Source organism: Myxine glutinosa, chromosome 5 (assembly GCF_964187855.1).
Source record: "Myxine glutinosa chromosome 5, kmMyxGlut1.1, whole genome shotgun sequence".
Classification (NCBI taxonomy): Eukaryota; Metazoa; Chordata; class Myxini; order Myxiniformes; family Myxinidae; genus Myxine; species Myxine glutinosa.
The window spans coordinates 123104086-123176174 of NC_136265.1; the positions used below are offsets into that span (position 1 = coordinate 123104086).

The 72089-nt window shown below is 45.9% G+C and overlaps 2 protein-coding genes across 3 annotated transcripts; one reads left to right on the forward strand and one right to left on the reverse strand.

Moving 5' to 3' along the window:
- The first annotated feature begins 4655 nt into the window (after positions 1-4655).
- Positions 4656-9340, forward strand: LOC137427146 (cathepsin L-like peptidase). Its single transcript, XM_068116355.2, has 9 exons — positions 4656-4735; positions 5099-5183; positions 5485-5627; positions 6104-6292; positions 7856-8047; positions 8156-8321; positions 8577-8682; positions 8912-9024; positions 9266-9340. The coding sequence occupies exons 2-8, from the start codon at positions 5105-5107 to the stop codon at positions 9009-9011; spliced, it is 975 nt and encodes a 324-aa protein (XP_067972456.2). The 5' UTR covers positions 4656-4735; positions 5099-5104; the 3' UTR covers positions 9012-9024; positions 9266-9340.
- Positions 9341-27061: 17721 nt separating this feature from the next.
- Positions 27062-50395, reverse strand: LOC137427144 (cathepsin L-like peptidase). Of its 2 annotated transcripts, none has more exons than XM_068116353.2 (9): positions 50331-50395; positions 46582-46666; positions 44132-44274; positions 43735-43926; positions 43360-43551; positions 42647-42812; positions 28118-28223; positions 27296-27410; positions 27062-27131 (listed from the first exon to the last, which is right to left on the reverse strand). In XM_068116353.2, exons 2-8 carry the CDS (start codon positions 46658-46660, stop codon positions 27311-27313), a joined length of 978 nt encoding a protein of 325 aa, XP_067972454.2. In that variant the 5' UTR covers positions 46661-46666; positions 50331-50395; the 3' UTR covers positions 27062-27131; positions 27296-27310. The 2 variants fall into 2 exon arrangements, with proteins under 2 accessions (XP_067972454.2, XP_078634765.1); XM_078778639.1 differs by having other exon boundaries at positions 46582-47740; positions 48603-50361.
- Between the last annotated feature and the right edge of the window lie 21694 nt (positions 50396-72089).

Genomic DNA, 72089 nt, shown 5'->3' on the forward strand with positions numbered 1-72089 from the left:
CCAGAAAGCGAGGGAATGCGACCAGGCAGCCTTTTTTTTTTTTTTGTATACAACATCGAGGCTCGTGAAAGAGCGAACATTAATCACACAAAAAGGCAACCGACACATAAAACACAAAATAAGGGGAGCGGAACACAAGATGTGGAGAGAAAAGGAAGGACACAAACACAACATTTGAGAGCAAGGACATCGAGAGAAATGTGGGAGGGGGAGGGCTTGGGGGGAGATGGGAGAGGGAAAACATATCAACACTGCAAGGCCTTCCAGGAAAGAAGTTGGAATTTCAAAAAAAGTGTATCTGGGGTGAATTAGCGGGGGTAGAAAAGATCAAGGTTTTGGATGGGGGAAGATAAGAGATGGTGGTGAACAGCTGTTTTAAAGACCTGGAGGGAGGAGTGGGATTGAAGGGGGTGGGGGAGTTTGTTCCAGAGGTGGGAGAAATGGGGAATGAAAGAGTGAAGGTGAGTAGAGAGCCTAGATTTTGGCAGTTTAACCATAAGAGGGTTGCAGGCAGATCTTGTGCGACCTGTAGGAATATTTGGGGGACAGAGCACAGAGAGAGCTGGGGGAGTAAGGCCGGAGAGGAGTCGGTAAAAGACAGAAAGACCACCAACCTGCCTGCGGTGAGTGAGTGAAAGGCCCTCGGAGTTAGCTTCATCGCAGGAGATTCCAATGATTCTGAAAGCTTTGGTTTCAACAGCGTGAAGCCGAGCTAGGTGTGAGGCAGGAGCACCAGCCCAGAGGAGGGAACAGTATTCCATTGAGCTGCGGGTGAAAGCCTTGTATGTGGTGAGGAGCTCAGGTGTGCCAAGGAAGGAATTCGCACTATGGAGGATGCCCAGTCGGCGACTGGCTTTGGAGGCCAGCTTGGAAATGTGGTTTTCCCAAGAAAGATCATGGCAGATAGTGAGACCCAAAAGCTTGAGCGACAGAACTTCTTGGAGAGGATTGTTGAGAAAGTAGATGCGAGGGTTTTCCAGTCGGTCTTTTCGGAGAGACATAGTAAGAGTGTGGGATTTGTCAGGATTGAAAGACATGTTCCACTTGTTTGACCAGTCTGTGATTTTGTCCAGGTCTGCAGAGAGTGAGGAGGCTGCAGACTGCCGATCTGACGGATGAGAAATAGAGTGGCAGATAGTGGAGTCATCAGCAAAGAGATAGAGAGGATTTTCCAGAGTCAGAGAGATCATTGATGAAGACCAGAAATAGCACAGGGCCCAGCACACTACCTCGGGGAACTCCAGCCAGAACAGGAGGGGAGATGAGAGAAATCCATTCAGGGCCACACATTGCCTACGACCAGAGAGGAGGTCCGCAAGCCATGATTGGAGATTTCCATGAATACCATAGGAGGAGAGTTTGGTGAGCAGAGCTGGGTGCCAGACTGTATCGAAGGCACGTGATATGTCAAGGGAGACAGCTCTGATTTCCTGTTTGGCATTGAGGACCTCCATCCATTGTTGAGACAGCAGAAGCAACATGTCCAGAGTAGAATGGCCTGGTCTGAATCCAAATTGATGATCAGAGATCAAGCCATTGGAGAAGAGGAAGGATTTGATATCCAAAGCAATGATGGATTCCATGACTGCTGATAATTGGGAGCAGGCTGATTGGGCTGCAGTTGCAAGGGTCTGTTTTTGCACCTTAAATGAACCTTAAATTTTGCACGATGAAGATGAAGATGAGAATGAGAATGAGAATGAGGATGAGGATACTGATGACATTTGATTTGCACACACAGGTATACCAAAAATCACAAGTTGGTCAAACACTTGGAATATGTCCTTCAATCCTGACAAATCTCGCACTCTCACTATCTCTCTATGAAAGAACTGTCTGGTCCCACTCTCAGCCATGATCTTTCTTGGGCACGTCGCATTTCAAAATTGGCCTCCAGATCCAGTCTGGGCATCCGACGCCATGCAAATTTCCTTCCTTGGCACACTTGAATTTCTATCCACATACAAGACCCTCATCCACAGCTTAATGGAGTGCTGCTCTCCACTTTGGGCTGGCTCGTGTGGAAGAACAATTTAAGACTAAATTTCAAATTCTAATTGAACAGGAAAAATTGAGTTCGGAACTTGGTTGTTTGGAAAAGCCATAAAATAATTATATTTTACAGCGTGGCTTGGAAATAGGATGTGCCAAGCACCTGGCCTTGAGGCTGTTTTGATAATGCCTGCAGCTGCAACACACAGGGACTGAGTGCTCACAACTTTAACGAACCACCTTTTTTAAGGCCATTTTTCCCCGCAAAGTGGGGGTTGGCCTCTTTCGTGAAGGTCCCCTTTTTCCTTTTTGCAGAAAAGCGGGTTTTTATGGCTGGATGGTTCCCCTTTTCCCGTTTTCCCGTTTTGAACAAAGGGGGTTCCCATTTTTGAAGCAATGTTTTACTGCTGGATGCCCTTCCTGCCGCCAACCCTGTTAGTCGCCTCTTGCGACACGTAGGGAATTACCAGTGACCTGGTACTCGATTTGCCGACCTCGGAAGGTATGACAGGCTGAGTCAACCCCCCTGGCGTTAATTCAGCGATCGACCGGGATTCGAACCCAGGAACCGAGGATCCCAAACCACACCCTAACTGCTAAGCCAACACCAGGCTTGCTCACTACTTTAACAATGAGTGTAAAAAGCTATATTTGCGTTTATCCCTCTTTGTATCGATATAAATGAAGTTAATAGTATTTATAACTATTAGAATAAGGATATACATTCTCTATAAACTTAGACTACATATGTGAGTTAAAAGAACGTATAATAATCTTACTATAATTCACCAAATGTCCATCCGTCCGTTTGAATGTACCGCAAAAACGGCTCAACCGATCGCAACGATATTTTGGGTGGGTATTCCTGGGACCCCTGGGAGTAAAATAGGCTATATCGTTTTTTCAATTTTTCCAAGTTTTCCAGTTTTTCTAAACATGGTGGAATAATATTTATCGATATGAACAGTGATGTGGCGTTTGTCGAAATTATACGTACCAGGAGAGAGTACATCGACTCCTGACAAACTCTTCCTATATAAACGTGCGGCTCCGAAGTAACACGGCAGCGTGTGAAAAGCGACTGAGAAACAGGTGTAGCGGCCGCTTCCGTTTTGCAGAATTCAATCTTTTTTCAAAATGTGCGCCATGTACTGTTTAGATTTTGATGATTTGCATGTTATATGATTCAACGGATGTTTATGTGAATCGTTTAAAATAAAAAAAGCCTTCAATTCCTGATATTTTGCCTTTTCATTTGGGCCTCCCAATTGAAGCCCCGCCTGCAGGGCGGGTACCGTTGCTCGTAAAATAAATGCAAAGGGGCCACAGTGTCTACAAGAGAGACAGAGAAATGTCAGACAAGGACACCACAGCACAATGCTCAAAGCCATTTGTGCTGCAGAGGGTAGACGACCTCTGGCCCAGTGGATAATTCGTATGGAGTGAACTAGGAGTAAGACATCATGAATCGAGGATTGTCCGGGGTTCAACCAACACCCCTCCGCTCTCTTTGGTGTCTTGCATCCTCACACAGTTTCCTTTTGATTCTTTGATGCAAGACATCACTTTGAGTAGATAGAGTGGCTTATACCCTATTTCCCTCACCCTACACCTGCATCCTATACCATTGTGTTGTGAAAACTCCTATATAAAACTGAACTCGAGGAACATTTTTGTTCGAGATTTTCAGAGAGTTCTGCTGTGCTGAGATTGATGTCGTTGTACTGATCGTTGTATCATCGTGCTGTTTTCTATCATAACTGTGTTTCTCTTGTAATTGTTGTTGGTTCTTTTGAAATTGCTTTGACCTCTGATAATCTCTCCAATTAAACATTCTCAACTCGACCCAGAGTGGACATAGAGTGGACAAAGCATGGAAAGAGCAGAGGGTTCAAGACCAGAAAGGAGGTGGTAGAAGACAGAGAGACGATCAACCTGTCGGCGATGGCAAAGTCATAGACTCAGCCTCATCATAGGAGATTCCAATAATCTTAAAGACCTTGGTTTCCACAGCATGAAGCTGAGCAAGATGGGAGTCAGGGGAGCCTGCCCAGAGGGGAGAGCAGTACTCCATCAAGGTGCGAATTGAAAACTTTGTAGGTGGACAGGAGTTCAGGTGGTAGAAGGTGGTATCATGTTTTTACTGTTCAATGATGAGCAGAATTCCAAAGCAAGGATTATCATCATTATCGATACTTGAGACGATCTTACTTGGGGGGTGAAGGGGTAAGGGGGAAGGGGAACTTTGCAAATATTAGGGCACACATATTTGTTTCTTTCACTTGGAGAGTTTTTGTCATTATCAACGATTTATTGAAATCTCGTATTTAAGAGAAAGATCCAGAAATTGAAAATAAGAAAAAAAATTAATATCTCGAGCCCCGACAGACCAAAAACAAACAAAGGAACCAGTGAATTGATCCTCAAATAATGATTTGATTGGTATATATTTTTTATAAAAGAAGAAACGACTGATACAAATGTCATTTTGACTTTAAAAAAAAACCAAGTTGGTGGCATGACGATGAAGGCAGATTCTCATCTGGACCTTTTCTCATCCTCAACCTTGACCAGGCTTCGATGACAATGTTGAATGAGGGCGATAACGGTATTGATCTTTCCATAACCTGTTTTAAAGTCCAATCAGGTCGAGTCTCCACCTCAAGAACATTTTGTATAAAAACCCAAGAAGGAGAATGAGACAAGTGTACTGGAAACTTCATCTGCTGCTTCCACAACTACTGTAAGTTTGTGAGTCTCTCTTTCTCTCTCTCGTTTTCACCATCTCTCTATCTCTATGTAGCACTCACAATCTCTCTATCTCTCGCTGTGGAGATGTCTCTCTACATTGCTCTTATTCCATCCCTCTCCACATCTCTCTCTCTCCACTTTTCTCTACATCTCTCTCTCCACTTTTCTCTACATCTCTCTCTCCACCTCCCTCTCTCCAACCCTCTCCCTCTCTCCAACCCTCTCCCTCTCTCCTTCGCTCTTCCTCCCTCTCTCACGCTCCATCTATCTATCTGCCTCTCCACCTCTGTCCCTCACCATGTTATTTCTTCATTTTCTTCCTGTGCTGAAGAGCTTGTTGTGTCGTGCTGTGCAGGTAACCATGACTCGAGTTTTTGTTCTCCTCGCTCTCGTCGTCGCAGCGAATGCGCTGGATTGGGAGAGTTGGAAAGGGAAATACGGTTAGTCTCTCGTCTCCTTGGTCCCTCGTCCATTCATTTTCCCCATTCTCCCACGTATGGTGTTGATTGAAGTGGAAATCTAATATACAGAAAAGGCTTTTTTGATTTTGTGCAACATTGTCACATTTACAAAATTGTGGAACAAAGGTAGAGATCAGAGAGTTTGGGAATACAAGACCTCGGCTTTCAATAAAAATAAAAGATCAAAAATGGTTTTGAATGGAAAGCAGATATTCTTGCACCTGTGTCCCAGATGGACAAAAAAAACAAACAAGTAGACCACCCGTTCTCTCATTCTTAGGAAAGAGTTACCTGGGTCGTGGAGAGGAAGTTCTCAGGAAGAGAGTGTGGGAATCCAACCTGCAGATTGTCCAACAGCACAATGTTCTTGCCGATCAAGGACAGGCCAACTACCGTCTGGGAATGAACACCTACGCTGACCTGGTCAGATCATTCTTCTTCTTCTGTTTTTTAACATTGATCTGAAGCACCTATTGGAGCTTGTACATTCAACACAAACAGGGCAAACACATGGGGATGTACTGACGCACGTTAGCAGACAATTTACCAACACGTGTAGTATGGAATTTGAACCTGGTTCTGAGCATCATGAGTCATGGGTTCAAGGATAACAGGAAGCAGGACAAATCTTTCCATGACTTTCCTTTTCTTTCTTTCTCGCACTTCTTTTAAACACAGGTAGAGAACAAAACTCATTTTATTATCATTTTTATTATGATGCTTTCGCTCTATTTCTCCTGATTTCCTGCAACATTTTTCATTTTCTACTTTCTCCTCCAACACCAGTTTTCTGATCAATATGCAGTTCATCACTCATCTCTACCAAGAATAGACCATTCCACGTTTTGATGAACATGACATAACTTTTTCTTTTCCTTTTCCCATACTTGTGCATGCAGTACAACGAAGAGTTCATGGCCCTCAAGGGTTCAAGTGGAATACTCCAGGCCAAAGACCAGAGCAGCACACAAACCTTCAAGCCTCTTGTAGGTGTCACCCTCCCATCCTCCGTGGACTGGCGTAATCAGGGATACGTGACCCCTGTCAAGGACCAAGGCCAGTGTGGATCTTGCTGGTCTTTCAGTGCGGTACGTTATCACATCGCTTTCATCACAGACTCTTAAACAACTAACACAAAAATGGAAATGTATAAATAGTTTGTGTAAGAACAAATATTCCCGACTCCTTTTTATCTCAACTGGACTTTAGTCCGGTGAGCTTATGCGACTGAGCAGTGTCCGTGGATCAGTCAGTGAGTGAGGCTGTAAACACTTGTCATTATCGCTTGAACCAAACACACAATTTTGATGACTTGACCACAACCTTGATATCTGATACCTAACGAAGGTGTATTGACCGCATCAAAATCTGCGCTCATTGTGGGGGTTTACAGTGGGGGGCGGGGGGGATTGAACCCCCCCAAAATAGGTATTTGGCCTCTTCTCCGAAACTACACACACAATTTTAATGAAACTCGATCACAACCTTCATCGCCCATGATGTGGCAAAGTTTGTTCACAGCATTAACAATATCAGGATCTGAGCGGGGTTGTGGAGGGTTTGAGAGACTTGCTTCTGATCCAGGTGAGCTTCAGAACCCGTCCAATTTTTTTACATGGAAGGATTTTCGATGTTAGGGTAGAATACACATTCCAGGGTCCAAAGTGAATGAAAATATATTTTAGAACCATTAAGGGGTGTTCGGAGCACTAGCCTACTTCAAACATATCATTATTTATGAATCAACTATGAAGGACTAGTAGGTGTTGTGCCATCTAGAACAGGTGACGGTAGATTAGCCCTGCGTTGAAGATCGTTGTGAACTACCTGTGTTGCTTCCTGACACTATTATACGATAATCTTACGATAATTCACCAAATGTCCGTCCGTCCGTTCGAAGGTACCGCAAAAACGGCTCAACCGATTGCAACGATATTTTGGGTGGGTATTCCTGGGACCCCTGGGAGTAAAATAGGCTATATTGTTTTTCCAAGTTTTCCAATTTTTGCAAGTTTTCCAATTTTCCAAACACGATGGAATAATATTTACTGATATGAACAGTGATGTGGTTTTTGTTGAAATTCTGCAAATACTGTTTATTCTACGTACCAGGAGAGACTAGATCGACTCCTGACGAACTCTTCCTATATAAACGTGCGGCTCCGAAGTAACATGGCAGCGTGTGCAAAGCGACTGAGAAACAGGTGTAGCGGCCGCTTCCGTGTTACAGATTCGGCGCGCACTCTTCACACATAAATGTGCGACTGAGAAAGACGTGTAGCGGCTGCTTCCGTTTTGCAGAATTCAATCTTTTTTCAAAATGTGCGCCATGTACTGTTTAGATTTTGATGATTTGCGTGTTATATAATTCAACGGATGTTTATATGAATCGTTTAAAATAAAAAAGCCTTCAATTTCTGATATTTTGCCTTTTCATTTGGGCCTCCCAATTGAAGCCCCGCCCGTAGGGTGGGTACCGTTGCTAGTTTTACTAATGTCAGCTACCTTTGAATTGGTAGTTTAAAAAGTCATGTTTTGTGTCAGTTATAAATTTTCAGTCTCTTGCACACAATTCTGGCGTTCTCTTCACTCGGCCACAACTGCCCCCACTAAAGTGCAGGACCTGTACATTTGTACCTCCTAATATACAGACTGGTTCCCTGGAGGGACAGCACTTTGCCAAGACAGGTACCCTCGTGTCACTCAGCGAGCAGCAACTTGTTGATTGCTCCTGGAGCTACGGGAACTACGGTTGCAGCGGAGGTCTCATGGAAAGCGCCTATGATTACATCAGGGATGCCGGTGGTGTGCAACTGGAGAGCGCCTACCCCTACACAGCTCAGGTATGGCAAACACTACACATTCTAAAGAACCATTTTTGTGCTTTCCACAATTATCATGTTTCCACACTTTTCTGTTTTATTTCCTGAACACACGATATCTGCTTGCAGAACGGAAGGTGTCATTTTGACCAAAGCAAGGCAGTGGCTACCTGTACTGGACACGTTGCAATTCCCAGCGGAGACGAGCAATCTCTAATGCAGGCAGTTGGTACCGTTGGTCCTGTCGCTGTCGCCATCGATGCCAGTGGATACGATTTCCAGCTGTACGAGTCTGGTGAGGAATCCCTGACATCAACTAGATCAATCTCTCGATAATTGGCAATATGTACCAGAAGTATGAGTTTCCTTCCACACCTCCTCACAGCAGATGGAATACCTGAATACAATAATTAACAAGACTCCATTGTAACAGAAGTAGTATTAATTAGTTATCTTCATTACATCAATGTTTGCTCATTTCCTCAGAGTGCAACGTGAACATGTGTGTGTGTGTGTGTGTGTGTGTGTGTGTGTTTGTGTGCGTGTGCAGGTGTGTATGACCGCTCCCGATGCAGCTCATCCTCACTGGATCATGGTGTTCTGGCTGCGGGTTACGGAACTGAGGGAGGAAACGACTATTGGCTGGTGAAGAACAGGTAAGAGGTCATTTCACCTCAAAATGCACATGTAACAAATGCCATTTTCATTTTTCCCTTTCTGTCGATCTCCATCACTTACACGAGTGATACCTTCACATTATCACAGGTAACATGACTATCTCCTGAATCTCCCTCAATCAAATCCATTCTACCATGGCCACTTCTTCCCATAATGGTTACCTTTCTTTCCATGAATAACGACCTGATCATTTTGAATTGTTTCCAGCTGGGGACCCGGCTGGGGAGCCCAGGGTTACATCAAGATGTCGAGGAACAAGAGCAACCAGTGCGGTATCGCAACAATGGCCTGCTACCCTCTGGTTTGAGTAGAATCTGAAGGTGAAAATTTTTCAATGTCATGGACAACATTCAATCAGTTTATTTAGGATTCAATATTTACCAGAAAGGTTTTGCCAGGTTAAGATTTTCCAATTTGGCTAAGATGATGATCCTCCTGAAACATTTGCATTAATTGGGCATCAATGGAGGCCATGAGGAGTAAATGAGTTACAAACGTGTACGGAGATTAAAGTACATGTCTATTGTGTTCTCATGTTCATTGTGGTCACGTGTGTTGCAGGATTGAGACAACGACCTCATCATTCGTTGTGAAAGCGACATTTTGTCCTGAAATAAAAACAAGTGTCATCTCAAATGGTCTTGTGTCTTGTGTTGAGAAAAATAAATATGTAAAAATTTTAACATTAATATCAACAAAATGCTTATCGAGTAAAAACTCCTGGTTTAATCCAGATGCTTGAGGGTGGAGGCAGTGGAATGAAAAAGGAAGGATGGTGAATGAATGATATACGAATCCCCCAAAATTAGAACTTGGTAACAGACAGTTAGGATTAATCTCTGTCTGTTGAAGGCTTAAGTTTGGATTATTTCATGGAGATGATCACAATAGTTGTCTTATTGAACAAGTGCCGAATTATTGGTTTTATGGCCTTTGGTTTTATGGCCGGATGCCCATCCTCCAGTCTTGAGTAATCCACACATTGTGCAGAAACTTTCCCAAACTGACCTGGCTCATCCAGTGGGTCTATCCCCAGCATGCTGCTTTCAGGTCATTGACATACCTGGGATCCATACCGTGGACTTCTTCTTTCAGGAACCCCCATAAGAGTCAGGAATGGAGGTAATCCAATACGTTATCCATGGTGGGTGGGTTGCTCCATCCTATTGAAACCAATGTGTCCTTTCAGAAAATTATGACGTCACAATTAATCAAAGAATAGAACCGCCTTCAGAGGCCATTTTTCCCCGCAGGGCGGGGGTTGACCTTTTATGGGCACCATGGTCCCCTTTTTTGAAGCGATGTTTTACGGCTGGATGCCCTTCCTGCTGCCCATCCTGTTTGTCACCTCTTGCAACACACAGGGAATTATCAGTGAACTGGTACTCAATTTGCCGACCTCGAAAGTATGACAGGCTGAGTCAACCCCCCCCCCCTCCCCCCCCCCCCCCGGTGTTAAGTTAATTCAGCGATTTGACCGGGATTCGAACCCAGGATCCGAGGATCACAAGCCGACACCCTAACCGCTAAGTCGGGATTCGAACTCAGGATCCGAGGATCCCAAGCCGACACCCTAACCGCTAAGCCAACACCAGGCTCTAATTCATCAAATAATGTATGTAGGATTTCCAAGTAGCCACTCCCATAAAACTAACCATAAAATGAATGGTCTTTTTATTCCCGTATCGGGACGACACATGGAATGGAACGTTAAACTCACGTTTATAACCCCTCATTACCTGTATTATAATCCCAGTTTTATGTTTATCTCATTAATAATTTATTAATATTTTTATGGAAAATCGTGGCATTTCAGTCTGAATCTTCCTGTACCTGTGAACCTTACTTCCCCCCGACCCCCCACCACGGCACTCTTGACCCCCCAGTCCCATTCACCTGCAACTCCTCTCCACGTACTTTTTTTTTGTATACAAGATCGAGGCTCGTGAAAGAGCTAACATTAATCACACAAAAGTCAAACCGACACATAAAACACAAAATAAGGGGAGTGGTAGACAAGATGGGGAGAGAGGGGGAAGGACACAAACACAACATTTGAGAGCAGGGATATCGAGAGAACTGTGGGAGAGAGAGGACTTGGGGGGAGGTGGGAGAGGTATAAAACATATGGACACTGCAAGGACTTCCAGGAAAGAAGTTGGAATTTCAAAAAAGTAGATCTGGGGTCAATTAGCGGGGGTAGAAAAGATCAAGGTTTTGGATGGGGGAAGATAAGAGATGGTGGTGAACAGCTGTTTCAAAGACCTGGAGGGAGGAGTGGGATTGAAGGGAGTGGGGGAGTTTGTTCCAGAGGCGGGAGAAAAGAGGAATGAAAGAGTGAAGGTGAGCAGAGAGTCTTGATTATGGCAGTTTAACCAGAAGAGGGTTGCTGGCAGATCTTGTGCGACCTGCAGGAAAATTTGGGAGACAGAGCACAGAGAGAGCTGGGGGAGCAAGGCCGGAGAGGAGTCCGTAGAAGACAGAAAGACCACCTACCTGCCTGCGGTGAGTGAGTAAAAGGCCCTCGGAGTTAGCTTCATCGCAGGAGATTCCAATGATTCTGAAAGCTTTTGTTTCAACAGCGTGAAGCCGAGCTAGGTGTGAGGCAGGAGCACCGGCCCAGAGGGAAGAACAGTATTCCATTGAGCTGTGGATGAAAGCCTTGTAAGTGGTGAGGAGCTCAGGTGTGCCAAGGAAGGACTTCACACGACGGAGGATGCCCAGTCGGCGACTGGCTTTGGAGGCCAGCTTGGAAATGTGGTTTTCCCAGGAAGATCATGGCAGATAGTGAGACCCAAAAGCTTGAGCGACAGAACTTCTTGGAGAGGATTGTTGAGAAAGTCGATGGGAGGGTTGTCCAGTCGGTCTTTTCGGAGAGACATAGTAAGAGTGTGAGATTTGTCAGGATTGAAAGACATGTTCCACTTGTTTGACCAGTCTGTGATATTGTCCACGTCTGCAGAGAGTGAGGAGGCTGCAGACTGCCGTTCTGAAGGATGAGGAATGGAGCGGCAGAGAGTGGAGTCATCAGCAAAGAGATAGAGAGGATTTTCCAGTGAGTCGGAGAGATCATTAATGAAGACCAGAAAAAGTACAGGGCCCAGAACACTACCTCGGGGAACTCCAGCCAGAACAGGAAGAGGAGATGAGAGAAATCCATTCAGGGCCACATGTTGACTACGACGAGACAGGAAGTCTGCAAGCCATGCGTGGAGATTTCCATGGATACCATAGGAGGAGAGTTTGGTGAGCAGAGCTGCGTGCCAGACCGTATCGAAGGCACGTGATGTGTCAAGGGAGACAGCTCTGATTTCCTGTTTGGCATTGAGGACCTCCATCCATTGTTGAGACAGCAGAAGCAACATGTCCAGAGTAGAATGACCTGGTCTGAATCCAAATTGATGATGAGAGATCAAGCCATTGGAGAAGAGGAAGGATTTGATATCCGAAGCTATGATGGATTCCATGACTTTGCTGATAATTGGGAGCAGTCTATTTGGTCTGTAGTTGCAAGGATCTGTTTTTGCACATTTTTTGTGTAAGGCGGTGATGTTGGCTGATTTCCAAGATGTTGGCAGATGACCTTGAGCAAAAGAGAGGGTGAAGAGAACAGAGAGAGGGTGTGAAAGAGCGGCAGAGCAGTATTTTAGGACCCGTGGGCTGATGCCGTCTGGTCCAGTTGCAGAATCGGAGTCGAGGTTTGACAAAAACTTCTCCACCTTATCAGGAGAGAAGGACACAGAGTCCAGGAGCAGTTGGGTGTCGCATCGACCATTCTTGGATATATTCCCTTTGCTCCACTCGACACCAGTTGATAGTTCATCCTTTGACTAATGTCGTTTCACTCTTCCCTGATCCTCGATATTATAAAAAAGAAGAAAAAAAAAAGGTAAAAAAAAATAAAAGTGCGTGTTCATTCTTTCAAAACACACTTTTTTGGGTGTCAATGTCTATCTTGTTTGGATAAGAACGACTAAATTGCCATGGGGGAGGAACATGGAGTTCAGTTTTGTTGAGAGCAAGGGTTAAAGGAAGTCAAATAAGTCGGGAACGAAGCTCGCTTGTACCAGTCATGTTGTGACGCAGGAAGAATTAAGCAAGACACAGGATGATGGTTGATACTTGCAGGTAATAAAGAACCCTAAAAGATACAAAAATAAAATTCAGCAGAGATACATCGCAGGTAGCAAATAAAATACCTCAAAGCAATTGATGGAATGATACGTTAACAACGATTCCAGCACATTCCAGCTACATGGTGACTATTTCCTGTTGCAACATTCCAGCAACAAACAATGTTGCTTCAATGTTTACAATAAATATATTGAGTATGTAACTTCAAATATATATATACAGTGCCTATAGAAAGTCTAAACCCCCTTTCAAAATTTTCACTTTTAGTTACCTTATAGCCTGGAATTAAAATGCATTAAATCAGACTTTTTCTACCTCTATTTACATATCGTAACTCACAACTTCCAAGTGAAAAACAAATTCTACAAATTCTACAAATTTCAGCGAAAATTAATTTAAAATACAAAAATTGAATATTGTCGTGTCCCCGGGGTTAAGACCCCAAGAGGACAAATGGCCAAAATGAGCTTTAACTCCGAGGCGTATGCCCAACTTGGCAGTAGTGACATGCACGGGAAGATTTGAGGCCTTATTTGATCGGAACACGTGCAGGGGTTAATCCGAACACACAAACACAAAGACGGGACAGCAAAATCCACAACACAAGAAAAGTAAAATTCAACAAATAATGATTGAATGAAAATAAATGCAAATAACAATGAAAGGTGAGGTAAAAAGTAAAATTCCTAATTGAGATGTCTCTATTCAGACTCGTATACAAATACGGGGAAAACGAAAGTAAAAGAAAATAAATAATGCTTTGGTAATCGGCCGGCACTCAACTTTGTGTCCCCAAATGGCTGGTAAGGCTTGCCGGTCGCTCAGGTCGCTCGTCGCCTCCAAACCACCACTCGGGAAACACACAAAATGGCACAGAGTCGCGCTCTTCGACGTCTAGAGGAAACGCCACGCGGACCCAGTCCACCGCCAACGTCAATCCTGTACCTTGTAGTTCTGATTTCTGAACCAGCCCTTTCCGAATAGTGCACACAAACCAAAGACCACATGCCCGCGACCAAGCTGGAACAAGGAGGAAATGTGACTACCTCTGTAATAGAATTCTTTGATCTACTACTAAACTCCAACTGAACTCCAAGAAACTCAAAGAACTTGTTTCAACAAAATCAATGTTTTATTGACTTTAGAGAGTTTGTTGTATAAAATAAAACGTACTAATTCTAGATCTTAACGACGTCGCTCTGCAGGTCTTTGTTGGAGCTCGCACTTCTTGTCAGCTGAACAGTTCAGTTGCTCAAACAGTTGCACACACACTCCCAGTTGCTCTCCCAGTTCCACACTCTTCAACCAGTTGCTCTCTTGGTTATAAAGCAAAAAACTCCTTTGATCTTAAGAGCCTTGGAATGCAGAGGTCAACCAGACAAATAGTCCCCCATATATAGACGCCCCGAGGCATCTGTTTCCCATCCATAGAGCCATATTTGGCTCCATGAGACCGGTGCCTATCGAGGGAGGTCACTTGCTCATGACCTGGAGGGAAGGAATTGCCCAGCGCCTGGGTTTGAAGAGATGACAAAAGCTATTCCGTAGATAGCGCATTTCTGTCCTGGCTCCATAAATGGAACAAAGGCTATTTTGACAGGAACAGATGCTGTCTTTAATTATCTTGGCTCCAGTCCCAAGGCTTTTGCTCAGCTGCACGATAAAACATATTCCATTTTACACAAGATCACATTGAGATGTAATTTTAGCAATATTGTCAATATGAATATTTATTCCACACCTCCAACCAGCGCCAGGACAGAGAGACAAAATGGCAAGACCGCATTATTTTTCCTTCAGCTCCCGAATGTTCCACTATGACGTCACATTCTCTGTCCAATCATCGAGCGTTACTCAATCACGAAGGCCCGGGGCGTGGCCTCCCCGTTACGATTTGTCGGGGGGCAGAGTCTAATCTCTCTTCAGTACTGTTTGGATGAAATTGAAGGCCGTGAGGCGGTGCTTGCATGCCGATCGGCAAATGTGCTGGGTGTTGGTTAGCCCTGGCGGGTTTGTGAGCGAATGATTCCATTTATAGTGCGATCGTTGTAGTAGTAATGGCGGCCCTTTATGATGCGATAACAACACAGGGCAATTACACACTGGGGTTTATCCTTAAGCCCTACCTAATTAGCATAGCTCCACCCCTCGTATGGAGACATATATATTGTTATGAATTTTGGTAGAGGAATATCTAGAGCCAGATAGATCTGTATAGGTAGGTATTCGACTGTCGCGATAGGGAATCTACTTTGTAATAAGTTGCCTTGGTATCTCTGATGATGTCTCTGATGCCTTGGTATCTCTCCCAGGTTACTCCCTCCTCCGGTATGATAGACCTGAGCCTCGTCCTGGAGGTGGGGTTGCTATCTTTATAAAAAACTCTCTTCCTCACTCGCCCTCCACTGCCCTCTCTCCACCTCACCCCCAGGAATACCTTTGGCTACGGCTTCCCCTTCGCTCCCACCTTTTGTTCATATGTGTGTTGTACCGTCCACCAATCAGCGATGACTCCATCTACATCTCACTGTCTGATAATATGGACCAACTTCTATCTACCCATCCCAACTCTCTCTTCCTCATATGTGGTGATTTCAATTGTCACCATGCCAGTTGGCTGGGTGTGGGTACCTCTCTCACCAGCCATGGCTCTTCAGCAAAGGACTTCTGCGACTCACTGGGACTGACACAATCTGTCAATTTCCCGACCCGGATCTCAGTCAACGGAGCATCTTCTCTTCTGGATTTGGTTATGACAAACTGCCCTGAAAATGTCTGCTGCTCTTCTTCTGCTCCAATCGGCTCATCTGATCATGTGCTTGTCAAAGTGGACATCTCTCTGACCATTCTCAGAGAGCCTCCTCAGCGTCGACGAGTCTGGCATTTCACTCAGGCCAACTGGCACGGTCTTCAAGCAGCCATCAATCATCTGGACTGGTCTCCCATCTCTACCGCCTCTGACATCAACTCATCCTGGGAATTCTTTCAAAGTAAATTGCTCTCTCTCATGCACAGATTTATACCATCTCGTCTTCAGTTGTCATACCCTTCCTCCCGTCCATGGTACACGGAATCTTGTGGTGAGGCTGTTGCCCTGAAACAACTTGCTTTCGTCTCCTGGAAAGCAAATCCAACGGAAGGAAATCTCATTTCCTTTCACAAAGCCCGAAACAAGTGTGTGTCCACCCTCAGGAGAGCCAGGAAACAATATCTCACCATTCTCAAGACCGAACTCTCTTATCTGTCTCCCTCTTCCAAATCCTGGTGGCGTCTGGTCAAATCTGTTTCTGGTGTTTGTTCCCCCTCCATCCCCTCCCTCACCTCAAACGGCTTAACGGCTGACTCCGCACGTGAGAAAGCTGAATGCCTCAACTCTGTGTTTGCCTCTAAATCTTGTGTCCCAAACCCATCCCTCTCTGTACCCACCGTACCCAGTCGTACCCAGCTGCTCCTGGACTCTGTGTCCTTTCCTCCTGACAAGGTGGAAAAGTTTCTGGCAACCCTCGACTCTGATTCTGCAACTGGTCCTGATGGCATCAGCCCACGGGTCCTAAAATCATGTTCTTCTGCACTTTCACTCCCTCTTTCTGTTCTCTTCACCCTCTCTTTTGCTCAAGGTCATCTGCCATCTGCTTGGAAATCAGCCAACATCACCGCTTTGCACAAAAAAGGTGCAAAAACAGATCCCAGCAACTACAGACCAATCAGCCTTCTCCCAATTATCAGCAAAGTCATGGAATCCATCATTGCTTCAGATATTAAATCTTTCCTCTTCTCCAATGGCTTGATCTCTGATCATCAATTTGGTTTCAGACCTGGTCACTCTACTCTGGACATGCTGCTTCTGCTTTCTCAACAATGGATGGAGGTCCTCAACGCCAAACAGGAAATTAGAGCTGTCTCCCTTGACATTTCACGTGCCTTCGATACGGTCTGGCACCCTGCTCTGCTCTCCAAACTCTCCTCCTTTGGTATCCATGGAAATCTCCACGCATGGCTGGCGGACTTCCTCTCTGGTCGTAGTCAACGTGTGGCCCTGAATGGGTTTCTCTCATCTCCTCTTCCTGTTCAGGCTGGAGTTCCCCAAGGTAGTGTTCTGGGCCCTGTGCTTTTTCTGGTCTTCATCAATGATCTCTCTGACTCTCTTGAAAATCCTCTCTATCTCTTTGCTGACGACTCTACTCTCTGTCGCTCCATTCCTCATCCCTCAGATCGGCAGTCTGCAGCCTCCTCACTCTCTGCAGACCTGGACAAAATCACAGACTGGTCAAACAAGTGGAACATGTCTTTCAATCCTGACAAATCTCACACTCTTACAATGTCTCTCCGAAAGGACCGACTGGACAACCCTCCCATCTACTTTCTCAACAATCCTCTCCAAGAAGTTCTGTCGCTCAAGCTTTTGGGTCTCACTATCTGCCATGATCTTTCTTGGGAAAACCACATTTCCAAGCTGGCCTCCAAAGCCAGTCGCCGAGTGGGCATCCTCCGTCGTGCGAAGTCCTTCCTTGGCACACCTGAGCTCCTCACCACATACAAGGCTTTCATCCGCAGCTCAATGGAATACTGTTCCCCCCTCTGGGCTGGTGCTCCTGCCTCACACCTTGCTCGGCTTCACGCTGTTGAGGCCAAAGCTTTCAGAATCATTGGAATCTCCTGCGATGTAGTCAACACCGAGGGCCTTTCACTCACTCACCGCAGGCAGGTTGGTGGTCTTTCTGTCTTCTACCGACTCCTCTCCGGCCTTGCTCCCCCAGCTCTCTCTGTGCTCTGTCCCCCCAATATTCCTTCAGGTCGCACAAGATCTGCCTGCAACCCTCTTCTGGTTAAACTGCCAAAGTCTAGGCTCTCTGCTCACCTTCACTCTTTCATTCCCCTTTTCTCCCGCCTCTGGAACAAACTCCCCCACTCCCTTCAATCCCACTCCTCCCTCCAGGTCTTTAAAACAGCTGTTCACCACCATCTCTTATCTTCTCCCATCGAAAACCTTGATCTTTTCTACCCCCGGTAATTCACCCCAGAGTCCTTGCAGTGTTCATATGTTTTAATCCTCTCCCACCTCCCCCCAAGTCCTCCCGATGTCCCTGCTCTCAAATGTTGTGTTTGTGTCCTTCCCCCTCTCTTTTGTGTCCTTCCCCCTCTCTCCCCATCTTGTCTACCGCTCCCCTTGTTTTTTGTGTTTTGTGTGTCGGTTTGTCTTTTTGTGTGATTAATGTTAGCTCTTTCACGAGCCTCGATCTTGTATACAAAAAAAAAAAAAAAAAAGTTCTATGTATAGTCCGGTTTGTCGGGATAAGCTGTATTGATGTCCCCGCTACGGGGGAGCAGGGCGTGCTAAATAGTCCAGGGATTATGGATAAGATTCCTTTGTTCGCCCCCACCCCCCCCCCCCCCCTGTCACCAAACCTTTGTCCCTTATGGCAACGCATTCCTATAAACACTTAGACAGGCCCTTTAGTGCACACAGTAATTAAATCCCCTTCCCTTACAACGACTTTGGAAAACAGGCAGGAAGCCAGATCGGGGCACTGCCGGATGGCCGCGGCCAGCTACACCTCCGGCAGGCCGAGCAACATCGAGTGACACGAGCTATAACCACGCTTCAGGGAACGTGTGATTGGTTGGTGCGGAAGGCGCGCACCTCCAGCCAATCAGGGCGGGAGGCACGAAGACGCAACGGAGGAAAAGGTGGTTAATTGGAGGGAAGTTGCGAGAAGGTTCGGTGAACCCTGGAAGGGGCTGATTGGGTGGCGCGCCAAGGCTGACGTCACTGCCGCAGTGCCGCAGGTGATAAAAGGGCGCTGCATGACATTTTAGCAGCTCTAGCTCTTGCGCTCTCTGGCTGTCTTGACGCTGCACGACGTCTTGTGCTCTCTGCGCTTCCCTTCCTGGTCTTGAGAGGTCTTGGTGGTCGTTGGTTCGCCATCTTCGTGGTGCTTGGAGCGATGCTCGGTGCTTTCGGTGCTGTGAGCGGGCGGGACATCGTGTGCGATCGATTTGGAGCACATCACAATATCATGGTTGCATAAGTGTCCACCCCCTTTTCAATAGGAATTGTAAATTAGCTCAGGTGTCACCATTCACCTTCAAAATCACACCAAATTAATTGGCCTCCACCTGTGTTAAATTGTAGTGATTCTGATTATTTCAGAATAAAATCAGCTGTTCCTGTGGGTTCCCTCTGCTGGGTAGTGCATTTCACAGCACAGACTCAACCATGAGCACCAAGGAGCTTTTTTTTTCTTCTTCTTTTTTTGTATATAAGATTGAGGCTCATGAAAGAGCTAACATTCATCACACAAAAAGTCAAACCGACACACAAAACACAAAATAAAGGGAGCGGTGGACAAGATGAGGAGAGAGGGGGAAGGACGGATACAAGCACAACATTTGAGAGCAAGGACATCGAGGACATTTCAAAAGACCTCCGGGATAAAGTTATGGAAAGGCACAGATTGGTGGATGAGTATAAAAATATTTTAAAGGCCTTGAATATCTTTTGGAGCACAGTCAAGATAATCATTAAGAAGTGGAAGGTGCTTGGTACCACCAAGACCCTGCCTAGATTAGGCCGTCCCTCCAAATTGGATGACCAAGTGTTACGTGCTCCTCCCCAAACCCCGGTCACGGTGTACCTCCGAGCCCCGAGAGGAGTCACGGCAGAAAGATGTGTTATTCTGTATGTCAAAGATCAATGGTGAAACCACACCAATTGTTACCAACAAACAAGTATTGTATTAAGATCACACAAGAATAACAGTACAAAAAGCAATAATAATCAATTGTACAACAAATACATCATTCCGATGATGGTACCATCAGTTTCGTACAATATAACTCACTGTGCTCCAAGTGAGCGAAAAGAACATCCCCAATGTCTCTATCCGGGCTTCAAGCCAAAGTTGATCCACGCTCCAGTGATAGTCAGAACGATGTCGAATCGAGACCAGAATCTCATTCGGTTGACAGTGACAGTCACGCTGCCAAAGATGCGTAAAGGTGCCCTCAAGGCGACTTGAAAATCACCCCTTTGGATATGGACGTTCAACGGCTCCCTTTACGGCGAACCACAAATTTCCACTCAAAATCCACGTTACACACACACACACCAGCTTAACTTCTGGATGCGGTGAAATGGTTGAAGTGAGGCAAAGAGCCCAGAGTGATGCGAAATCAGGCTTGAGACAAAAACGGCCAACGGGCCTCTTCTTGAGGCGCAACTGCCCTCAAACAACGATTCTCTTCGGAATCAACCGCAAAACCTGACATGCAGGTTGATCTGTCACAGCGATAACAACTCTGTCGCAGGAATCCCTTTCCCGGGAAACCCGAAGTTCACTCGTGACCCTCGTTCGCCAACGTTTGCTCAAGACCTCGAAGCAGCTCGGCTTCTTGTCCGACTCACTCACTCCGCCTCCTTTTCCTCTTCTGCCTCTTCGTCTTCGTCCGGTTCCGGTTTCTTTTAAAACATTAACTTTTTTTACCTTTTGAAAATAGTAATCTATATTTCACTTAAACGACAACATAGTAGTACAATAGTACATGCAACCAAAAATGTTTACAGTGGATGAGAACCACAACAACGGAAGTGACGAATCCATAACACAAGTAAGGAGGAAACTGATCAGGGAGGCCACCAAGAGGCCAATGGCAACTTTGAAAGAGCTACAGGCCTTTATGGCAAAGGTTGGTCACTGTGTGCATGTGACAACAATATCCCAAGCACTGCACAAGTCTGGCTGGTACAGTAAGGTGACAAGAAAGAAGCCATTACTCCAAAAAGCCCACCCTGAGTCCTGTTTGAGGTATGCAAAAAAGCACTCTGGCGATTCTGAAGCCATGTGGCAAAAGGTTTTGTGGACTGAAAACCAAGATATAACGTTTTGGCCTAAATGCACAATGTTACATTGAGCACAAACCCAACACAGCACATCACCCAAATAACACCATCCCTGCTGTGAAGCATGGCAGTGGCCGCATCATGTTATGGGGATGTTTCTCATCAGCAGGGACTGGGGTACTTGTCAAGATAGAAGGGAAAATGGATGGAGCAAAATACAGAAAAAATCCTGGAGGAAAATCTGCTGCCCTCTGCAAGAAAGCTGAAATTGGAACGGAAGTTCACCTTTCAGCACAACAATGACCCGAAGCACACAGACAAAGCTACACTGGAGTGGCTAAGGAACAAAAAGATAAATGTCCTTGAGTGGCCCAGTCAGAGCCCCGACCTAAATCCAATCGAAAATCTGTGGCATCACTTGAAGATTTCTGTCCATCAACACTCCCCACACAACTTGACTGAGATTGAACATTTTTGTACAGAAGAAGAACCGAATCTGTCCAACCCTGGTGTTGGGCTAGCGACTAGGGTGCCGGCTTAGGATCCTAGGATCCTGGGTTTGAATCCCGGTCGATCGCTGAATTAACGCCAGGGGGGTTGACTCAGCCTGTCATCCTTCCGAAGTCGGCTAATTGACAACCAGTTCACTGGTAATTCCCTGTTTGTCGTTAAAGACGGCAAAAAGGGTTGGCGTCAGGAAGGGCATCCGGCCGTAAAACATTGCTTCAAAAAGGGGACCAAAAAACAACAACAACCACGGTTCCCGAAAAAGGCCAACCCCCGCTTTGCGGGGAAAAATGGCCTCTAAATGTGGTTATTTATATTTTATATTAATGGGCAAATAATGCCCAATGAAGGTGTGCAAAGTTGGTAGAGACCTATCCCAACAGACTCACAGCTGTAATTGCTGCCAAAGATGCTTCCACCACGTATTAACTCAGGGGGGTGGATACTTATCCAAACAAGATTTTCTAGTTTTCAATTTTTCATTGATTTCTGAAATTTGTAGAATTTGTTTGTCACGTGGAAGTTGTGGGTTACGATGTGTAAATAAAGGTGGAAAAGTCTGACACAGGCTTTACAGGCTTGACTCATTTAACACATGAGATACACCTTGACCCACAACATGACCTAAGAAAACAACCTGTGCTTTATAGCAAATTCAGATTTTACCAGATTAAAGGTAAGTTTAGCATCAGTAAGTCTTGGAAAGAAAGCACATGTTATATAAAGGTGATCATCTATTAAGGTGATTATATCAAGATAAAGTCATGGAATCCATGTACACATCTACCGCCTCCAGATCCTTGGTAAGGTCATTGATGAGGTGTTGAAATGTCGTGGGGCTGTTCTTTAGGCTGAAAGGAAGAACTTTATACTGGTAAAGTCCATTCAGTGTCACAAAAGCACAGATTTTCTTTGGTCGTTCAGTAAGAGGAATCTGCCTGTACCCTTTCAATAAGTCAAACTTGCTCACAAACTTGGCTTGACCAATCCTGTCAATGCAATCTTCAATTCTAGGGATTGAATAAGTCAGTTCTTGATGCCACATTGACCCATTTTAAATCAGTGCAACAATGGTAATTCCCATGGGTGCTGGGACCAGAGGAAGAACTCTATTCACTGTCACTGGGTTCTTGATGTCTTTCTCGAGCATGTGTTTAACCTCCCGTAGTTAGTAGCACAGGTTTTAGCGGAAGGATTCCTTTCTTCATTTGGCATGCCAAGGGAGCTTTACACTGACCAGGGCAGGAACTTCGAGTCTGAGCTCCTGCTGTCGCTCGGTATGTTATTTCCTCAATGTTGGCAAGACAGGACAACACCCATCAGGCCACGGTCAAATAGTATGGTGTGTTCAACCGGACATTATTGAACCAGTTTGCTTTAAACTCCACCGAACACCAGTCAGACTGGGGTGAACACCTCCCCTTTGTTTTTATGGCATGGAATCTCTGGAAGCAAGACTAGTGTCTTGCCCAACACGAGACCAATGGAACCACTTACTGAAATTTTTGGATGGATTTGGATGATCTGGATGTTTTCCCCAAATTTGGAAAACTGCATTTGTATGGCCAGTTCCTCCGAAGAGTATCCCTGTTGTTAGTTAGTTTCAGCTTCACCTTATATCTATCACATCTGTAATTAATTGCAAGAGTATTTGAGAAGTTTCTTGCCGATTGGGTGACGACCCAGCTAACACAACACCGTTGGGCCAACGTTGGCCCAACGGTGTTGTGTTAGCTGGGGAGGGATGTACAACTTGGCATTGATCGCCAACACCATGGCAACAGGAAGGGTAGCTCAGTTGACCACTACCTTCTGAGTTTGCTTCCAAAAAGTTGTGGATAGAAGAGGAGGAGAATTTATGCAACTATTTATGCGAACTTGTGCACCAATGACCTGAGTAAAGCCTTTGGTCATGTATATCATGCTATTGCCATTGAAAAGCTGATCAAACTTGAGGTCTGCAGTTATTTTTTTAATCACATCGATCGTAAACTGTTCGCAACCGGGTATCAACATCAATTTCTCTTGATCTTATATGTGGGGTACCACAGGGTACAAGACCAGGTTGCATTATTTGCCCTTCTTCCACATGGTGTGAGACAGGGTTTTGCAAATGCTTCTGTGTTTGTCTGTCTGTCTGTCTGTCTGTCTGTCCAGAGCATAACTGTTTTACCATTGAAACTTTTGTCATCAAATGTTTGACAAACCTTAATATGAGAATATGGAGAACATTAATTAACGATCGAGTCAAAATGTCAAAGGGCAAAGACACAATGAGTATAAATAGCGCTTATCAGCCGAGTCTCCTCGCTTCAGTATGAGACGGCCAGGTTTTTAAAGTCGCTTCCGTGTTTCTTTATCTATTTAACCATTAGTAATTCTTTGGAACGACTTTACGTTCGTTTTGAGAAAATTGAAAAAAAAATGGAGTTAAGGCTGATTATCTGGTTTTGATCTATAACATGTGTATTCTTCCGATAGTTGAATTTGCAGTACACGTGTGATCTTCTGGCTTTACTGTTGCCCAAGCCCAATGCATTGAATATATCCAGATGAGAGTGCTACTTATGATTGTTGTTTCAAACATCTTGCCCGATGGTGAACTTTTGAACACTCTTGATGTTTTCCCACTTTCTCACAGGTGTAATATACACTACATGACCAAAAGTATGCGGACACCCCTTCTATTGAGTGGATTTGGCTGTTTCAGCCACACCCATTCTTGAGTGTTGACAGGTGTATATATAATCAAGCACACAGGCATACAACCATAGACAAACATTGGCAGTAGAATGGGCCGTACTGAAGAGCTCAGTGACTTTCAACGTGGCACCGTCATAGGATGCCACCTTTCCAACAAGTCAGTTCGTCAAATTTCTGCCCTGCTAGAGCTGCCCTGGTCAACTATAAGTGCTGTTATTGTGAAGTGGGAATGTCTAGGAGCAACAACAGCTCAGCCGCAATGTGGTAGGCCACACAAGCTCACAGAACAGGACCGCCGAGTGCTGAAGCGCGTAAAAATCGTCTGTCCTCGGTTGCAACACTCACTACCGAGTTCCAAACTGCCCCTGGAAGCAATGTCAGCACAACAACTGTTCATCGGGAGCTTCATGAAATGAGTTTCCATGGCCGAGCAGCCGCACACAAGCCTAAGATTACCATGTGCAATGCCAAACGTCGGCTGGAGTGGTGTAAAGCTCGCCGCCATTGGACTCTGGAGCAGTGGAAACGCATTCTCTGGAGTGCAGAATCACACTTCAACACCTGGCATTCCAACGGACAAATCTGTGTTTGGTGGATGCCAGGAGAACTCTACCTGGCCGAATGCATAGTGCCAACTGTAAAGTTTGGTGGAGGAGGAATAATAGTCTTGGGCTGATTTTCATGGTCCAGGTTCGGCCCCTTAGTTCCAGTGAAGGGAAATCTTAACGCTACAGCATACAATGAGATTCTAGACGATTGTGTGCTTCCAACTTTGTGGCAACAGTTTGGAGAAGGCCGTTTCCTGTTTCAGCATGGCAATGCCCCCGTGCACAAAGTGAGGTCCATACAGAAATGGTTTGTCGAGATCGGTGTGGAAGAACTTGACTGGCCTGCACAGAGCCCTGAACTCAACCCCATCGAACACCTTTGGGATGAATTGGAACGTCGACGGCGAGCCAGGCGTAAACACCCAACATCAATGCCGACCTCACTAATGCTCTTGTGGCTGAATGGAAGCAAATCCCCGCAGCAATGTTCCAACATCTAGTGGAAAGCCTTCCCAGAAGAGTGGAGGCTGTTATAGCAGCAAAGGGGAAACCAACTCCATATTAATGCCCATGATTTTGGAATGAGATGTTCGGGTGTCCACATACTTTTGGTCATGTAGTGTATAATCACCACTCGATTTGGTAAATCCTTGTTCACTTCTGAGCGGCATCGCCATCTTCTGCCCCAAATTAGAATTACTATGTCCGGTCACAGCTTAATAAATTCCAAATAATTACACGTCTCAAATAAGAACTCGAAGATGTAAACAGTCTCAGTTCCGTTCAATATCTACTTGTTAAATGCTCATCTTTAAATTAGTCTTAATTTTTTATGATATATTATTTATTTTTCATACAAACTCTCTCCGTTTGATTTCATTACGTGATTCGTCTGATTATTTTCGGTCGCAATTCCATATCTTGTTACCAATATTATTACCACCATCAACGAAGGCCACCAAAAAAAAAAAAAAAAAAAAAAAAAACAAAAAAACAACCACGGTTCCCGAAAAAGGCCAAGCCCCGCTTTGCGGGGAAAAATGGCCTCTAAAGGTGGTTATTTTTTTTTTAACGAAGGCGGACAGAGGTCATGTTTTCACCCGTCTGTTTGTCTGTCTGTAAAGAGGATCTCTCATGGTTGTGGACGGATTTGGACGAAATTTGGCGTAGGATGTTGGGTATTTGAGAAGGACGAAATGATTAATTATATGTTGGTGAAGATCCGGATCCGGATACTATAATTTAAAGTGATTCCTCACCTGAGAGATAGGGCCAAAAACGATATATAGCACGATATCTCAAAGTTATGGACAGATTCGGAAGAAACTTGTTGGACAGGTTGTGTGTGTGACAAGGAAGAATCGATTCCATTTTGGTGAAGATCTGAATATGGATTCGGATATGAGAATTATTTAATTTTTAAAGTAATTCTTCACCATTGAGTGATCGTGCTAAAACCAACATATAGCAGGATATCTCAAAAAGTTGTGGATGGATTTGGACTAAACTTGGTGGAGACGTTGTCTGTGTGACAAGGAAGAATCGATTCAATTTTGGTGAAGATTCGAATCCGGGTCCGGATCAGATAATTTCTAAGTGATTGTCCATCAGACAGATAGTGGCAAAAACCATATAAAAGCAGGATATCTCAAAAAGTTATGGACGGATTCGGACGAAACGTGGTGTACAGCTTGTATTTGTGATAAGGACGAATCAATTATATTTTGAGGAAGATTCAAATATAGATCTGGATACTCTAATTTTACAAGTGGTTCATCACCATTGAGTAATAGGGCACGATATCAAGATATACAGCAAGATATCTCAAAAAATTGTGGACGGATTATGACAAAACTTGGTGGTTGAGTTGGTTAGGCGACAAGAACAAGCGATTCGATTTTGTTTCAGGTTTGAATCCAGATACAGCCCAATCAGTGGATACAAAACGTAAATCGTTCAGTCTGGTGGAGGAATGTGCTCTACCTGGGCCGTTCTGATTTCATTTTGTTTCATTTCGATACAACTGAACTTTTTTAGCCATTGAACTACGTGTTCTGTATATTTTGAAATTAAACCAACTTTTTATCTTTATATAAGAGGATGTTGGTGTACCCCATAGTCCATGGTAGGGGTAATGGCTGTGATGGTGTCTGTGAAACCCTGCACCTTCTCCTCCAGGTAACATCGGGGACGATATCGAGTACGGCAGACAGAGACGTGAGAATATCGGGGACCTTATCAAGGAGACCTTGGAACTGTTTGAGAGGTTTGGAGGAAAAGATGCCTTCATCAACATCAAGTACATGATCCCCTTGTACGAGTCTTGCCTGTTCAATTGATTACCATTTCAATTCCAGGCCAAATCATTGGGAATCATTTGCTAAATTCCACTCTTCCCTCTCTAACTGTGCCGCACGTTTTCCTGGAGGTACTCAATATGTTTGTCTGTCTGTTTAAACTGGTGTAACCCAAATATGCCGAATACTTTGATTCTACCTTTTTAATCCGAAGGACAAAAGCGGCTGCTTCATGATTATTCTACACCGACCGTTGTGTGATATACAATGAAAATAAACTCATATCGACGGTGTTTGGGCTTCGTACAAATGATGTCCACAACAGATGTTTGGAAGATTCATATTTATTCCCATCATTCCAGGAGTTTACATGGAATCATCACTTTCTTGTTATGATTCTGCAACACACGCAGATCCGTACAAATACATTACTATTCTGTGCTCACAATGTAAAACATTCTCCAAAGTTAAACAGAAGGACATTATGATGTCATCCAGGACAGATAGTTTGTGTCGACACAGAAGTAGCAAAACTTATCCGCGGATTTTGAAATATACATACGGGGATGACTTGTCCTCAGACGTGGGGGTAGCTGGCCATGGACACGATGCCGCAGTGGTTATTCCTGTTCCTTGCCATCCTGATGTAACCCTGGTCTCCCCAGCTCATTCCCCAACTGTGTGAATGGAAATGACAGAAGGACATCAGCTCATTTGATGTGAGTAATGATGATTAGAACAGGTCAAAGTTTTATTTCAAGTAAGAACGGTAAGAAAAGTGATGAGGGTGGGTTATTTGAGATGAGGTGGCTGATATGGATAAGGGTGGCTGATTTGGATGAGGGTGGATGAGGGTGGCTGATTTGGATGAGGGTGGCTGAGTTAGATGAGGGTGGCTGAGTTGGATGAGGGTGGATGACGTGGATGAGGGTGGATGACGTGGATGAGGGTGGATGGATAAGGGTGGATGACATGGATGAGCGTGGATGACTTGGATGAGGGTGGCTGATTTGGATGGCGGTGGATGACGTGGATGAGGGTGGATGACGTGGATGAGGATGGATGGATAAGGGTGGATGACATGGATGAGGGTGGCTGAGTTGGATGAGGGTGGATGACGTGGATGAGGGTGGATGACGTGGATGAGGGTGGATGGATAAGGGTGGATGACGTGGATGAGGGTGGATGGATAAGGGTGGATGACATGGATGAGGGTGGCTGATTTGGATGGCGGTGGATAATTTGGATGAGCGTGGATGACTTGGATGAGGGTGGCTGTTGTGATGAACATTATGTGTTGTACCCTGCAAATCAGACATGGACATGCTGACCGTGAAACGGAATCAGGTGAACAGGGTACCAGAGACACAACGGTATATTTCACCTGTTCTTGATCAGCCAGTAGTCAGCTCCATTCAATGTTCCATACCCTACGGCTAACACGGCGTGGTCCAGATAATCAGCGCTGCAGGAGGGATTGTAGTACACACCTGGGGACATGAACAAACATGAAATATTTGATTGTTAATCCCTTATTTCCACCATATTTGAATACGGAACTCGGACAAAGTCGACGATCACAAATCCTCACGCTTCCCACGTAAAGCAGAATTGAAAGATGGCAAAAGGTTCCGGCAGGAATGGCGAAATATAAAATTTTTAGGTTAAAAAATCGCGTTCTGGTTCCGGTTTCCGGTTTCCTGTTTCCGGTTCCGGTTCGTGTTCAATTCCGGTTCAATAAGTTCCGTTTAAATAGGTTCCGGTTCAGGGTTTTTTTTTGCAGCTGCTGGTGAAAATCTCAGCTACTCGTTTCCACCTCATAAAACGGTTTTCCCAACTGGATTTGTCATGTTTTTATGTTGTTGTCTTCATGTCGGTGTTTCTGTTGTATCGCATGAAATATTTCATTCTAATTCGTTCATTCTTTTTGCTATCGTTTCGTTCGTTGCGGATTCTATTGTTCGAGGTCTGACGCGGCCTTTCCTCGGATAGAAAATGTATCTTGCTTCTGGCCAAGGTATATGCCCAGGTATCTTGCTTCTATCTCCTCAACAATAACATATTTCCTTTCCTTGTTTCAAAAAATCAAAACAAACAAACAAATAAAAACTTTATATTTTTCAATCTATGACGATGCTCATTACCTCCACCTCGGAAGGTGGATGGAGGTTACGTTTTCACTCACGTCTGTCTTTGTCTCTTTGTGAACAAAATATCTCAAAAAGTTGTTTGAACGAAATTTAGTGGAGAGTTTGGGTATGTCAATGTGTCAAGGACGAAATAATTTTTCCTTCTCCACCGCGATATATTTTTCTTCTTCTTTTTTTCCTTATTCTTCTTAATTCCTTTTCTTCCTCTTCCCCTGATTCCTCTTCCCCTGCTTCTTCTTCTTCTTCTTGCCCATTTTTTTCTGTTCACATTTTCAGAACTGTTTGTCACCGAAGCGCTTGATCCACCAACCTCAGTCATAGCCGGTGAAGCCGGTGTTGTGAATAAACGCATACGTATTATGTTGAAAACCAGATTATGCTGGATCCCTTGGCTTGAGAATTCCGAAGCTGTGACGCACCAAATCGCTCAATGGAGGCCGCCATCTTGCGGATGCGGAAGTATGCATAACAAATTGAAAAAGGTTCAATAGGAGATTGTTTCACCCATCTTTGTTTGATTCACAATCTTATGCACCTCTAATTTGTAATTAAAATACTTTAAGACCAACCTCGGCCCGCACGGGCCTGGTTATCTTCAACGAAAATCGTCACCAAACACCGGAACCAATGAGATTCGAACATTTGAAAAAATATTTCTAAAACCAAATCACTCAATGGAGGCCGCCATCGTCCGGATGCGGAAGTTTGCATAAAAAAATTGAGAAAACGTTCAATAGGAGTGTGTTTCACCCGTCTTTGTTTGATTCACAATCTGATGCACCTCTAATTTGTAATTAAAATACTTTAAGACCAACCTCGGCCCGCACGGGCCTGGTTATCTTCAACGAAAATCGTCGCCAAACACCGGAACCAATGAGATTCGAGCCTTTCAAAAATTATTTCAAAAAAGCTTTTTACCACATTTCGGAGGGTGAAAACGGCGTCAAATATTCTAAAATTGACGAAGAATTATTTTTTAGAAATCTCGCGGCCGTAGGGGATAGTTTTTCATGGCTGGAAATATCCGAAGTTGAGACGGAATTCACCGAATTAATCAAGAAGGAAATTTTATCAATTTTAATCTCATCCAGAATGCAAATGGTGTCATTTTGAACTAGGTACGGTACCTACTACCAACTACCTACTACCAACTACCTAACCTACTGATGCCACAGTGATGGGTAAAATAGTGGCAAGAGGCTTTGGCTTCGCCGGCTCATTGCGGCTTTGCAGTCGGGTACTAGTAGCCGGTGTTGTCAATGAACGCGTACGTATTATGTTGAAAAAACAGATTATGCTGGATCCCTTGGCTTGAGAATTTCGAAGCTTTGACGCACCAAATCACTCAATGGAGGCCTCCATCTTGTAGCCGGCGAAGCCGGTGTTGTCAATGAACGCGTACGTATTATGTTGAAAAAATAGATTATGTTTGTAATTAAAATACTTTAAGACCAACCTCGGCCCGTATGGGGCCTGGTTATCTTAAACGAAAATCGTCACCAAACACCGGAACCAATGAGATTCGAGCATTTGAAAAAATACTTCAAAAAAGCTTATTACGCGTTTCGGAGGCTGAAAACGGCGTCAAATATTCTAAAATTGACGAAGAATTATTTTTTAGAAATCTCGCAGCCGTAGGGGATAGTTTTTCACGGCCGGAAATATCCGAAGTTGAGACGGAATTCACCGAATTAATGAAGAAGTAAATTTTATCAATTTTAATCTCATCCAGAATGCAAATGGTGTCATTTTAGGTCTGAATTTGCGAAATTTTGTGAGCTGACCAATCAGCGATCAGCTTAGGTCAGCCAATCGGCGCTTTCGACACGGTTTGATTAACGACAATCACACATTGCCGTTGAAACGGCGCTATCGTCCGATCTGTCGGCACTGATCTTACTGCAAGCTAACTTCTTCTGGTGGAGGAAGCCGCAGTGCCCAGAGAAAACCAGTCCTGCCAGCGACTGAAGTTAGAAGACTACACACATACTGTGAAAACGTATATTAAGCCCACTTAAAATTTCTTAAAATAGGCCCTAAGCTAGCACATCGTATAGTTACTTCCTTAAGCTTCTTGTGACATTTATTGTATCTAGGTATTGGGGAGGACTGTCTGCTCTTCTCTTTTACCAAGTCTTACCAGGTACGGTACCTACTACACCTACCTACTACCAACTACCTAACCTACTGATGCCATCGTGATGGGTAAAATAGTGGCAAGAGGCTTTGGCTTCGCCGGCTCATTGCGGCTTTGCAGTCGGGTACTAGTAGAATATCAAATGGGCGAACTCGTTTTGAGCGAAAACGATCGTGATTGGAGGATACGTAATCACTTGACCTCAAGGCGCCATTTTGCTATATTGTGTGCTCTGTGTGGTCTCTCATATTTAGGCCTACAACTCGTCATCATAATTTTTCACTCTGAAGTCGGTTTGGGGTGTAAAAATGCCGTGCTGTTCAACATGGGGAAATTTAAATCGATCAGGCAGAGGAAGGAACCTTTATCTTTATCCTCGTGATCCAGAAAAGGAGGAAAATACGGTGAAGTAAAATTTCATTGCGCGGAATCGGAAGCCAACGACTCGTTTCTGTGTGGGTGAGTTTGACAATAATTATGTTGCTGTTAAAACGAGCTAAATATAGAATCATGACAAATAGGAATTAATTAACTTAAATGTTAATTGATGCACAGTGAGAGAAAGGGATTCCCTATTACAGATTCCCTACTACAGATTCCCTACTACAGATTCCCTACTCCAGATTCCCTATTAGTATTACAGATTCCCTATTACAGATTCCCTATTACAGATTCCCTACTACAGATTCCCTATTACAGATTCCCTATTACAGATTCTCTATTACAGATTCCCTATTACAGATTTCCTATTACAGATTCCCTATTACAGATTCCCTACTACAGATTCCCTACTCCAGATTCCCTATTAGTATTACAGATTCCCTATTAGTATTACAGATTCCCTATTACAGATTCCCTATTACAGATTCCCTACTACAGATTCCCTATTACAGATTCCCTATTACAGATTCCCTATTACAGATTCCCTACTACAGATTCCCTACTCCAGATTCCCTAGTAGTATTACAGATTCCCTATTAGTATTACAGATTCCCTATTACAGATTCCCTACTACAGATTCCCTATTACAGATTCCCTATTACAGATTCCCTACTACAGATTCCCTACTCCAGATTCCCTAGTAGTATTACAGATTCCCTATTAGTATTACAGATTCCCTATTACAGATTCCCTATTACAGATTCCCTATTAGTATTACAGATTCCCTATTACAGATTCCCTATTACAGATTTCCTATTACAGATTCCCTATTACAGATTCCCTACTACAGATTCCCTACTCCAGATTCCCTATTAGTATTACAGATTCCCTATTAGTATTACAGATTCCCTATTACAGATTCCCTATTACAGATTCCCTACTACAGATTCCCTATTACAGATTCCCTATTACAGATTCCCTACTACAGATTCCCTATTACAGATTCCCTATTACAGATTCCCTACTAGCCCAGCAGATATGTGAAAAAATTGTGCTTTTGGTGATACAAGCATGAAATTTTGAACACTGATAGAGCATACTACTAGGAATATTTTTGGATATAGGGGCATTCAAATCTTTTCCTAGGGACAAAATGGCGGCCATTTAAAAAATGGCCGTTTACGGATAATAAGATACACAGTACCGATGTCTATAAAACTAGATTTACTTATTGCTCAAGCACACCTATGATGTTTTTTTCACGTAAACAGGTTGTAAGATCATAATTAAATGTCAACAAACTCACATAACATTTATTTGGTCCTTATTCTTTACAAAAATAATTACTTTTTGAGCTATTTTGAGCAAACTCCAGAAACACAATGGAAATGAAGTGAAAATGCCACATTAACGCTGTGGAAGTGACTTTCACTATAAAACAGTCTACAAAACAGTCTTCCACATGTTTGTGTATATGTAACAGGTGTGTTATTCCTCCTGTATACTATCGTGTGCACTCCCCTGCACAGTGACACAGAGCTGAGCACTGGAGTGCGGCCTTAACACACTTGCACTGTTTCCTGCAACCCTTCTTGCATCCACATCTAATCAATTGTCGGCATGCCTCAGTTGCCTCTGTGAGGGTTGTCCAATATATCCCCCAGCCGTTATTACTCTGTTTCCAACCCCATTCACTTGGCGATGGGAGCTCAGGTGCGCAAATCATCATCTGGCCCCAACAAAAGCCGGCTTGGTAGGCAGCTCTCTTGATGTGTTGTCTGAGGGCTTCTTGCGTTGGTGGGATAGCCTCTATTGATCTACCAGTCTGGGTGAAGAGATGCTTGCGGGCATCGTTAACATGTTCCTGGCTGCTTGTTCGATCGTAGAGCAGAACAACAAAACGCTCCAGTGGATCCATGTTGTCATTTGCAGTTGAAATGGTTGGTGTGGCAGCCAGTGCGCAGAAAGCTGAGGTGACCTCATCATAGGCTTTCCATGTTTCCCATGCTGTTTTCTTCCCCCTTCCGCCGAAGCAGGACACGGTGTCACACCCAGTGAAGGCGTGGAAGAATGGCAACCCTCGGCACTTGTTTGGTCCCAGTGCCACAGCCATCTCGTGAGCTGCCAAGTGCCTGAAATTCTTCCCTGTGCCAAAAGCAACCCAGAGTTCATCGATGTCAAGATATCCAGTTGCTGCCACTGCAAGGATCAAAACATCTGTGTCCACTGTGCGGATTGACACCTTGGTATAGCCCTGTCTGACTGCATCTTGGACATGGAGTAGTATCCTTGTATCTGCCTCCTCGTGACTACATGGGGAAAGACCAGTAACATCTCGTGGCTGTGTACAAAAAACTTCTTTGTGGTTTGTGGTGACGATTTGCTTGTCAGTCTCAATGTTTGCTATCCTCGTTGCTAGAAAGTCAAACAACTCCACCTTGTTCTCGTCTATGCGAAGGAAGGCCTGCCAGTTTCGAGGGATGGAACTAGATGGCTCAACTCGTCTCCTGGTGCCTTTACCCCTCGTCTTCCTGGTGTCGGCTTTCAAACTGTCTGGGAAATATTCATCCCAGATAATATCAACCCTGCTCTTATTTTGTATCTGAGATGTGATGTATGGCAAGAATACTAGTGATGCATACTCAGAGAAGGTCTTCGCATTACGAGGTGCCAGCATGTTCACGATGGCTGCTCCATCCAGGATCATGACTTCAACAGGGGGGCTTACATCATCATTTTCCCGTGAGGTGATCAGATCTTCTAAGCACCCAACCAGATCAGACTTGGTTCCAAGCCGGATTTTGCCCATTTGTGACAATGCAGGGGGACAAGCTTGGTTTTCATGTGCAAAGAATTCATCAAGATCTCCATTCCGTGTCTGGGATGCAATAAACAGCCTGGAGAACAGAACGCAGTCATTCTTCAGAGATACCACCTTCAACTCTGTTCTTGACTTCTCTCTGACTGGGGGTCGGCTGAAGAGAGGGAGATTGTTTCTTTTTATTGGGTCAGTGATAGGCTTTGTCTGATGTACAAGCTTCTCGTTCACATATGTGTCATACTGTTCTTTTCCCAGCTTCTCGATCTGGTAAAGGGTGTTGATGACTGCTGGGTCTGCCAGGTCTCTGCTGTCTAGCACCAAGAGATCTTTGCTGTCGTCACAGAATGGGTTCCCCATCTCTCCTATGACACGGGTGAGTGCTCTCACATCTCGAGCAAAGGCTACCTGCATGTGCTTTGTCTGTTCATGGTGTTTTAGTTCAGTTTTCCTAATTCTTTTTTCTGTTGTGGCCTCGAACTTATACATCAGTTTGGCCATCTCTGGACCAGACACCATCCATCGGCGCAAAGCTGCAGCATTCTCCGTAAGACCTACAGCCCCTCCATCACCTTTCACCAATGCATTATTTTGCTCGTGTGCCTGGTCTAAGGCTATGGCAGAGAATGCACGTGTAGTCTTCTTCATGGTGAAGTTTCCTGCCAGAAACTGTGCGTATACAGTTGGATGCTTTGTTGCAAGTGTCACCATGTCGCGCAAGTGAACTGGGATCCACCTGGCATAGTTTGTATGTCCCAAGGCGAAGAACCATGGTACAAGCTTGGTCAGAGCATCAGTGTACAGTTGGAAGTTTCCTTCACGGACGGATCTCACATAGATCAGGACTGCCAGTTCTAGCTGCATAATTAGGAACCAGAACTGAAACTGTGGACTTGCATTGGCTTGTTCACCGCACCAGTCATCTAGTGGTATCGTAACCTGTCCCTCATCTAGTCCACTGGTGTACTGGCTGTAGGCTTCCTTCAGGAGAAGATAGAGAGTACTGGCTGTGACTTGGTGTGCTCGTCGTGTGCGTGTCACATGGGTCACTTTCGGGAAGGAATCAGCAGTACCACTTGTAGCAACCCCTGCAAGCATCAGAACGCCTGTCCACCCACTGCTATCCAGAAGGTCACCGAGGGTTTTCCATGCTGCCATCTCAATATGGAGTCCACCAAAGACCATGACGAAGTGATCTTCTCCGTGTGTTTCTGGCCATCTCCATAGGATCTGTTTGGCAAGTGTGTACAGTGGCTGATCAGGTGTGATTACAGGGATCTGACCTGGATTCAGAATATCGATTGCTTTCTTGATGACATCCATGGAGTGACGAATCATTGCCACAGATTTTGCCTGGTCATAGAAGAGAGGCAGCAATGAAGTTAAGGCCACACTACACTCTGGTTCTTCTGGAATAGACTGCTTGCTGGCATGGTATCCAGCCCATGATACTGTCTCGTCTCCCTTAAGTGGTGTGTCAGATAGCACTGTCTTCTCCATCTGCTCCAGCCACCTGTCAAAATGCAAGATAATGAACACAATTAAGAACAAACAAGTCCACACAAGTTAACAAGTCTTGGTTATTTAGGTACACATATAACTGTCCACAGTTCAAACACAATAATCAGTTACCTGTACTCAATCTGCATTGCTTCAGGGATGAGTTGGCAGTTGCTTTTGTTGGGACCCGCTAGCTTGGGTACAAGTGGGTCACATTTACCCAGAACAACAGGAGGTACGATGGTGTATGACTGTGGCAGGTGTGCATCTGTTGTTGATGTGTCATCTGGGTTTACCCGTTGAACTCCACGGCTATCGCTATTTGGGTGCTGGAAAAGTGAAATGCCAGTGCCATGGAAGGAGTCGTGGGCACTTGTTGAACTGGGGTTATGATCAATGTTATCCACTGCCCCAGTTGTGAAGAGGTCACTTTTTAGCTCAGGGGGGCAAACTGTACCCTCATTTTGGAAGAAACGGCAGATTCTGTTCCCCAAGTCCGTGGAGATGCTAAGCACCCTGTCATAGGAGATCGAGAGACCCAGGTTGAACATAGTATCAACCAGGTCTCTTTTTCGAGTCTTTGTGTGGATAAGGGTGCCCAGGTACACAGGCAGGGGAGTCTCCCGATTGTGACTGTGCCTCGTGGACGTGGTAGTACTGCTACTCTCTCTGCGGCGTGAGTAACTGTTGAACATAAGGAGTTGTGAGATTGTGAGAGTAGGTGTTGATACCGACGAGTGGCTTGACTGCTCTTGGATGTTAGGACCATTCAAGATCATAGAAACTAGTGATACAAGCGAATTAGGTACCGAATGTTCTTGGCAGTGGGCTTCAAATGAACCACTAAATGTTGAGTTCATTTTCAACATGTCTCTACGAACTATATTTGCGGCTCCAGCAAGACAAACTCCATCACTGTCAGTGTCGTGATCACATGCCTTCTGAAGGGCTGAGCCAACATCCTGGTTGAAAGCAAGCAGAATATCTCGACCGGACATGTGCTCCTCTAGGTCTGGAAAATATGTCATGATTCGATCTTTGAGTTTGGTGGAGTGGACACGCCTGGTCAAGACTGTTCCAAGCTGTTCCAGCCTGGTGGTGTATAGTCTTGCTAGGTCTACCAGCTTGAACACTGGTGTCACAAGAGCATCTGTGCGGGCATCATCGATGTAGGACACTAGCTCTCCAAGTGCTATACCGTGATTGATATCATCTTGTTCATTCAGTGTTGTGCTTGTGGCCCTTGCTTTGTTATAAAGTGACACCAGACACTTCACGTGGTACTGTGCATCTTGTGCTATAAGGTCACCTGCACTCAGTTTAGCAAGAAGTGCCTGATCTCCTAGTTTCAGGGCAGCTGTCCTGACATGTTTATCGAGGTCGAAGGTGGAAGCTTTTCGCAGAGAATTAGTACCCGCTGGTTTGTCACAAAAGAAACACTTTTCAGGCTGTGGCTGTGTGTGGTCTACATGTACTCTGTGACGGGTGTACTTTCTTGAGACACTTGCGGTTTCTTCACTAGACGTTTCTCTTTTTTGTGCCCGATGCAGTTCAGTTTTGTTGTATTTCAGTCTGCATGAATCATGCCACTTAGCCTTGTGGCTCTGGAAGGTTGACTGGATACCTTCACCATCGTCCAGGCGGGACAGTTCTAGAGATTTTGGCAGGCAGCCCATCTGGCTGAAGGTGAGGAGATAATCTGCAAGAGTTTGGTATCCGGACCCTGTGGTTCGCTTGGAATCAGCTGGACAGGCAAGGGCCTCATCGGTGACCTCCTGACATAACACACACTTCTCCCAATCTGTCAGATAAGGCATGTTTGTTCCAGATGTACTAGGGCTTTGGGGGTCTAATAGCTTGAAATTTTTGTTGGCCATTGTCAATTAAGCATTATCCACCACCACCATCCAATCAATATACAAATTGGGAACCAAATCTAGGTAGCTACTACAGTCAATGAGCGAAGGTGCAGTGCAGTCGAGTTATCATCTGAAAAAGAAATACATACATTATTATCATAAATATAGTAATTCGCTTTCGTAACTTTTCACTAGCCTTGCATTGTTCCTTATAGTCACCTAGTCTATGATAGGAAAGTTCATAAAGCTACATCAAAGTTGTTCATATAAAGGTATTGAACCAAAATTACACCCAGGAGAAATCAGATAGTCATGCAAAGTTAAATAATTAAACCGCTAGACCAGTCCTGTCTATTGCAATGGTAAACCATTTGTTCTGCCCCTTATAGGCCACCGTAGATTCCAATTTTGAACCCAGTATGAAGGTATTGCATAGCATGTACATGACAATTTATAATATGCTCATTACATTGTGTTTCAATAGCAGCACAAATGACAAGTCTGAAATAATAGGTAAATATGTCCTTCTTAGCCGCCATTTTGGGCCAAGGAGAAATCTGGAATGCCCCTACATCCAAATTTCACTGTAAGGGTATGCCCTAACTGTGTGCCAAGTTTCATGCTTGTATCATCAAAGGCACAATTCTACCACAATTCTTCACATATCTGCCGGACTACTATACTACAGATTCCCTATTACAGATTCCCTACTACAGATTTCCTATTACAGATTTCCTATTAGACTCCCTGTTACAGATTTCCTGTTACAGACTCCCTGTTACAGACTCCCTGTTACAGATTCCTTGTTACAGATTCCTTGTTACATATTCCCTGTTACAGATTCCCTGTTACAGATTCCCTGTTACATATTCCGTGTTACAGACTCCGTGTTACAGACTCCCTGTTACAGACTCCCTGTTACAGACTCCCTGTTACAGACTCCCTGTTACAGACTCCGTGTTACAGACTCCGTGTTACATATTCCGTGTTACAGATTCCGTGTTACAGATTCCGTGTTACAGATTCCCTTTCTCATGGTGGATCAGTTACCATTTAAAGTATTTACTTCTTATTTGTTTTGACTTCTCTTCCCACCCAAACAGTTTGCTAATTTTGTGCTGAAATGATCGATTACGCGCAAAGTATAATCAGGAGTTGTACCACTTGACATCCTATGTTATTACATGATTTTATAATGGACATCGTGACATCTTGTGTTATGGATGTAATACAAATTTTGGTCCAAATAATAGAATAATCTATACGTGTCGACATGTATATGTTATGTAACATTAAATATTAATACATATGTGGGATCACACAGAATCATGAGTGGATTATACATTATATATATATGGGATCACACACAATCATGAGTGGATTATACATTACATGCATATGTCATGTAACATTACATATATGGGATCACACAGAATCATGAGTGGATTATACATTACATGCATATGTCATGTAACATTACATATATGGGATCACACAGAATGATGAGTGGATTATTCATTACATGCATATGTCATGTAACATTACATATATGGGATCACACACAATCATGAGTGGATTATACATTACATGCATATGCCATGTAACATTACATATATGGGATCACACAGAATCATGAGTGGATTATACATTACATGCATATGTCATGTAACATTACATATATGGGATCACACAGAAGCATGAGTGGATCATACATTACATGCATGAAAGCAATATTACTAATGTAGAAAATCATGAAATTTCACGGAATGTGACGTGTTATGGTGATGTTTTGTCTCGGTAAAGGCAAGCTGAGATAGAAGAAACCTTGTCTGTGACCTGGCATACCTGGTGCATTCAAAGAGTTCATCCTAAGTTATTAAAAAGCGAGGCTCATAGGGTCTAATTGTGTCTTGAGGGTCAAAGGTCTATAAAAAGGTCGAAGGGATCTCAAAGGTCTCAAAGTTCCATTCCAATAGCACATAAGTTAATGCTACCCGCACATGAACAGTTGAGTAACAACATGGCACCTTTTGTTAAGTTCGCCAAACTCTAGTATTATCTGACTCTGGCCAATCCTCCTCCCTCCTCATATATAGCGCCTTGTTTCTCGTGCCTTCAACAAGGGATCTCATCTCCCATCCCATTTTTTTTTTATTCTCCGTTTGTCAAAGTTGGGGATTTGGAATCGGAATCGGTGAGTGTTCTCCAGGAGGTCTCTTATCAGCATTAATCACAACTCTGTGATCTGTTGAAGACATGTGCTCTAATACATGATCGTATCGGCTTGTTCTCGTCACCGAACCAACTCATCCACCAAGTTTTGCCATAACCCGTCCATAACTTTTTGAAAAAGCATGCTTTATATAGTTTTTGGCCCAATCTATCAATGGTGAAGTCACTTAAGATATTAAAAACTAGAGCAATGCGACTGTGTCGCCAATATGTCTCCGCATGTAAGCCTGTCAGCTACGGACCCTCAATTACAGGCCTGTCAGCTTACTTCCAATGATCAAAATGTCATGGAATCATTGCATTTGATATGAAATCCTTCCTTTTCTTCAACAACCTTATCTCAGACTCAAATCACCAATTTGGTATCAGACCAGATCAATCCACCTTATAGATGCTGCTTCTACTGACCCAACAATGGATGGAAGTCAGACATGAGGGGCCGTCTCTCTGGACATATCTCGTGCTTTTGATACAGTCTGGCATCCCACCCTGCTCTCCAAACTGTCTGCCTATGGCATCCAAGGCCGACTCCACACATGGCTTACTGATTTCCTCCACTCTCATGTCCAACATGTTACTCTCAACGGAATCATTTCATCTCCTCTCTCTGTCAAGGCTGGAGTGTCCCAAGCTCGTGTTCTGGGCCCAGTCTTATTCCTGATCATAATAAATGATCTCTCAGAATCGCTGGAAAATCCCCTTTATCTATTTGCTGATGACTCCATCCTCTGCAGTGACATCCCTCATCCCTCATCCCTCATCCTTCAGACAGGAAGGCTGCAGCCTCTTACATCTCTTCAGACCTTGCCAAAATCACAAGCTGGTCAAACACTTGGAATATGTCTTTAAATTCTGACAAATCTTACACTCTTATTCTCTCTCTTAAAGGACTGTCTGGCAAACCATCCTATTTACTTTCTTAACAATCCTCTTGAGGAAGTTCGGGCCAAACCACATTTCAAAGTTGGTCTCCAAAGGCAGCCGCTAACTGGGCATCCTCCGTTGAAGTTCTGTCACTCAAGCTTTTGGGTCTCACTATCTGCCATGATCTTTCCTGGGAAAACCACATTTCCAAGCTGGCCTCCAAAGCCAGTCGCCGACTGGGCATCCTCCGTTGTGCGAAGTCCTTCCTTGGCACAACTCAACTCCCATCCACATACAAGGCCTTCATCCACAGCTTGATGGAGTACAGTACTGCTCTCCCCTCTGGGCTGGCTCCCCTGCCTCACACCTTACTCAGCTTGACACCGTGGAAACTAAGGCCTTCAAGATCATGGGAATCTTCTGCGATGAAGCTGAGTCTATGGGCCTATCACTTCGCCATCGCAGACATGTCAGTGGTCTATCTCAATGTTTTTCAAAATGGTTTGTGGTTTTCCTGCAGCAGAGACTGTCTTCTTCCACCTCCTTTCTGAGTCTTGTACCCTCTGCTTTTTTTTTTCTTGCTGTATGTCCCTCCCAGGTATTTGCAGGATGCACGTGGTCCACCATCAACCCCCTTTTGGTGAAATTCCCAAAATCCAGAACCACTGCTCACCTCCATTCATTTGTTCCTCTTTTTATCGGCCTATGGAACCAACTTCCACATTCTCATCAAACTCATTCTTCCCTCCAGGTCTGCAGGACATCTGTTCGCCACCATCTCAGATCGTCTCCAATCCAAAACCATGATCGTTTTTACCCTCATTAACCCCACCCCAATCCCTCCTTCCAAATTTCCAGTTTTCCATCCTGAGAGTCTCCTTCTGTATCCATCTTCACCCAATGCATCCTCTCCTGCCCCCCATTCTTCCCCCCCATTCTTCCCCTCTCCCATTGTTTGTCCAAGTCTGCCTCTATATTGGCCTTCAACTCTGCTGTTGGTGTTTAACCCCTCTCTCTCTCTACTGTTCCTTTTGTCTGGTTGCATTTTGATCCTTTCAGTGTTGCATTTTGAGCCTGGTGTTGGCTTAGCGGTTCGGGTGCCGGCTTGGGATCCTAGGATCCTGGGTTCGAATCCCGATTGATCGCTGAATTAACGCCGGGGGGTTGACTCAGCCTGTCATCCTTCTGACGTCGGCAAATTGAGTACCAGTTCACTGGTAATTCCTTGTGTGTCTCAAGGGGCGACTAACAGGGTTGGCTGCAGGAAGGGCACCCGGCCATAAAACATTGCTTCAAAAAGGGGACCACGGTTCCCAAAAAAGGCCAACCCATGCTTTGCGGGGGAAAATGGCCTCTAAAGGTGGTTCAGTGTACTCTTAGTAGCTTTTCCACGAGCCTTGAATATGTATAAATAAAAAAAAGAAGAAGTCCTCACCCCCTTTGGCATGAACCGGGGACATGAATCAAAAAAATCTTTACATATGTAATGCTTCCCACAATATCGATTGGACATACAAAGCTTCATTAAAAATGTTTTTAAATTTTCCCGTAATTGCACTTTTTGTTTTTTGACTCTGCCTCAGGGCCCCAGGTGGCCGGGTGATGGCCACCTGGGGCCATCCTCTGCTGGCCAAATGAGACTCGGCTCGCACCATCTTGCGCTGTGGTGATCATAATTATCAAGTTTGGCGAATTTCTGCAGAAATGTTTAGGAGACAGACAGACAGACAGACTGGAGGATGGATGGACAGAGCTGCTTACAATATCCCCATGTTGTTTTTTTTTGTTGTTTTTTAGTGTGGGGATAATAAACAGATGTCCTGTGATATCAAAAACGTTTCGCATGTTAAAAAAATGGAACAGCAGCAGACCGATACTTTAAATGTTACCCGGAACAACGCAAGATGAAGTACTTTGGGGAGATACTGGAAAATGGGGGAAAATTAAGTATTAAACCAATGGCATCTCTTACCTGATGTATACATTTGGAAACCAGAACCGGTGGCATCGATGGCGACAGCAACTGGCCCGACGGTGGCAACGGCCTGCTGGAGGGCGCTCTCACTACCATAAGGGATGTCGGTGTAGCCAGTGCAGGTAGTAATTGCATAAGCCCGTCTGAAATAGCATTGGCCATCCTGTGGGAATGAGATGGTGAATGTTAGCCTGAGTCCATTCCTCATTCTCATCCATTGCCACGGTGAACATTCATAGTCACGATGGTGCGTCAGGTTGCCTGACTGTTTGTGCCGTTAACATCACATCGTGCTGATATCTCTGATTTCATGATCCCTGTAGTAACCATTGTTCTTCAGTTCTGGCTTCAGATGAACGGGAGGGAAAGTGGGATACCTGAAACCAGGTACTGTTTTTTTGTTTCCCAAGCTGATTGATCTCAGCTTTGTGTTGTTGAATATTCCCCAATGCTTCACAAATAGCAAAATTAAATATTCCAATATAGATCCAAGATGTCATATCGAGTGTTGGGTTAGATCTTGGTTAACACGACCCAGGGCTGGCTTTTCGTGCCAACATCACACCCAAGAAACACACACACCCTCATCGTCTAACCCAAAGAGAGTTTGGCCTTTGTTTATACCAATCCCACCACGTTGTAAAATCTCGATCACACTACCAGTTGAAACAAGGAGATCACAAACATCGAAAACTGGTAAAGTGACCTACTCTAGCCGTGTAGGGGTATGAGGTCTCGGTCTCAATACCACCGGCATTTTGGATGTACTCAAAAGCGCTGTCCATGAAACCACCATTGCAGCCTTGGTTCCCATAACTCCAAGAGCAGTCAACGAGCTGTTGCTCACTGAGGGGTACCAGTTGTCCTATCTGGGCATAAAATTGCCCTTCAAGAGAACCAGTCTGGAAAAGAAAATACATACTCTTTGCAACCTTGTACAAACACAGTATACCAAACATTGGACACACAACAGATAACAGCTAGGTTTTACACTCTCAATTGAGAACATGTGGTTCATCTCAATGCCATTGTCACTGTTACGTGGATGTTGGTCACTGTCCGCTGTTTGTACTGCGGTCACGTACACTACTGAAAGACCAGCAGGAACCACATTGGCCCTGATCCTTGACCGGGGTCACGTAGCCCTGATTACGCCAGTCCACTGTGGCTGGGAGGCTGACACCGGTGAGGGGTTGGAAGGTGGACGTCCCGCTTTTCTTCTCTGCAGGCTGGAGGAAGCATCCGCCGTTCTTGAGGGCCATGAACTCCTCATTGTACTGGATGCACAAGGACAGGAAGAGGAAGATCGAAAAACGTCATTCAATTACACTGGAGAACATAGACACACATAAAGCTCTTGTGACGATCCAAGTGTTGATGAGCCGTTGGATTGAAATTTTAAACTAAAATAGGTAAAGATGAACACACAAAGGTAGAGAGATAGACATATACAAGTATTGATAAAGGAGACGATGATCTTACCAGATCGGCATAGGCATTCATTCCCATGTGGTAGGTGGCCTTTCCTTGATCAGCCAAAGCATTGTGCTGCTGGACAATCTGCATGTTAGATTCCCATACTTTCTTCCTGAGAACCTCCTCTCCACGACCCAGGTAGGTCTTTCCTGCAGCGAAAAAAACCAGTCAAAGACCTTCCTTATTGAACTCTATTATATTTATAGAATACTTACCATGCGCAGTTAACTTGGTGCAAGCCAACTCTTCTGTTTTTGAAGGTTTTTATTTTATTTTATCCAATATGGCTGCCAGACTACGTGAGCAATGACATCATAAGTTTATAATCTCTAATATAATTGTTGCGTAGATCACGCTCAATAAATTTCAAACTGATCGGACTAAGCGTTGTGCCCGTCGAATTATGACGTCATGATGAAGGCACCGATGACATCATCATCAACATATGTTATTCCCCATGGGGAGTACTTGACAATGAGCCTTGTTTCAACATTTTCCATTGAACGGTTTGGGAGATATTGAGGTGTAACGTTTTTCCAAGATGGTGCCCGTACCACGTGACCTATGTCATCATAATTATGAACCAAAAAATTATACAGGCGGATGCGCTTCTCTGGTAAAATTTCGTGTCAATCGGGCCGACGGTTGCCGGACAATAAATTTTTAAAATGCAGATGCACACTTACGCACGCCACACGCACGCACGTACACCACACGTACTGTGCGCACCCAAATGCCTAACCCTGCTTTTCGCTTCGCGAGCGCAGGGTAACACACAATGCTCACAGAGGGATTTCATTCCAAACTAGAACGGCCACTCGATAGAGCACATTGCCAAGCTGGTCTGAGCACTCCCACATATTCCTGGGTCAGCATATTGAACCTTCCCAAACTTTATTCCTTTTCTGCACTACATTCCTCCTGACCGATCATTCCTTTGACCTATTTACATTTATTAGCATTCAACCAGGAAGTGCACCACCATCTAATGTAACTCCCCAGGCCTATCCATGAACATTCCTAACCCCAATAAGTCTACCTATGCTTCTTACTCGCAGGTTCCTGTGTTTCACCTGCTCTCCTCCCCTAGAGTCCTTGCGTATACCGAGTTGCGACATGACCTATCCAGAAATTTCTGGTCACGTGTGCCGTGTACGCCATTTTGTTTCCATCCACCGCAAATCGGTGAGTTCCATTCTTTGAGAAAATAATGAATAAGACATGATTGCATGGTGATTTGGTGACAATTATATGATAAAGACATCAGCATTGGTGAAAGTTAAGTCATATTGCTTTGCCCCAAGTAGGACCTCTGCATTCCAAGCCCACCGCCCTCACCATTTGGCCAACACCAGCAATAGCTATATTTCATTGTTGCTCCTTTTGTCCTTATAATTATTATTTTTTTCTTCACTCGTTCCTCATGTTCACTCCAGATCTACATTTTGCGAACCTGGAACATAGTTCCGGGGACCTCATGCATTGGCAAGTCGTCATTCCGTAAACTCTTACAACTTCCTCTCCGAAACCGCTGATGGGATTGTGACCAAACTTGGCAGAAATATTATTTGGTATGTTGCAAATCGAGTTTGTTCATGGCATTAAAATAATCGGTGTCCAAGGGGGGGTCTACAGAGGGTCAACGTTTGATCCAGGTTTGACCCTCAAAATAGGAATTAGCTTTCTTTTCTGAAACTACATACACGATTTTGATGAAATCTGACCACAACCTTCAACACCCATGATGTACCAAAGTTTGTTAACGGCATTAAAAAAAATCGGGCCCTGTGGGGTCTACTGGTGGGGATGCCCCCCCTCCCCACCGCCAAAATAGCTATTTGCCTCCTTCTCAGAAACTGCACATACAATTCCGATGAAACTTGACCACAACGTTCCGTTCATCACCCGTGATGTGCCAACATTTGTTCCCGGCATTTAAAAAAATCGGGGTCTAAGATGGTCTATGGCCCCCAAAATGGGTATTTGATTTCTTCTCAGAAACTACACACGCAATTCTGATGAAACTTGACCACAACCATAATCACCTGTGTTGTACCAAAGTTTGTTCACGGCATTAGAAAAATCGGGGTCTTAGGAGGTAAACAGGGGAGGGAGGGGGGTCTTTTTGTTTGTTTGTTTAAAGCCTTATGATTACATTAGTATGATTTTACATGCTGCCTTTTCTTCCATCAACCATTGAAATTGGTTCAGAATACCGTGATACTGTTTAAAATACCTTTGGTCGGTGCGGTGTACTGCCTTATCCCAGGGGTATTGCCGCGATTTCCTGCTTTTTCATTCCCTGGCAATTGTTTTGTCCAATTGTGGCCTTCACCACTCCACAGACAATTTGTCTAGTTTGTACCCTCTCAACATCTCATCTTGCTTGTTCATGAACCTCAATCTTCCCTCTAACAAGTTTCACACGGAAATAGGCAGTAAGACTAGAGACTCACCATGCTCTTGCTTCCAGCTCTCCCAGTCTAGGGCATTCGCCGCAACGACGAACGCAAGAAGGACATAAATGTTGGCCATGGTGATCTGCAGGGTACAAACACAGATCTGAATGTCCTTTGGAACGAGACACAACACAGCATGTCTATCACAACACGACACAGGACAGAAAACAAGAGGAAACTCGGGTACTTTCGATTATTTTGAATGGTTGGATTCAATTCAGATTGTTTCCATTTGTATACAGCTAGGGTGTCCACAAATTAATGTTCCGTAATAAATTCAAACCGAAATATAAAAAAAGAATGAAATGGGATACAATGATGTGGTTTGATGCTTGTGAATAAACATTTATCATCAAAGTTTTATTCAATATTTGTTGAACATTTGTCAACATTTGTTAAGATTATATAGAATTCATCACTATTATCACTTGGTCTCTATAAACCAGACAACACTGCTCTTTCTTGTGGGGATGGTATTTGCAGTGCATGTGACGTCACGCACCACAGGCGACAACTGGAAACAAAAAAAGTAAATAAAATTTTGAGAAATGTTCTTTCTTATGCATGTAACCGATTGTAGCGTTCCATTTCATTCAATTTTACCCTTTGCGCGAAGCGAAAAGTGGGGTAAACTAAAGCATTCGGTCACGTACGTATGTATGGATGTACGTACCTTACTTGGAACCACCTTATCATTACTGATTAGTCAATTCTGTTTTCAGTCTGCAGTTTCAGTTTCAGTCTTCTGGCGTCGTGTGACTATGACATGGATGTGGAAGACAGCCCATGATGCTGCACGAGTGAGAAGATGACTCCACCCAATAAAAAGGCCCGTCACTCAGAAACTGCTTTCAGAAAAGATTGGACTTCTCAGTATCCTTTCATGAGACCTAAGGAAGGAGACCTGTCAATGGTAGTTTGTAACGTGTGCACATGCTCGTTCAGGATCAGTCATGGTGGAGTCAATGACATCAAGAGACATGTGGCGATTACTCAACACCAACAAATGAGAAAAGCAGTCAACACCAGCTCCTCTCTCACAAGTGTCTTCCCTGATAAAGATTCGCACACCAAAGATCTGGTGATTAATGCAGAACTTATTTATGCTGGACATATAGTAGAGCTACCATTTGCCTCAACTGACCATGTTGGACAACTCTTTGCAAAGATGTTCCCTGGAGAAGTCTCCAAAAAGTATGCGTCTGCACAGAGGAAAACAACTGCGATCATCATGAAGGCCTTCGCACCATACATGCTACAGCCGGTCTTGGACTGTATGAAACTACATCCTCCCACTCTCTTGCAATCATGAAAACTCTCTTGCAATCAATGGAGGGAGTGAGTCAGGAGTCGAGTCAATGTATCCACTTGTTGTGCGCATCTTTGACGTGAACCAGGGTGAGGTCACAAATTTCTGGAGGATGTGTCTGATATCCAACTATACAGGATTGTGCAGGAGAAAGCGGAGGAGTAATATGGAGCAGATAGAATCCCATGGGAAAACACAGTAGCTCTGAGTGTCGACAATGCTTGCGTGAATCTTGGAAAACACACAGGATTCCGCACACATTTCAAGAAGAAAAATCCTGATGTATTCACGGGTGGATGTAACTGTCACATACTACACAACACGGCCAACTACGCGTCTGACTACTTCATTCTTACTAGTGGCTTTTCAATTTGTGATCTCCTTGTGGACCGCTACTACTACTTTGACAAAAGTACAAAACGAAAAGCTGAGCTCAAGTAATTCACTTCATTCTGTGATCAAAAGTACAGAAAGATTCTCAAGTATGGATCAACACAATGGTTCAGCAGTGACACTTTTATAAACAGGATTCTGTTGCAGCTTCCTAGTCTGAAGAGTTTCTTTGCCAGTCAAACTACCACCAAAGATCCTCGACTTTGATGGCTCCAAGAACGCTTTGGAAATCCATGGATTGAAATTGATCTGCCATTTTTCTTGTCCATTCTGAAAAGGTTTGTTGACACCAACAATATCTTTCAATTCGAGGAACCAAAAATTCATTGCATCAATACAGAACTGACAATGTTTCTACAAGGGTCGTTTTCTGAAAGAGGAGGCATATCATGGAAAGGAACTCAGCGAAGTAGATGTTGATGATCCAGATTCATTTCAGGACAAACCTTTCTTGGGTTTTCAAACGACCAATCTGATGCGACATGTTGACCTCTTCCCACCTGAGATTGTGAAAATCCAAGATTATTGTCAAAAGCTCCCATTTCCTGCTTCCGGATGATGTGATCTGCCTTGCGAAACTCCTTGACTTTTCCACATGAAGAGAAACCAAATTTGACGATGTCAGATATTTTGTTGAAAGGCAAGCTGTGTAGCAAGAAAGATGATCTATACGATGAGTACACAGCGTACAGAATACTGCCGGACACAGCAATTTCTGATCCAAACCAAAGGGTGGACAAGACCTGGCGTGAGATATCGTTGATGAGAGGAGCAGATGAGGATCCACGATTTTGCCTTCTGTTTAAAGTGGTTCAGCGTGTACTTGTCCTGCCTCACAGTAATGCTGAAGAGTAACGTATCTTCTCACTAGTTCGCAAGAACAAGACCGATTTCCGAGGGCACTTGTCAAATGAGGTCACACCGCCTGCTCTTCTCACATGGAAACCGAACTTCTTTTGTAAAACCCGTGTCATAGGTTTGATCCACCGAGAGATCTCGTCCGAAAGGCCAAGAAAGCTTATGGGGAATACAATGCCGAGCACAAGTGACTCGTCCTTCAGATCTTGGCCATGTCAGTTTGATTGATCTCTGCTCGTGTGGTGCTTCACAATGGTTGAGATGAGTCTGCACAGTACTCAGACTGTAAGTGAACATATGAGTTGAGTTCTGAACAGCTGCAAATCCACGTTGTCACTAAATGAATATCTCGGTATTCTGGTGTGTTTTGTGTCACTGACAACCTCTTCAATAGCGTTTTTACCACGTTTAGTTAACCCTTTGCGTGCTGCATTGTTTACGGCCGCATGGTTCCCTGTTGCTTAATTAATTTTTTTCATAGGGTTGTGAATTTCAAATGGTATTTGCAAAAATAAAACTTGGGTGTCAAGTTAGATGAATAATCAAAAAAAAAAAAAAAAAAATTTTTGTTTCAATTTTTATCTCTTCGTAAATCTGCAACCGCAGCATGCAAAGGGTTTAAAAAAAAAACCCCCTTTCGATTCCTACCGAACCCAATTTTCGTCACCTCCAACTTGCCACGTTTGAAAATGCCAAAATATTCCATCAGAAATGACCCAATATCAAATTTTGAGTTGTTTTTTTTCTTCCAGTTTTGACTGCTGTGACCCTTACTCCCACCAAAAACTGAGCATCAAATCCAAGACAATCGTTACATATTTCGTGCTTCCCCCATGTTGGTTGCATATACAAAGTTTCATCAAAACATTATTTTACCGTGCCCGTAATTGCATTTTTTTAATGTGACCTTTTGACCCCACCCCAGGGTGCGAGGCCAAAAATGATGCAACTCTTGCACCTCCGTGCCATGCGGTGATCATAACCTCCAAGTTTGGTGAATTTCTGCCCAACCGTTTAGGAGGAGATAGAGGGATAGCGTGACAGACAGCCAGATGGACAGTCAGACAACCCGAATAAACCCCCCTCCCTCTCCCGCACAGGTTGTATTTTCTTCAAAAAGCGTGTAGATAACGAGACAAAGCAATGTCTGCTGGTAACTGGTAACAAGAGAGTGCTGGTAACTTACACGAGTTGAGATATCAGCAGATGAAGTCTCCACTGCTGGTCTCAATGTGCCGTCTTTATATAGGTCTCCTCACGTGGGTGATCGAATGGACTTTGGAGCAATTGATGTGGAAATATCATAAAAATATCATAAACCGATTGAATCCAAGGCTGTGAATATGATATTATCTCAGTATGAATTGTCCTCGCCGAAACATCTGCAGGACAGGTTGGTAAAATCCCGTGGTATTTAACTTCTTACTTTGTGGGACAATCCCAAAATGAAATGGAAAAAAATATATTTTCCTTGGACCTCCAACAATTCGCAAACTAAAGTAGCATTGGCAAAAGTAACCAGCTGGTAACTTAGACATTGGTTAGAACATCGGTGATGGTTCCTGATTGTAATTGGTGTACTGAAGCACAACGTATCCATGTGGCAGATGGCACTTGTTGGTTCCAAATATGTTCTGGCATCCCCTCCAATCACCTTTAGTGGTTTAAAGCCCTAAATGTGAAAGGCCCAGTATATAAGCTGAAAGGCTTCGAAGTCACGAAGTGGAGGGAACAGTGACGTGTTGCCTTGACAAGTCCCAATAGGGGCAAAACTAAGTCGGGAGTTTCGCTTTTCATCTTCTTGATGACAGCATTCAAACTTGACATCTTTGAACTGCTCGGGCTCTTCCAATTGCAGGAAAGACGTCGTCGTGATGGTATCAGGGCATTTGTCCAGGTCGGAGAACTTGAATAATCACATACACACCCACTTGAATGTAAAGTATTTTACACGAGTGGATAACATTAGAAAACACACAAACACACTCACACACTAATAATAATATTGTAGCGGTTACCGCTGGATGTACATAATCGCCTTGCACCGGCCAGAACACGGCCAGACGCGCCTCTCCCGGGCATGCCCGGACTCACTGTTCCCGGGCACGCCCGAACCTCCCGGGCACGCCCGGTCTCGTCTTTCCCGGGCATGCCCGCTCTCGCCTTTCCAGGGCTCGCCCAGAGCGTCCGGGCATGCCCGCTATCGCCTTTCCAGGGCTCGCCCAGAGCGTCCGGGCATGCCCGCTATCGCCTTTCCAGGGCACGCCCAGAGCGTCCGGGCATGCCCGCTATCGCCTTTCCAGGGCTCGCCCAGAGCGTCCGGGCATGCCCGCTATCGCCTTTCCAGGGCTCGCCCAGAGCGTCCGGGCATGCCCGCTATCGCCTTTCCAGGGCACGCCCAGAGCGTCCAGGCATGCCCGCTATCGCCTTTCCAGGGCTCGCCCAGAGCGCCCGGGCATGCCCGCTATCGCCTTTCCAGTGCTCGCCCAGAGCGCCCGGGCACGCCCAGCCTCGACTTGCCAGGCCGCAGCCAAACACGCCCGGGCAGGTCCAGACTCGCCTTTCCAAGGCTCGCCCTTGATACCCGGGCATGCCCGGTATAGCTTTTGCCGGGCAAACTTCCCGACATAAATGTGTATATATATTGCTGCCCGAAAAACGGGCTTGTCAGAATACCTGAGCTGTTTTGTTTCAATAAAGCAACTCGGACGAATTCCGTCTTTGGTCGCGTCAATTCTTTCGACTCGCGTTGGAGCGCAGTTCCTTCATTGGTGACCTACCGACATGGATACGGCAGTGACGCTTAAACTGCCTACCTTCTGGGAGGCTCACGCGGCTGTTTGGTTCGCCCAGGCGGACTCCCAGTTCGCCCTGCGAGGCATCACCGCGGACGACACCCGCTTCCACCATGTTGTGGCGGCGCTCGGTTCCACCACCGCGGCCCGCGCCTTGAGCCTCCTCCAGCACCCGCCGGCTGCTGACAAATACGACGCGCTGAAGACGCTCCTCCTCGGCGCTTTCGCCCTCTCACCGGCAGCACGCGCACGGCGCCTGCTTGACCTGCCCGAGCTCGGCGACACGCGCCCGTCCGAGCGCATGGACTATATGCTCTCGTTGCTCGGCGAGCACTCTCCGGCATTCCTGTTCCGGGAGCTGTTCCTCCGTCAGCTGCCTAACCCGGTACGCCTCGCCCTGGCTGGCACGTTGATCACGGATTCCCGCGCCCTCGCCAGGGAAGCCGATAAGATCTCCTCGGCGGGGCAGCACATCGGCGCGGTTACCTGGAGCCCGCCGCCGTCCGAGGCGACGCCCACGACGCCCGAGCGCCCTGCGCGGTTGGAGGCCGAACTGCCGGTGCAACTGGCGGCCGCCACGCCGCACCGCCCGCTTCCGAAACGACGGCCGGGGCCTCCACCTGACCGGGCGTGGTGTTATGACCACGCCAGGTTCGGACACAAGGCTCGGACGTGCCGGCCCCCGTGCACTTTCGGCAGGTCGGGAAACGGCCGGGCCGGCGTTCATTCCCAGCCATGAGCGCCGGCCACTCGGGCAACTTGCTGTTTATTCGGGACAAAGCGTCTGGACGGCGTTTCCTGTGCGACACCGGCGCCCAACTGAGCGTCATACCTGCCTCCGAGCAGGACAGGCTGGACGCAGTTTGCGGCCCCTCTTTGGTCGCTGCTAATGGCTCGGCCATACGCACTTTCGGCCCACGCGTCGTCACCCTCTGCTTCGGCAGCCAGCGCTTTCAATGGACTTTTGTTACCGCCAGCGTCCCCGTGGCTTTGCTGGGCGCCGACTTCCTCTGCGCGCACGGGCTGCTGGTCGACGTCAAACGACGTCGCCTTGTCCACGCCGAGACCTTCAGCTCCCTGGCGTGCACAATGAGCAGCTCCGCGCCGACCGAACTGGCGTGCGCCCTCCCGGCAACGAACGAGTTCGCTCGCCTGCTCGTGGAATTTCCGGCCCTCACGCGGCCGACGTTTTCGGCCGTCGCGGTGCGGCACGGGATCGAGCACCACATACCCACTACGGGCCCGCCGGTCTACGCCAGGGCCCGCCGCCTCGACCCAGCCAAGCTCGCCGTGGCAAAGGCCGAATTCGACGCGTTGGAGCACCTCGGCATCGTGCGGCGCTCCGATAGCGTGTGGGCCTCGCCACTGCACATCGTGCCAAAGCCGGGGGGTGGATGGCGCCCGTGTGGCGACTACCGCCGTCTCAATGATGCTACCACCCCCGACAGGTACCCGATCCTGCATATTCAGGACTTTTCCGCCCGTTTGGCGGGACGGGTCATCTTTTCGAAAATTGACCTGATACGGGGCTACCACCAGGTACCTGTCCGGGCGGCCGACGTCCCGAAGACGGCTGTCATCACACCGTTCGGCCTGTTCGAATTTTTGCGGATGCCGTTTGGCCTCAAGAACGCGGCCCAGGCGTTCCAGCGCTTGATGGACGGCGTGCTGCGCGACCTGCCGTTTCTTTTCGTCTATCTGGACGACATCCTCGTCGCCAGCACGTCCCGCGGCGAGCACCTCCTCCACCTCCGAACACTGTTCGGTCGCCTCAGCGAGCACGGCTTAATTGTCAACCCGGTCAAATGCCACTTCGGCGCGACGACCGTTGACTTTTTGGGCCACCGCATCACCAAGACTGGGGCCGTGCCGCTGCCGACCAAGGTCGAGGCCATCACCACGTTCCCGCGTCCCCGTTCCATCAAGGCCCTCCAAGAGTTCCTCGGCATGGTGAATTTTTATCACCGATTCGTGCCCCGCGCTGCTCAGCTCATGCGGCCCCTTTACGAGGCCCTCCGGGGCAAGCCGGCCAAGCATGACATTGTTTGGTCCGCGGCCATGGACGCGGCCTTCGCCAGTGCCAAACGGGCCCTCGCCGACGCAACGCTGCTGGCTCACCCGGTGCTCAACGCGCCCATCGCCCTCACTACGGACGCCTCCAACTACGCGGTGGGCGCCGTCCATGAGCAATGGGTGGACGGGGTTTGGCAGCCACTCGCTTTTTTCAGCCGGCAACTCCGGCCGAACGAGTTAAACTACAGCACGTTCGACCGCGAGCTGCTCGGGCTATTCCTGGCCGTTCGCCATTTCCGACACCTCCTGGAGGGCCGCCCGTTCACGGCTTTCGTCGACCACAAGCCGTTGGTCTACGCAATGGCTAAGGTCACGGAGCCGTGGTCGGCCCGCCAGCAGCGCCACCTCTCCGCCGTGTCGGAGTTCACCACGGACATCCAGCACGTCGCCGGCAAAGACAACGCCGTGGCCGACTGCCTTTCGCGGGCCAGCGCGAACGCGGTCCACCTCGGCGTGGACTTCACGCTCATGGCGGCCGACCAGACCACCGACGCCTCGGTGCAGGCACTCCGCGTGGCGGACACGGGCCTCCGCCTGGCCGACATCCCCTTCGCGGGCACCGTCCTGCTCTGCGACGTCTCCCAGGGCCAGCCTCGCCCCATCGTGCCCGTTTCCTGGCAGCGCCGCATCTTCGCCTCCATCCACGGCCTTTCTAACCCGGGCCGGAAAGCTTCTCAGAAGCTGGTGTCGGCGCGTTTCGTCTGGCACGGCCTTCGACAAAACATCCGCGACTGGGCCAACGCCTGCACGGCCTGCCAGCGAGCCAACGTCCACCGCCACACCCAGGCCCCGCTGGCACCTTTCGCCGTGCCTGAACGGCGTTTCGACCACGTCCACGTGGACCTGGTGGGTCCCCTGCCCCCCTCGCGGGGGTTCACCCACCTGCTCACCATGGTGGACAGGACCACCAGGTGGCCGGAGGCCGTGCCCCTCACCTCCACCACCACCGCTGACGTGGCGCAGGCGTTCATCGCCACCTGGGTCGCGCGCTTCGGCGCACCAGCGGACATCTCGTCCGACCGCGGCCCACAGTTCACGTCTGAGCTTTGGGGCGCGGTCGCCTGTTCGTTGGGGGTCACGCTGCACCGCACCACGGCCTACCACCCCCAAGCCAATGGGTTGTGCGAGCGGTTTCACCGCTCCATGAAGGCCGCACTCATGGCCGGCCTTCAGGACGACGGTTGGGCCGACCGGCTGCCGTGGGTCCTTTTGGGCCTTCGCACGGCCCCCAAGGAAGACCTCCAGGCATCCGCCGCCAAGCTCGTCTACGGCCAGCCACTCCGCGTCCCGGGCGAATTCGTGCCCGACGCTACCAGTCCCTGGTCCGCCGCTCGCCAGCGCTCGGACCTCCAGGAGGCCGCCCGACGATTTGCCCCCGTGCCGACGTCCCGCCACGGTGGCCCCCAGTCCTACGTCCCCCCGGCGCTTCGCACAGCGGAGTACGTCTTTGTGCGTCATGACGCGCACCGGGGGCCACTCCGGCCGCCGTACGACGGGCCCTTCTGGGTCCTGCGACGGGGCGACAAGTCTTTCATCGTCGACTTCGGCGGCCGGCCGGACCGGATTTCTGTGGACCGCCTCAAACCGGCACACATGGACGTCGACCGACCACCACGGTTGGCCCTTCCTCCGCGGCGAGGCCGCCCCCCGTCCACAGTTCCCCCCGCTCGACCACCCACCACCACGTCAGACCCCTCCCCACGACCCTCCAGGGGTCGCTTCGGCCGGGTCATCCGGACCCCCCTTAAATTGACCCTGCCGGTGCAGGTCGATTCTGGAGGGGCGTGTGTAGCGGTTACCGCTGGATGTACATAATCGCCTTGCACCGGCCAGAACATGGCCAGACGCGCCTCTCCCGGGCATGCCCGGACTCACTGTTCCCGGGCACGCCCGAACCTCCCAGGCACGCCCGGTCTCGTCTTTCCCGGGCATGCCCGCTCTCGCCTTTCCAGGGCTCGCCCAGAGCGTCCGGGCATGCCCGCTATCGCCTTTCCAGGGCTCGCCCAGAGCGTCCGGGCATGCCCGCTATCGCCTTTCCAGGGCACGCCCAGAGCGTCCGGGCATGCCCGCTATCGCCTTTCCAGGGCTCGCCCAGAGCGCCCGGGCATGCCCGCTATCGCCTTTCCAGTGCTCGCCCAGAGCGCCCGGGCACGCCCAGCCTCGACTTGCCAGGCCGCAGCCAAACACGCCCGGGCAGGTCCAGACTCGCCTTTCCAAGGCTCGCCCTTGATACCCGGGCATGCCCGGTATAGCTTTTGCCGGGCAAACTTCCCGACATAAATGTGTATATATATTGTTGCCCGAAAAACGGGCTTGTCAGAATACCTGAGCTGTTTTGTTTCAATAAAGCAACTCGGACGAATTCCGTCTTTGGTCGCGTCAATTCTTTTGACTCGCGTTGGAGCGCAGTTCCTTCAATATGCTTGTTGTATCTGGTTGTAACAATCCTTCCCACTGATTGGTTGGACAGCTGGCCTGACTACACCCACCCACTCACGCGTCCTGATGAAAAATCTTTCGGCTTCCATTTTAGTGTTCACCGCGATGCGAAGGCAAAGATGCCTCGGAGCCATCATATTCACAATTGCTATGCACTCCCTATACATTTTCCCTTTTTTTTGGGGGGGTATTTTTTTTGTGTGTGTATACAAGATCGAGGCTCGTGTAATAGCTAGCACATTAAACACACATTAGCACATAAAACACAAAAAAACATAAATGACATAAAACAACAAAGGGAGGGGGAGACAAGATGGGGACATAGAAGGAAGCACACAAGCACACAGTAGGGAACAGGGACATCAGGAGATCTGTGGAAGGGAGAGAGCTGGGGGGGGGGGGGGAGGGATGTGGGTGGGGTGGGGAAGGAACGGGGTACACGGTATAAAACAAATTTACGCGACAAAGAATTTCAGGAATGAAGTCGGAGATTGAAAGGTGGATTTGGGGTGTATGAACGGGGGTAGAAAAGATAAAGGTTTTGGATGGGGGAAGATAAGAGATGGTGGTGAACAGCTGTTTTAAAGACCTGGAGGGAGGAGTGGGATTGAAGAGAGTGAGGGAGTTTGTTCCAGAGGCGGGGAAAAAAAGGAATGAAAGAGTGAAGGTGAGCAGAGAGTCTTGATTTTGGCAGTTTCACCAGAAGAGGGTTGCAGGCAGATCTTGTATGTCCTGCAGGAATATTTGGGGGACAGAGCACAGGCAGAGCAGGGGGAGCTCGGCTAGAGAGGAGTCAGTAGAAGACTTCTCTTCATTGTAAAGTTACCGAAATGACAGTTAAGAGGAGTTTCAGTCGATAGGCATCATGAGCCTTGTGAAGATCGTTCACAGCAATTGCGGCAGCGGTCTGTTTAATTATGCACCACCCAAATAACTATGTGGCATTCTCTCAAGCAGAGATATAACCCATGTCATTACATATTTATCCGAGGCCTTTCTTTACTTTTTTTCGATTTTCAATGATTTTAGAATGAATATTCGAATTTTGGCGGCAGGAAGGGCATCCGGCCGTAAAACATTGCTTCAAAAAGGGGACCAAAAAACAACAACAACCACGGTCCCCGAAAAGGCCAACCCCCGCTTTGCGGGGAAAAATGGCCTCTAAACTGTGGTTTTTGCTTCCCATTATCCCACGAACTACTCAGATTTAAGAAGAATGTCAATGCCTACTTCCTAAATCTTCTAGCTTTCATCACATTTTATCTGACTTTTGTTACTTGCTGTGTCTTGGATGTTTTCTCGTTTTTTGTTTTTTTCTTCCCTTTATTTTGTTTTGTTTCTCCTTATATTTATCTAACCATCCCTTAGACCCTTACCTAGAGTAGTTTTATGCCTTCTTTGGGGCGATGTCTATTTTTTTTAAACATACATGATGATCCCAATGCTACACGCCACCCTTAGCCTCCGAACCAGATTCATCACTTGTTGGTGAATCATCAGCGACAGTCAAACACTCACCACCAAGGCTCCCAAGCATGACCACGTGCGATGCCAACATCAGTTAACATATAAATAACAAGACCCAATCACATCTCTCACCCATACTAAGGGAATAACCAATCAGCTCTCACTGAATTAATTACCCCAGATGGCTAGGATTATCAAATAGTTTAACGTCTATGCTTGTGTAGGGTCTGTCCACCTTTATCAAAATATGACAGACTACACTTGATAGACAAAAGGAGTATTTATTCGTACGCATGGAGAAAAATGCTTGTCCACAGGGACAAACAGTTCTCTGCCTTCTATTTTGTCTGAATTTTAATTTATACTCAAAAGTGTCTGCGATAAAGGAAGGCAAAAGCAAAGACTGCAGCATGAGATCAGAGCATAGGAATGCAGATATGAGGACCATTGGCTTGATATTTTACAGCAGGTCAAGCCACAGATATTTTTGTCAACTCAATGCAGAGACACAGTTCTGCTCGACAACTGTGAAATGGCTTTTTGCCAATGGTGTACAAGCAATCATATTTCCCTTAGTTTCGCGTGACTACACCACATGATGCAAATACCCAGCATGCTTTACGACCATCGGTGCCACTGATTAGTCCAGAGATGACAATTATCCTTTTTTACCCCGACGGCTGCCCCATTTTGTCATATCTGACCATCTGTCTGCATCACCCTCTCGGCCCAGGCCCCCCTTCTCCCCTCCACCAGAATTACGCTTCACCACCCTAGGGATCAGCCTCCAGGGCCCCCTCCCCAGAAACCCTGGAAGCTCTGATTGACAAATCCCCCGAAGTGGATCCACTCTTTCTGACAGACGAGACAAAAGGAGCCTGCCAACACAAAGACACACGTCATGAGCACCACACCGATACACTCAGGTGCATATAAAACAATGAAACAAACTTCAGCTTTTTTTTTGTCTGAAATATAATCAAAAGTGAAAGGTACTTCTTTTAACTACCTTGTCGCTCATGCCTATTGTTACGTGCTCCTCCCCAACCCCCTGGTCACGGTGTACCTCCGAGCCCCGAGAGGAGTCACGGAAGAAAAATGTGTTATTCTGTGTGTCAAAGATCAACGGAGAAGCCACCCCAATTGTTACTCACAAACAAATATTGTATTAAGATCACACAAGAATAAGAGTACAACACAATAGTATTCAAAAGTACAATCAATATGTCCTATGATGGTACCATCAGTTTTGTAATATATAACTCACTGTGCTCCAAGTGAGTGAAACAAGAACATTCCCCAATGTCTCTTATTCCCGGCTTCAAGACGAACTTGATTCGCTCCAGCGATCGCCAGAACGATGTCCAATCGAGACCAGAATCCCGTGCGGATGGCAAGTACCGACACACTGCCGAAGCTGTACAAAGGCGCCCTCAAGGCGGCTGGGAAATCCAAAGGCGCCCTACAGGCGACTGAGAGATCACACCCTCGGGTATGGACGAAGTAACCTTCAAAAAGCCACGTCACACACATGCCCCAGATTGACGTCTGCATGCGGTGAAAATGGTCGAAAAGAGACGAAACCACGAGCGAAGCACAAGTCCTGCGCAAGTCAAAAACAAACAAAAACAAAAACAAAAAAAAACAAAAACAAAAAAAAACAAAACAAAAACAAAACAAAAAAAAACAAAAACAAAAACACAAAAAAAAGACATTACCTTCTCTGTGCTCATTCGTTTATTCATTCTTATTCGTTCGTTCGTTCTTCAACCACGTGTTTCTCCCCCATTTCCCCAGATAGATTGTCAAATTTCAACTCGTTATTTTATCGTCCATGCGATATTGTTTGATTATAGTTAGTTTTGGTTTGAATTTCCTGTAACTCGTAATTAATTAATCGTGTTCTGCTCCTCGTGTGTGGCCTTGTAGTTGTACCCCCGTCGGTGTTTTGTTAACTTAAGCGTGTTTTGCTTGGCTCTTGGTTTTTTCCCTTCTACCCCGAACATAATACTGTCTAACGTTCTAAATCCCCACCCCCCCCCCCCAAAAAAAACAAAAAAAACAAAAACATTTATTTTATTTTCTCCACGTGTACTGTTGTCTCATCCTGTATTTTCTGTCCAGGTGTGCTGTTCGCCCCACCCCCATTATCTCCTTGCCATCCACCGTTTGCCCTGTTCACGTGACTCGTGGTGGTCCCTCTCGGCTCTCCCCCCCGTTGGTATTTTTGTGCATATAAGATTGTTCATAGTTCTGTTTAAATATTATTTAAATATGTTTAACCTTTCCCCTTCTGTGTTTTATTCAGTGGTATATTACAACACGCTGTTTTTCTTCCTATTTAAAAGGCTTTTCTCAATTTCCTCTCCAACTCATTCCACTTCAAAAAAAAGAAATTCAATATCTTATACGTCTCCCTCACTACATGGTCTAAATTCACATTCATTCCATCCCTCCTCCATCGTTCTGAATCGGATTGCTAACTTGAAAATCACAACAAACCCAATTTGTTATCAATGTTCGTCTTTCATTAATCATCCACTTTCTAAACTCCCCTCTTGCCCCTCCCATCCAAATCCCCCCCCTTGCACCTACACTCCGAAACTTCCCCCTTGCCCCTCCACTCTTAAACTCCCCCCTTGCCCCTCCACTCCTGAACTCCCCCCTTGCCCTTCCCCTCCTAAACTCCCCCTTTGCCCCTCCCCTCCTAATCCCCCCCTTGCCCCTCCACTCCTGATCTCCCCCCTTGCCCCTTCCCTCCAAAACTCCCCCCTTGCCCCTCCCCTCCTAAACTCCCCCCTCACTCCTCCCCTTCAAAACTCCCCCCCAATCCCTCCCATTCAATTCTCCCCCCATACCATTCCTCTCCAATTCTCTCTCCTCCCCGCTCCTCCTCCAAGCTGCCTCCTCCCCACTTCGTCTCCCTTCTATCTCATACCTCCACCCCCCCAAACCTTCTACTTTCCTCTGCCCCCCCTCAAACAACCCCTCACTGTGCCGCATCCCTTCACCATCAAACCTTTCATCCTCCTCATCCTTCCCTTTCTTGGAACTCTTCTGCAACATCTGAAACACTATCAACTGCTCTCCCTACCTCCCCCTCTCATCCTTCATCTTACCCTACTCCTCCCCTCCCCTGTCCTGTACCCGATGCTCCCCCTCTCTCTTCATTAACGGTATGGACCTCAAACATCCGGGGCCTTCGCTCAAACCTGACTGATCTCTCCATACAGGTTGCTTCTGACAATCCAGACTTGATCTGCTTAACAGAGACTTTCCTCCTTCAAGATGTCTCTGATTCCTTAATATCTCTTCCTGGTTACTCCCTCCTCCGGTATGATAGACCTGAGCCTCGGCCTGGTGGTGGGGTGGCTATCTTTGTCAAAAACTCTCTTCCTCACTCTCCTTGCACTGCTCTCTTTCCTCCTCACCCGCAGGAGTACCTCTGGTTACGGCTTCCTCTCCGCTCCCACCTTTTGTTCATATGTGTTCTGTACCATCCCCCAAACAGTGATGACTCCATCTACATTCCAATGTCTGACAACATGGACCAACTTCTATCCACTCATCCCAACTCTCTCTTCCTCATATGTGGTGACTTCAACTGTCATCATGCCACCTGGTTGGGTGTGGGTTCCTCTCTCACCAGTCATGGCACCTCAGCAAAGGACTTCTGTGACTCACTGGGATTGACACAATCTGTCAATTTCCCGACCCGGATCTCAGCCAATGGAGTATCTTCTCTTCTAGACTTGGTTATGACAAACTTCCCTGCTAATGTCTGCTGCTCTTCTTCTGCTCCAATCGGTTCTTCTGATCATGTGCTTGTCAAAGTGGACATCTCTCTGGCCATTCTCAGAGAGCCTCCTCAGCGTCGACGAGTCTGGCATTTCACTCAGGCCGACTGGGACGGTCTTCAAGCAGCCATCAATCGTCTGGATTGGTCTCCCATCTCCACTGCCTCCGACATCAATTCTTCCTGGGAATTCTTCCAAAGCAAACTGATCTCTCTCATGCACAGATTTATCCCATCTCGCCTTCAATTGTCTTACCCTTCCTCCCGTCCATGGTACACTGAATATTGTAGTGAGGCAGTTGCCCTGAAACAACTTGCCTTTGCCTCTTGGAAGGCTAATCCAACTGAAGGAAATCTCAGTTCCTTCCACCAAGCTCGGAACAAGTGTGTGTCTACCCTCAGGAGTGCCAGGAAGCACTATCTCTCCTCACTCAAGAATGAACTCTCAAACCTGTCTCCTTCCTCCAAATCCTGGTGGCGTCTGGTCAAATCCGTTTCTGGTGTTTGTTCCCCCTCCATCCCCTCCCTTACCTCAAATGGCCACACAGTTGACATCGCACGTGACAAAGCCGAATGCCTCAACTCTGTGTTCGCCTCGAAATCCTTAGTCCCAAACCCATCTCTCTCTGTTCCCACCTTTCCCAGTCGAACCCAACTGCTCCTGGACTCTGTGTCCTTCTCTCCTGACAAGGTGGAGGAGTTTTTGTCAAACCTCGACTCTGATTCTGCAACTGGACCAGACGGCATCAGCCCACGGGTCCTAAAATCCTGCTCTGCCGCTCTATCTCACCCTCTCTCTGTTCTTTTCACCCTATCTTTTGCTCAAGGTCATCTGCCAGCATCCTGGAAATCAGCTAACATTACCGCTTTACACAAAAAAGGTGCAAAAACAGATCCTTGCAACTACAGACCAATCAGCCTGCTCCCAATTATCAGCAAAGTCATGGAATCCATCATTGCTTCGGATATGAAATTCTTCCTCTTCTCCAATGGCTTGATCTCTGATCATCAATTTGGTTTCAGACCAGGTCACTCTACTCTGGACATGCTGCTTCTGCTGTCTCAACAATGGATGGAGGTCCTCAATGCCAAACAGGAAATCAGAGCTGTCTCCCTTGACATATCACGGGCCTTTGATACGGTCTGGCACCCAGCTCTGCTCACCAAACTCTCCTCCTATGGTATCCATGGAAATCTCCATGCATGGCTTGCGGACTTCCTCTCTGGTCGTAGTCAACGTGTGGCCCTGAATGGATTTCTCTCATCTCCCCTTCCTGTTCAGGCTGGAGTTCCCCAAGGAAGTGTGCTGGGCCCTGTGCTTTTTCTGGTCTTTATCAATGATCTCTCCGACTCTCTGGAAAATCCTCTCTATCTCTTTGCTGATGACTCCACTCTCTGCCGCTCCATTCCTCTTCCCTCAGATCGGCAGTCTGCAGCCTCCTCACTCTCTGAAGACCTGGACAAAATCACAGACTGGTCAAACAAGTGGAACATGTATTTCAATCCTGACAAATCTCACTCTCTTACTATGTCTCTCCGAAAAGATCGACTGGACAACCCTCCCATCTACTTTCTCAACAATCCTCTCCAAGAAGTTCTGTCACTCAAGCTTTTGGGTCTCACTATCTGCCATGATCTTTCTTGGGAAAACCACATTTCCAAGCTGGCCTCCAAAGCCAGTCGCCGACTGGGCATCCTCCGTTGTGCGAAGTCCTTCCTCGGCACACCTGAGCTCCTCACCACATACAAGGCTTTCATCCGCAGCTCAATGGAATACTGTTCTCCCCTATGGGCTGGTGCTCCTGCCTCACACCTGGCTCGGCTTCACGCTGTTGAATCCAAAGCTTTCAAAATCATTGGAATCTCCCGCGATGAAGCTATCTCTGAGGGCCTTTCACTCACTCACCGCAGGCAGGTAGGTGGCCTTTCTGTCTTCTACCGACTCCTCTCCGGCCTTGCTCCCCCAGCTCTCTCTGTGCTCTGTCCCCCAAATATTCCTGCAGGTCGCACAAGATCTGCCAGCAACCCTCTGATGGTTAAACTGCCGAAATCTCGGCTCTCTGCTCACCTTCACTCTTTCATTCCTCTTTTCTCCCGCCTGTGGAACAAACTCCCACACTCCCTTCAATCCCTCTCCTCCCTCCAGGTCTTTAAAACAGCTGTTCACCACCATCTCTTATCTTCCCCCATCCATAACCTTGATCTTTTCTAACCCCACTAATTCACCCCAGATCCACCTTGTTTGAAATTCCAACTTCTTTCCTGGAAATCCTGGCAGTGTCCATATGTTTATACCTCTCCCACCCCCCCCCCTTCACATGCCTCCCCCCCAAAGCCCTCTCCCTCCCACAGATCTCTCGATGTCTCCATGTCTCTCGGTCGCTGCTCTCAAATGTTGTGTTTGTGTCCTTCCCCCTCTCTCCCCATCTTGTCTACCGCTCCCGATGTTATTTGTTTTATGTGTCTGTTTGTCTTTCTGTGTGATTAATGTTCGCCCTTTCACGAGCCTCGATCTTGTATACAAAAAAAAAAAAAAAAGTCAAAATGGCCGACGACCCGGTCTCATGGTGCACGGCATGGCGATGATTCTCTCCTGAATCGATCGCAAAACCTGACACGCAGGTTGACCGGTCACAGCGATGACGATTCTGTCGTAGGAATCCCTTTCCCGGAAACCCGAAAGTTCGCTAGTGACTCTGGCTCGCCAACGTTCGCTTCAGAACCCGGAGCAACTCGGCTTTCTTGTCCGACTCATTCGCTCCGCCCTTTTTCTCCTCGTCCTCTGGTTCCCGATCCGGTTTCCTGTTTCTTTTAACATTAACGTTTTAACCTTTTGAAAACAGCTCATGGACAATAAACCTTTTGAAAGCAATAATAGTATATGGAATCAGAAATATTTACAGTGGATACAAACCACCACAACGGAAGTGACGAATCCGTAACACTATTATCTCATCTCCTTCATCATGACACACCCATGCCCATAACACTCGTTTGTTCTTGAGATACCTGACTCCTCCTGAGATACTTGAGCATGGCTCAGAGCCTTTTCCCATCTGACTCCTCCGTGGTACGGACAAATTGAGTGTAACCTTTTTAACCACCATCACTGTGCCTAAGACAGGTTCTTCAGAAGGCTCGTTTGGGTGTTTTTTCTCTCCCTCCGTTCACTTTCAGCTCCGCTGCAAAATATAGCTGTCTTGTTCCTCCAACTCAAACCTGGAGCACATTTTTCTCATGTACACTCGCATCACCGCATCACCATATACGAATATCTTAATCACTGCCATCTATGCAGCTAATACTCATATTTTTAATGTTCATAATAATTTTAAATGCAAAAAAATGTTCATAGCTAAGCTAAAAATAGGTTACTATTTTGCAATCAATTAACGACAGTATCTAGCTATCCAACAATTATCTTCAAAAGTAGTCCCAGACTAGCAACTTTAGCCTGGAGGTGCAAGACACCCACTTAACCAATCCGCATCACAGCTGGTGGTTTCCTCCCTGCCACTGGTAATCTCACTCTACATTTTCCCCTCTATGCACTTGATTTCCGACATTCATTTGCAACATGATCTGGTTTAATCGCATCACCTCATCATCCAAATAACAACAAGGACTTCTTTCCGACTCATATCCTCCACTCCCACTTTCCTCTCGAAATCATCTCCGTATTTGTCATCTTTATTCTGCAAATACTTATCAAGGCCTTAAAACATGCTATCACCACCACATATCCCAGGATTACCACTCAACCAATGAACAAATAATGAATTATTTTTGCTTCAATTTCTCCAAACACACTCGTTAGCCAAGATCCTATTGACCATGGCTTGTGATAATCATGATCCTTTTGACCTTCTGCTCTTATCTTCGTGGCCAAACTGTCAATTTTCTCCAAGGTATTTGGTATATACGTAGAAACATTCTGACGCCACAACAGCACATGTTCCGCCTTACGCTGCCAGTAATATGTCCAGAGCGAAGCAATTTTGTATGGCTACTGTTCTCATAGCAACCATTTCAGTAAATCCTTCAGCTCCTGTGATAGACATCTTCTGTTTATCCCTCGGTATGTATGGCGATTGATCCAAAATACGGATATTCAGAAGTACATACCCCATAAAGCACGCCCCTCGCCACCCTACTGGCAGCCATGAGTATGCTCGGTGCCCACACACGAAGTAAGTCCCATTCAATGGTGCTTGCTGTGCTACAAAATTGTTTTCCCAGATATTTATCCCTATTTTCGTTGCATAGGTTATTCCATCAATAATTATCTCTTGTTGTCCAAGCTCCGCATTATACAGGCTCTCCAAATCTCCCAGGTAGAGTCCACTACCATTCCTTTGAACTAAACAGGCCAATCCTATTTCTCTGTTCACGACCTCAAAATAAGTTGGGTACTTTTCTAAACCTTCCCCCTTAGATAATGAAGCAATGCTAGTCGTGTACCAAACGTTGTCAGAAACACCTTCTGTCTCTTCACCACTCCTACATCACCTCGCTGACATATCATGCATTGTTGACACTACTCCACTACTCCACTAAACCCTGGAGCAAACCATGTATTATGTATCTCAGCTATCATCCCCCTCTTGCACGTGTGGCCATGCCCATGCACATTGCACCAACCGTGCAAGCCATGAGTAGTGCTTTTGGAGGCACTATTTTCCCTTCTGAATTTCACCAAATGCCATCTTTCTCTGACTGCTGGCATCCTTTTTGTGCCCAAGACTGTCGTTATTTTTGCGAGGTTTGTTGTTGCAATAGTCTAACATCATCAATAGTGGGTGTCGACTCTTCTACCGCTGCCCTGTTTGCCATTTGGTTAACATTTGATAGCAATGCTGCTTGTTTCGCGGCCTCGTCCACTCTCGCGTTTCCCTTTGGAACTTCATCTGTGTTCTTCGTATGTGCCCGGCATTTAACTATGGCTATTTCCTTAGGCTGTTGTATCACGTGCAACAGTTCCTGTATGAGGTCACCATTACATCTACTTCCTGTGGGACATTCAAATATATTCCATTTTAGTACATATTTACCATATATCCCAATTAACACAACAGATCCCGTCCTTACAAATTCATTGGTAGGTCAGTGTTTAACACTCTCTTAAAGGCACAAATTTCACTTTGTATTTCTTCGTTAACAACCCTTTGCTCTTGCCCCATCATTAATGATTATTTGAAGTCCATGGTCCTCCCTGCTATGATTTACCATTTTTGGAACCCCTTTTTCTCATACATTCACACTTGACAGCTGGCGTGGGCTCATTCTCCCATGAGTCCCAATAAACTCGTCAACTCCCGGGTTGGTCTCATGACAGTCCTTGCCTGGTACTTCCATGAGCCTGCGGATGAAATGCTCGCTCAAAGCATTCCAGCATTTTCATACCATCCGTGCACCACTTAATTCCCAAGGATATCATCCTCCCTTTTTTTGTTTAGTATGATCAACACAATGACTCATCTATCTATAATTCCAGTAATCTCTGTATGTGTGTTTGTTTGTTTGTTTGTTTGTTTGTCTGTGACCGCTGTTTCTCGACAACCACGGGTCCGATATACTTTAAACTTGCCAGGTATATTGCTGGGGACCCGAGGATGTGCCTTTTCAAGGTTTCAGATTAATCGGACAATTACTTACCGAGCTATGTCCAAAAAACGATTCAACCAATCAGAGAGCAGCGAGCTATCGCGTGTGCCGAACGTGGCGAACACACTCTGCCTCGGACGGCACATTTGAGAGCGTATTCATTTATTTCACGTTGGAAAACTATGTTGGCGTTAAACTATGTTTTAAAACTAATTAAAACTACTTTGCGATTCATCGTAACTGCGATTCGTAACTGCCGTTCGCTTTGGCTTTGCGAATGGACCAAACCATTTCATGTAAATAGAGGGGGGGGATTGTCACCGTACTCGCAAGCCGTTCGCTTTGGACCAAACCATTTCATGTAAATAGAGGGGGGGGGGATATAATTTTAGATATAGATATAGTACGGGCGTACTTGAGTTTGAGAGCGTATTCATTTATTTCACGTTGGCAAACTATGTTGCCGCTATGTTGGCGTTAAACTATGTTTTAAAACTAATTAAAACTAATTTGCGATTCTTTCGCTTTCCTGCGCGTTTGTGCACGCTATGGCGATTTCTTTACCAAACTCCGCAAGCCGTTCGCTTTGGACCAAACCATTTCATGTAAATAGAGGGGGGGGGATTGTCACCGTACTCGCAAGCCGTTCGCTTTGGACCAAACCATTTCATGTAAATAGAGGGGGGGGATTGTCACCGTACTCGCAAGCCGTTCGCTTTGGACCAAACCATTTCATGTAAATAGAGGGGGGGGATTGTCACCGTACTCGCAAGCCATTCGCTTTGGCTTTGTGAATGGACCAAACCATTTCATGTAAATAGAGGGGGGGGATATAATTTTAGATATATATATAGTACGGGCATGCCCTAGTCTATCTATAATTCCAGTAATCTCTGTGTGTGTGTGTGTATGTGTGTGTGTCTGTGACCGCTGTTTCTCGACAACCACGGGTCCGATATACTTGAAACTTGCCAGGTATATTGCTGGGGACCTGAGGATGTGCCTTTTCAAGGTTTCATATTAATCGGAGAAGTAGTTACCGAGCTATGTCCAAAAAACGATTCGACCAATCAGAGAGCAGCGAGCTATCACGTGTGCCGAACGTGGCGAACAGACTCTGCCTCGGACGGCACATTTGAGAGCGTATTCATTTTTTTCCCGTCGGCAAACTATGTTGGCGTTAAACTATGTTTTAAAACTAATTAAAACTAATTTGCGATTCTTTCGCTTTCCTGCGCGTTTGTGCACGCTATGGCGATTTCTTTACCAAACTCCGCAAGCCGTTCGCTTTGGACCAAACCATTTCATGTAAATAGAGGGGGGGGGATTGTCACCGTACTCGCAAGCCGTTCGCTTTGGACCAAACCATTTCATGTAAATAGAGGGGGGGGATTGTCACCGTACTCGCAAGCCGTTCGCTTTGGACCAAACCATTTCATGTAAATAGAGGGGGGGGGGGGGGGATTGTCACCGTACTCGCAAGCCGTTCGCTTTGGCTTTGCGAATGGACCAAACCATTTCATGTAAATAGAGGGGGGGGGATATAATTTTAGATATATATATAGTACGGGCATGCCCTAGTACTAGTCAAAGCTTGTTCAGCCACTGGTTGCCGCCATGGGTATTGGTCCCATTGGGGCAATGGTTTAGTGGGGTCTAATTTTGACCCCCCTAGTTTGATAGTCACTGGCTGAGACCCCTAATTCATCTCACAGCATTTGGATGTAGGGGAGAATATTCCATCATTATTCAAGTACTTTACTAGTACATCCAATCACTCCCCAAACTTTTCCAAATTTACTTCAGTGTTCACATCTCCACTGTTCTAGACAGTAGCAGTTTTACACCCTTAATAAAATGCACACTCCCCACTCCCCCATCAGGGCACTGCATCAGAGACACAGTGGCATTACTTACAGCACACCTGTAATCTCACCTGTAACTCATACATCCACTGTCTTTTGGTCAAGCCAGTGAAAATACTGGGAACTCTTGTCTCCCATGGCTTTCCAATCGATACACAAGGGTCTTTGCACCAAGCCTCCTCAGTCCTACCTTTTCCACAGCTTTTCAAATTTTGCTGCTTGTCTACCTACTTGTCCAGACCGAACAAGTATACTTTTCTTTGCAACTGTCAGTCCAATCGACAATGAATTTTCACCACAGGCATCCTTCCACCTGTAATATCCCATACCTTGACATCCTCTATCTTATGGTCCAATGACAAAATCTATCTCCAAAACCTATACCATGTTCAATTTTACTTCCTTATCCAACCGGAATTCCCCGCAAAATCAGTCCATTCGTGTCCAACAGCCTTGATACATCAATATCGAGAGCATACATCTTCCCGCAAAGCTCCGCCCACAATCACCATTCCTGTTGCTAGGTAACAGGATGTAGTTTTTGCAACCCATAGCTTATGAGTTCACCTCTTCTAATCCAGTTCGCCAGACATGTAAAAATTCCCTATTTCAGATTTCAAAATTCAAAGACCTCATTCCTCTTTGAATTCAGAGCGCATGGCCCTCCTTCATTACATCCAGGCTGCTTCTAACAGGCACAAAGCACTTTAAATCCACCCAGCATTCTAGTTTTCTTCCATGGGCCTTGATTTTGTTGAATGAAAGATTATAAGTCCGCTATTTTTATTATTATTTTTGTTTTTTTTTGTATACTGAATCGAGGCTCGTGAAAGAGCTAAGGGAGGGGAGGAGGGAGGGGGGGAGGGGATATTTGAGGGTATGGTGGACTAAATCAGTACTATGAGCAAAATTATTCAGGATTTTAACATCTTTAAACATCGCTCCAGCACTCTCCACATTATTCTTCACAGCAATATTGAATGAGGCCATTGATGACATGACGCAAGATGTGCTGATAGTTTCATCCATGAAGATTTTTCAATATTACCCGTGTCCATTTGCCTATTTTTTTTGTTTTGCTAAACAGAGTTGAAGCTCATGCAAGAACGAGTTGACAAAGTTGACAAAGGGCGATCATTACTTCCACCTCTGGAACAAACTCCCTCACTCTCTTCAATCCCACTCATCCCTCCAGGTCTTTAAAACAGCTGTTCACCACCATCTCTTATCTTCCCCCATCCAAAACCTTGATCTTTTCTACCCCCGCTAATTTCACCCCAGATTCACTTTTCGGAAATACCGACTTCTGTCCTGGAAGTCCTAGCAGTGTCCATGTGCTTTATACCTCTCCCACCCCTTTCCCCCACCTTCCCATGCCTCCTCCCCCCAATCCCTCTCCCTCCCACAGATCTCCCGATGTCCCTGCTCTCTGCTGTTGAACTTGTGTGCTTCCCCCTCTCCCCATCTTGTCTCCCGCTCCCTTTATTGGATGTTTTGTGTGTCCGTTTGTTGTTTTTGTGATTGATGTTAGCTCTTTCAGCACTCATAGATGTATCTATCTATCAGCAGCTACTGCTATTATAGCACTCATAGATGTATCTATCTATCAGCAGCTACTGCTATTATAGCACTCATAGATGTATCTATCTATCAGCAGCTACTGCTATTATAGCACTCATAGATGTATCTATCTATCAGCAGCTACTGCTATTATAGCACTCATAGATGTATCTATCTATCAGCAGCTACTGCTATTATAGCACTCATAGATGTATCTATCTATCAGCAGCTACTGCTATTATAGCACTCATACATGTATCTATATATCAGCAGCTACTGCTATTATAGCACTCATAGATGTATCTATATATCAGCATCTACTGCTATTATAGCACTCATAGATGTATCTATATATCAGCATCTACTGCTATTATAGCACTCATAGATGTATCTATATATCAGCATCTACTGCTATTATAGCACTCATAGATGTATCTATATATCAGCAGCTACTGCTATTATAGCACTCATAGATGTATCTATATATCAGCATCTACTGCTATTATAGCACTCATAGATGTATCTATCTATCAGCAGCTACTGCTATTACAGCACTCATAGATGTATCTATATATCAGCAGCTACTGCAATTATAGCACTCATAGATGTATCTATATATCAGCAGCTACTGCAATTACAGCACTCATAGATGTATCTATCTATCAGCAGCTACTGCAATTATAGCACTCATAGATGTATCTATATAACAGCAGCTACTGCAATTATAGCACTCATAGATGTATCTATATATCAGCAGCTACTGCTATTATAGCACTCATAGATGTATCTATATATCAGCAGCTACTGCTATTATAGCACTCATAGATGTATCTATCTATCAGCAGCTACTGCAATTATAGCACTCATAGATGTATCTATATATCAGCAGCTACTGCAATTACAGCACTCATAGATGTATCTATATAACAGCAGCTACTGCAATTATAGCACTCATAGATGTATCTATATATCAGCAGCTACTGCTATTATAGCACTCATAGATATATCTATATATCAGCATCTACTGCTATTACAGCACTCATAGATGTATCTATATAACAGCAGCTACTGCAATTATAGCACTCATAGATGTATCTATATATCAGCAGCTACTGCAATTACAGCACTCATAGATGTATCTATCTATCAGCAGCTACTGCTATTACAGCACTCATAGATGTATCTGTCTATCAGCAGCTACTGCAATTACAGCACTCATAGATGTATCTGTCTATCAGCATCTACTGCTATTATAGCACTCATAGATGTATCTATCTATCAGCAGCTACTGCAATTACAGCACTCATAGATGTATCTATCTATCAGCAGCTACTGCTATTACAGCA

Bases quoted from the DNA above. Each gene is read 5' to 3' on its own strand.
- LOC137427146 (XM_068116355.2), top strand. From the start codon at position 5,105: ATGACTCGAGTTTTTGTTCTCCTCGCTCTCGTCGTCGCAGCGAATGCG. The intron at 8,048-8,155 runs GTATGGCAAACA...ATCTGCTTGCAG, and splicing joins CCTACCCCTACACAGCTCAG to AACGGAAGGTGTCATTTTGA. The intron at 8,683-8,911 runs GTAAGAGGTCAT...AATTGTTTCCAG, and splicing joins TATTGGCTGGTGAAGAACAG to CTGGGGACCCGGCTGGGGAG.
- LOC137427144 (XM_068116353.2), bottom strand. From the start codon at position 46,660: ATGGCCAACATTTATGTCCTTCTTGCGTTCGTCGTTGCGGCGAATGCC. The intron at 43,927-44,131 runs GTAAGATCATCG...TTGTGCATCCAG, and splicing joins TGAATGCCTATGCCGATCTG to TACAATGAGGAGTTCATGGC. The intron at 43,552-43,734 runs GTACGTGACCGC...TTTCTTTTCCAG, and splicing joins CCTGCTGGTCTTTCAGTAGT to ACTGGTTCTCTTGAAGGGCA.